The sequence below is a fragment of the Anopheles ziemanni genome, chromosome X (assembly GCF_943734765.1).
Source record: "Anopheles ziemanni chromosome X, idAnoZiCoDA_A2_x.2, whole genome shotgun sequence".
Taxonomy (NCBI): Eukaryota; Metazoa; Arthropoda; class Insecta; order Diptera; family Culicidae; genus Anopheles; species Anopheles ziemanni.
Genome location: NC_080707.1, coordinates 1,740,697 through 1,810,964, shown reverse-complemented (window position 1 = coordinate 1,810,964; position 70,268 = coordinate 1,740,697). Strand labels below are relative to the sequence as shown.

The window sequence follows — 70,268 nt, the reverse complement described above, 5'->3', positions numbered from 1 at the left end:
TGCACCGCTCCCCGTTTCCTTCCGGACTGTGCGACCGAGTTTATTCGGCGCTGCACGAACGTGGGGTTTGTCCGCAGACTCGCAGACAGGCGTGATTCACCGATTCTAGCGCTACAGCAGCCGGTCGGAAGGAAGTGCGGTCCGAAGGACAGCCGCAGCAATGGCGCAGCAACGACTGGTTGTGAGCGCAGTGGGGGCGGGTTGGGTGGCAAACACGACAACTTAAATGTGAAGGCATACACCCGAGCGTATGATTTTACAATTGACGAATTGCTATCCTAGGTAGAGTTAGTTAGAATTCGGGAGTACCAAGCAAACCAGCCTCAAACGCGGTGCCACGAAATCGGAGATCTCATTTGAGCGAGTACCAAGTTCCAAAATCACAGCCTGTTGCCTTATAGACAACATGACACGTTAGGTTCTCCCTAAATCTAAGGTATTCAACAATGGAATACAGGTTTAAAAAGAAACTCCTCACCACATTCATGTGCGATATCAAACCCGGAACTGATCGGGAGTAAGCCCAGGCATCTCCCATAGTCACAGTTCGGTATTGAAATTACATATATAGATAGTGACATGGCACAAGGTGTGGAACTCGGATATATTACCTCATCAGAAGCGGTCCGAATAAGTGGAATCAAGTTAAACAGTTGCGCGCGGGAGAAACAGGAAGCTGTGACACTCTGATTAAGGTAACTTTTTTTTGCAACTTCCTAAGAACGCGCGTCTACCGTCGGGTGCTCTTATGAAAAAAAAAATCAGCTAATGGGGGTCAAATTTCATCTTGTGAAAAAGATACGACCCCAAGAGTTGCTAGCATGAACGCGGCGAGTAATAAAAACATCTAAGCGGGGGTAAATCAAACAAGCAACAAATCAAGAGTAAGGGCAGGATAGAAAAAAAAAAAGAAAAGCGAGCTGAAGGTGTAGCAGACCTAGCACGCGTATCGTGCACAACTACGTTTGGGTGTACGCGTACGAAATGCGGCGTTTAGAAAAGAGAGAGAGAGAGAGAAAAAAAAGCGGGGTAGAAATAAAACCGCGACGAAAAGCCAAACCGCAGAACCGAGCGCACACTTTGTATCGCTAAGTCGCTGGCCCGGGGTTCGTACGAACACCTTCCGCAGCATCCACCGAAGCCCCGAAACCGACACCTCCGCCTACACCTCCTGCCTGCGAGACGGGAACTTGGATCAATGTCTTTGACGCTGGCTCGTCTGCGGATTTGTTTATTTCCTCGATCCCCCCCCCCCCCCCCCCTCCCCGGGTACGCGATGGCGGCGCGTGGCGAACATCCTGACATGTGACGCTATCCATGTTCCACTGATTTCCGTCGACCCTCCCCTTCTTTCCCCGTACAATGCTTTTCCCTCCAACGCACGCCGGGAGGGTGGAAGGAAATAGAAAAAAAAGGGCTAGCGTTGGAAACGGTTTCACCAAACCGCTTCGTGCCAAAGGTGATACACAGACACACATTGGCGTGTGTGAGGGGAAGGGAAAGGGGGTGGGTGCGGACGGTTCGATATTGAAAAGTAACTTGGAGGGAAGCAGATGATCACAGCTAGACAGCTTAATTGATGGTGTCATGTTTCGGATCGTCACGGGCAGCGTAACCAACACCGTGTTGCCCCCTCCTCCACCCCTTTCCACCCCATCGGCTTACTCTGTTCGGTCCATTAAATCAATAAATCCGTGCCCCCCACCCAACCATTTTTCTGCACGTTCAGGAAAATAGAATATCGCTCCCTTTTTCCCGTCTTCTTCCATTTCGCATACCTTTTCCCATACCTCCCTATGTGTGTGTGTACGTGTATATTTTTATGTGTAGCTGAGGCGAAAGGAGAGGACACAAGGTGGGGTGGGGGGGTGGAAAGGGAGTTCTAAAACGAGGTAATTAAATTGCCTGCGTGCACTTATTGATTAAATTGGTCACCCGCCGCAACTGGAGCCGAACTACAAAGGCGGTGGTCGCTCGGGATACCATTGCTCAACCCCGTTTTCCCCTCCCCTCCCCCCTCCACGCTGTTTACTTGTTGCTATGGCATCTTTCTGCCCGCCCTCGCACCACAGTTACTAACGCGACAAGTGGGACACAATTATATAAAACGATTTAATAAAATTCCTGTGCTGTCAATTTGACACTTCTGTTCAATGTTTTGTTTGGATACAGAGTGGCAGCTTCAGGATCAATGTTGAATGTAAATAGGATGAAAAAAGGTTTTTCCAGAAGAACCTCAAGTTTTCAAAAGCAAAATACTATACTAAATCATAAAATGTTGTGGAGCATTATATTTCTTGATTTCACAACATTTATAATCTTAGATCTTCGGAGAAGAGAAGTGATGAGTTAACCTCTGAACAATTTTTGACCAAAGTAAAAGGTTATATTTGTGACCATTAGAAGGCACTTGGTTGCACAGTGGAACCACAGGAAGATGTCTCTTTTCCGATGAGAGCCACTGTTATTTTCCTGAGGAAATGTCAAAAGTAGGTCTCTACCGGGAAGACCGGAATCAAATCGTAGCATTCCAAGGTTCGGATGCAGATACTTGCCCTTTCGCAACAGTTTTTTTTCCAAAAAGTGACTGTATATCTGTATGTGTGCGCGTTGATGTACGAAAAACGTTGAAGAGGAGTCCAAAAAGGGATGCCTGGTCGATTCGTTTTGAAGAAACAAACACCAACACACACACACACACACACACACTCGCAAGGGGCCGATCGGGAAAAGGAAAATACCATAGCATTTACGTTGGGCGCTCTTTTCCGGGACGGCGCTCTACCCAAAGGCCAAAGGCTCGTTTTCATCCGGACCATCCGTAAACACTTCAAACCCATTTTCCGAAGCCCGAACGCTACTTGATCGCTTGGGAAACGAACATGAATACCCAACCCCAAACCGTTCCCCCCCCCCCCCCCCCCCCCCCCCCCACCCTCTTTCCCTTCTCGTTGGTGTGCAGCAACAGTTTTTCCAAACACAGTGCCACTGTGCGAGCCTTTTCCACCGAATTTCCTCCCCCCCCACCGAGTGTGCGTTGCTTAAAAAGGGGGGGAGGCCCTGTTTAAAAATAGTACTCAATGTCGGCCCCGAAAATGCCGGCACTTTCTGGACGATTGAGCCGCTTGCGATGGAAGGAAAAGAGGGAGAGGGCGTTAAATAAAAAAACAACAACAAACGCCAAACGCACCTCGCAGTCGCTTTTTTTAAAAAAGGCACCTTAATTAAGGCTCATCAGCAGCATATTAGGACTTTTAATTGGAGTGATCTTTTTAAATTACCTGTATTTTTCATCGTTCTTCTTGCGCACGCCTCGACTGACGCATGAGAAACGTTGACAAAAATTACTCTGCTTTTAAGCTTTAGATACATTTGGACATGAAAAGAACACCCCAAAAACCCTAAACAGGATGCATTCATTCAGAAGAAAAAAGAGAGTAATTTATATTAAAAAGTATTAAAACGTACTTTAAAATTGGGATTGCACTTGGAAGAAGAAAAGATAAGTGTTTTAAAAGAAACATCAAACGTTGATATCACACAAGTAATGAGTACATGTTATCAGAGCCCACGAAAAAGACGTTTCATTTTCCTTTTTAAACAGTTTGCCTCACTAATTGCTAATGAATTTTATATTTTATTTTTATAAAAAAGTATTAAAACGTACTTTAAAATTGGGATTGCACTTGGAAGAATAAAAGATAAGTGTTTTAAAAGAAACATCAAAGATTGATATCACACAAGTGATGAAGAAGAAACACTTACAGACAGGTTCGATGATAAGCGAGTTTCAAATCGTTCTCGGTTCCGATAAACGTTCTATAAATTGTACATGTTATCAGAGCCCACGAAAAAGACGTTTCGTTTTCCTTTTTAAACAGTTTCCTTCAGTTATTGCTAATGTTTCAACGATAGAACCGAAAAAGGTCCAATGGGTGACTTTCCTCCGTGTCGTGTTATACAGTGTTTGAAGTTGGTTATTTCCTCTTGATTAGAGCCGCTTGGTTTTTTTTTGTTGCTTCTGCATTTTTTCCAAACGATTAGCAACGCTTGGTGTGGCAAGGATAATGGAGGAAGATAGTAGAAGAAGAAGAGGAAGAAGGGAAAGAAACCCTTATATCTTATTCCATTTCAGACGCACAGAACGAAACCGGCCATTGCGAATGGGTACAAATAATAATACACCCGAAAACCGCGCGGACGGTCATTACTGGGTGTAAAAGGCGGAAAATTCCACCCCCCCCCCCCCCCCCCCCTTTCTTGCTCAAACGGAGAGGTGAAAAGCGGCACATTTTCCCGCCGCTTCGAAGGAAGCTGACAAGAGACTTTCCACTCGCTTTTGGAGGAAAGAAGAGCATGACGTGGAGTGGGGGAGGTGTATGGGGAGCGAGGGGGGAAGGGTTCATTTATTTCACTTTGCGTTTCCGTCAAGCTTCCCTTCACTGCCCACTGCTTTCCATCTCCTTCACAACAACAAACAACCGGCCTGTGACGGCCAGTCCGGGTCGCATTTTCCGGAAAAGTGTACGCAACTTTTCTCCGCTTGCCCTTCTAATCGCTTCATTCGAACACAGCCCGCCCCCCCCCCCCCCTCCCTCCGGTCCGTTTCTTTCCTGTTCTCTCTTCTCTTGTAAGCTGTTTCTTTGGTTGTTTTCCCCCACCGTATGTCACCTTTTTTAGATTATTGCCCCATCAAGTCCCGCCCCCTCTCCCCCCACTCCAACCACCCGAAAAGCCATTCGTGTGAAAGGGAGAAAAATAATAAGAAATCGCCCGAGTGGCGCCCTCCGCCGAAAGGAAAACAACCAAAACCAAAAAGTTGACACCGGGCAATGAAAAGGGAAAAAAGGTGTTTAAGCTTTTATTTCCGTTTAATCTTCTCGGGTTCGAGTTTTCCCTCCCCTCCCCACCATGCACCTCCTTTGGTAAGGAGTTTGAAAACTGCAACCCGTAACCGTAGGTGCTTGGGTAATATATTAAGGAAATTAATTTCGAGCAGGAGACAATCACCCACAGACAGGGGCTGAGATGAGAAGGAAAGCGAGCGGGATGGAGAGAGTTAGAGAGAGAGAAAATGGGCAAGTAAGACTGCAATGATTTCCCTTTCCCAAGGAACCTCATTTGTCCGACAGGGAAACCCGAAACGGGGCGCGGGAAAACTTGCCTGCATTCGGCAGCGCTAGTAACTAATTAAAAATAGATGATCCAACCGCGCCGTCCCGCTCTCGCACCCACTGGTGCAAAAAGTGACCGGCAAACACCGTAAACAAACACCAACAAGTGCCCAGCGGGCACGTAACGGTCGTAAAAGTGCTGCTGCTGCCTTTCTCTCGGCGCTGACGTCCGCCATTTCCGGCACGGAACAGCGGATCCAGCAGCAGGACTGGACACACGTGCACGTGTGTGTGTGTGTGTTTGGTGCCCAATTACACTTCGACCGCAATACGCAGTGCCCATTTCGTGACCGCCTCTCCGACACCACGCTGCGCTGCACTGCGTCAAGCAACCGTCAGGCGCGCGCTCTGCGGTGAAGCAAATGGCGGCCGAGTCGGGTCGGGTCGGGAAATGCATACCGGATGCGCTAAGAAACGCGGTTGCGAAGAAGCGTCGACGATCTCGAAAGTAATTATGCCGTGCAGTGAAATGGATTAGCGGGGACGCTGTGAGGCTCAGGAGCCTTGGAAAATGTGCATTTGAAGAATGGAAAGTGCCAAAGCCAACGGTCGACAGTAAAATCATAGTGTTAGTCAATTACAAGGACTTCATTTTCCTTTTTTTTGCCATAAGTAAACTTCTTTAACAAACGTCCATTTTTCTATACCTAGGAATAAAATAGAAGAATTTCCCATTAACACGTTGACTGCCAAGCGTTTTTAGTACACTTTTTTAGTACAGTCTTTATCATTAAAATTTGTTTATAATATTTATTAAAACGTCAGTTTTTGAAGGTTAAGCTAAGACTTAGGATCCCAAAGGATTTATATTAAATATTACTATATCTTTCATGCGGCATTTTCATTTATTTATGCGACAAAAACTTTTTAGTACTAATGACAGCTGGCTAATGATATTACGTTTGTGGACATCGTTTAAATTATTTGAACAGCTCTCGAAAATTACTATCAGCTATATTTTCGCCTGACGCTGACGCTGTAATAAATAAACTCGAAATTCTCTGTGAATTATCTCTTCATTTTAATACGTTAATTTAATAAGCCATTGCCAACATGCTAAATAATATTTAAAAAAAAACACCAACGATGATTTCCTTCACTCCCGCCGCCGAATAAAACGAAAGCTCGTAAACGGTAGGCAGTGCTTTTTATTATACCGCAATTCAAAAGCCCCACCGGCCACCGCAGGAGTCGCACGTTGGGAAATAAAATAGGTCCGACCGCATCGGTTCGACCGATGGAGGCGCCTTGTCTTTTACGGTTAAAATACCGAATTCGGCGGAGGGTCCACTTTAGGCTTCCCGAGGTGGAATGCAGCACCGATGAGTTGGTTTAAACCATCCGTCGGCTCCGTGCGACCTTGGCAAAGGTGCGCTTTTTCTTTATTTTCTTCATTTTGATTGATAGTTTTTGTTGGGCTCGTCCCGCTGCTACTCCGGTGAAATTATTTTTATGTTAACGAAATTACTGAAATTTTTATGATCCACTATGATAGCGAACGGACTGCGTGCAGTGGCAGCAATGGCGGATTAATTTCCTCTTGCGAGCTCACACAACACTAGCCGGGAGAAGGGAAAATGCGCTGCCCATTACTTTTTATTTCGCACCCAACGGAGATGGCGACCCTCGAGGGAGCCCCCTAAACAGACGCAGTCTCCCGCCGGGGTTTTCCCGGGAGAGCCCAAAGCTCGCCCTAGGCCGTAGCTGTAGCGGGCGTTTTGGTACAGGGCAATAAAATCAGGCAATATAACTTCCCCGGGAGGCTCCAGCGGCCCAGGTGAACCACTTCACGAGATACGAGGGGAAGGGAGGGTAGTGGCTAGGAAGAGTTCTAGCTCCGGGAAACGCTCACCCACCAACGGAATGACAACAAGCACCAAGCCAAGGAGCGGGGCAAAGGAACAATGCGAAGAATGCTTTCGACGTGCGGTTTGAAAACAGGAAACGGTTGGTGGATGAGGAGGAGGAGGAGGCCACACGACGAGACGAGAATAAAATCGCACACCTTTGGCGAAAGGCAACGTTCGCATAGTTGGCGGTATTTTCACTTTCACTCTCGATTTTCCCGGCTTTACCGAGCGTTGGGTGGAGGCAAAATAAATAAATTTTAAAGAAGGAAACACACACACACACACACAGGCAAACCTTAGACACAGGATTCCCTAAAAGGGGGGTTGAGGGAACGGGAGGCAATCGGGGGGAATCCATATTTCATGGATTTTAGTGTGAGTGAATTATGCATCCGGAAAATGTTTCAAATAGGCTTGTGATAACGGAATTCTTAAAGCTATTATTGAAAATGTAAAATAACAACGTTGTATAGGCATAGAAACATTATTCAGAAACACATCACTACTAGAGTTGTGTAAATCTGATTCAGATTCATGAATCCGAATGAATCTCCGCGTTTTAGGGATTCATGAATCTCTCAACGAAAGACACTCCAACTGATGAAAAGTCCTTTGTTTTTGGTCACATTGTCCACGCCAATGAAAGAATCGTGGAGATTCATGAAGATTCATTGAGGTTTCGGAAGATTCATTACGCTTTGAAGATTCGAATCCACAAAGATTCATGAATCCATCGGAATGACTCTTAGGTGAATGATTCATATGAATGAATCTAGCCAAAAGATACATCAACACACTAATAACTACAAATTCTACCGTTGATAAAGACTCTATAGAATAATTCACTCATTTCATTATTGTTACACTAATGCAATAGATGTCAAACTGAAATCTTGTGCCTCAAAAATCAAACGAATCAAAAGTCAATTGGCACAAGGTAACATCAAACAGTAATCAAGTAAAACCTCGGCAGTTTGCAGTTAATTACTGGGGCCTGGTGTTTGTCAACCGGTTCGCGGAGTCCACCGTCCGGAAAAGCCCGGTGATGATTTAATAACGAGCCCCCTGTCCCAGGCAATGTTTTACGAGCTTTTTTTGGGGTTAAAAATTCACCCCTCCCTGCGGCACGCTTCCAGCACAAAGTGCGAACGATTGATAGAACAAGGAACCAAGGAAAGAAGAACTAGCAAAAGAGAGAACGATCCCAATAGCAAGGAGGTACGACGGGTTTTCCCCACAAATGGGCTGCAAAGTAAGCTATCATTCCGATTGGGGGTGCAGGTCTGCAAGCCATTACTCTGCTTCCGCCCGTCGTCGGTGAGCCGTGCACTTAATCTTGCGCTATATTTTAAACATTCTGTCCCGGGGACAGAAGGAAAAGCGAAAGGAAAACCGCTCCGCCGGATGGAGCAAAGAAAAAGAGGCCTCCGGTTCTGGAAAATAATGCTCCAAAGCACCTTGCTTGAGGAAAGCACGGGCGCTTCTGGTTGCGGATGAGGAGGGCCACCGATCATAATCTCGGCTCTATACCCGTCAAACTCCCTCCGCACACACACACACACATTTGCCCCGCACCCACCGACGCAACGCGCAATCTGAAATGAAATGTAAACAAACAAACAAACAAACAAACACGGCCCGTCCAACTCGTTGACGGTCGGGTGGTTGGAAAACCTGGTGTGGAAAAGCTCCGGAGCTGGGGCGGTACGGCGAAAGTGTGTCAGAGTGCCGAGAGATGATTTGGTTGTTTTTATTTGCTCTGGTTTTCCGCACGCCCGCCGCTTTTCCCTCTTGTGTTTTTTTCCACTAACAATTTTTATTGCCTACTGCAGTGGTTTCGCTAATGGACCAGTGAGGTCCTAATAACAGTCCCCGAAGCCTCAACAGCGACGGTCCCGGACACCGGATCGACAGCTGGAAACGGAGCCGAGAGAGAGAGAGCGCTCGTCCGTTTTTCCGCACGCTTTTCTTGGCTTTCTGCTTTCAAAAAAAAATAAATCCACCTCAACCATCTCGCTAATCGGAATCGTCAGCATATTCCATCATTTCGCCAACCCGTCTGCAGTTCGCCATTTTTACTCCGACATCTTTATATCCGAGACGGAATGCTTCCGGAAACCCGGTTATCGTCCTATGTCTCCCTGTCGCCTGCATCCTTGCACCGAGGAGGGTGAAGATTATACATTCTTCAGCCGGCCAGCACTAGGAAAAGCCAGCCCCGGTGTGAAAACTTTTCGGTAAATGTGGTAAAAGTTTTGCTGCGGTCGCGAGGTTGCGTCCTCGGCTTCAGTCGAAAACCGCTTCGAGAAGTATGTTCAGCCAAGTTTTTAAATACTATGCAAAATGGCGTTGTGCAGTGTATTACGAATGTAATCTGGTAAATATCTGTGACATGAAGTAGTAAGCTTTCGGTAGATGCTTGTAGAAGGGAACTCTTGAACCTAGATTCCAGTACTTAGACTATCATCCCTCTTTCTGGGTTGTAAGATACGAGATACGTACCAATTGTTGATTCTTTGAGCAGTAAAACATAAGTATGGTATAATAATATAAAGTCTTTACAAACATTTAATGCAATGAACACCATGTCAAGATTAAAGATAAGAGTGATGTTATTATGAGATATAAACCCTAAAGAGTCACGGATGGTTAAAGTTATTAATTCCTGAGGTACGCAACGGAGTAGATTTGGGAGATTGAACTTCTTTTCGACATTCAAACTCAACTATTCATGATAAAGCTCTTTTGCTGTTAGGTCACAATTAGTTCCGCCAACAGACTTATGTGCTATTATTGTGCTTCTCACTAAAATAGTTCATTCAGATTCATCAAGACTTTGGGAGATTGAAACTGTTGTATGCAACACGAACCAGTCAACACTAGAATTGGCTATTACGATTCCATTTCTGCAGGTTACAAGATAAAAAAAAAAACAACTACTCCAAGGCACGGGGAAGGGCTGTGGATGGCGGGGGGGGGGGGGGGGGGAATAAAATTGTAAGCGCGCGCGACCTCTCGCGCGTAACAAAATACGCCACAACAACTTTAGCCACCAGGTGGCGTAGAACGAAAGGGAGAGAGAGGGTGCGCGGGGGGGGGGGGGGGGGTGGGCGGAAATCTATCTGGTAGCGTTACGCCTAGTACCCACGGGCTCGTTATGCTGCGAGAAGTCCCCCCCCTCCACCCCGGACCCGGCTTTATACGCCGTAAGCCGATACCGTGCTGACGGCGTTGGGTTTCGCCGTTCCCTTAAATGTTGCGCTTCCCTGGACGGCTTTCACGCAGCTAACGGAAGTAACTTGTTTCTAGCCCCCTTTTGCACACCCGGCACCTGCCTCTGCCTCTGCCAGAGTGCCACCAAGCGCGCGCCATCTTTAGTCTTGGGATCATCCCTGGGCCATAATTCGAACGCCCTCTGTCTGACACCTTTTTTCGCACCTTGTCCGAATAAGCCAATAATCGGATATCGGGGGAACCTCCGAGGTGACGCACGGATGGAAGGATTTACCAAAGATCGCCTATAGCACTTTTCTCAGCCTACCACTGACTCCAGAAGATAGGCAAGTTCCAATTTCTGCAGCAGAATTACAATCTCGATTGAGTTGTTTGAAGTTCTGGAGAAAAGAATTGATCCCACCACAATCAGATGGAGAACCTTTCCGTTCGTCCTTGAGGATGTAACACGATCGGAAATACACAAGAGTGCCTGTGTAGGCTGAAGTCGGGATTATGATTTCGGCTTCGTAGACAATCATTTCAAATCATGTTTATCTCCACTCATACGGGAACGTTCCGTGGTGCAGTGGGTAAAAACATCCGGACCTGTCAATGCCCATCGTGGGTTCAACTCCTGGATCCGAACGTCGAATGGAAAAAAGATGGTCTCTCTCTCTCTGTAACCTCATCCGATCGCCGATCATTTCTGAACTTGGATCTTTTTCTAGGTGGCTCTAGTTCCGATACTAGTACTCCTATCTAATAAGTTAACATAAATACACTTGAAAAGGTGTCGTAAAACAGTAAAACATCTATCCGTGTACAGTGTGTTTTGATAAGATTTGCTCCTCAGTCCCTGGGCAAGAGGTTCTTGACAATATTATCACACGCAACAGTGACGCTTGCGCGTTCCGGTCCGAGGCCGCAAATGCGACCCTCAAAAACCCGAACAGGACCCCGGCGGATACGGGGGTATATTATTTTTAAATCCGTAACCGGGTTCAACCCGGTTTATTTATCTACAACTCCACCATCTCGAACCTCGCTAGCAGCGGTACGTGCGTTATGGGAAACTTTCCGGGCCCCGGCTTTGGGATCGGTTCACGGCGACCGGACCTGGCCGTCCTCCAAGGTTCTTCGCCCCTCCTCCCGTAGGACACTTGGGCGGTGAGCCGTTTTTAATTTAATCTCCCCTCGTTAGGAGCTCAAAACCCGAACCCCCCCTCGTAAACGACCGCACGGAAAACCGCTAGTGCGCGCGAATAAACGGTCGGCTCCCGTACCCGAGCGAATTGGGCGAATTTGTCCAGCATTTATATAATTTCAACATTTTAACACGCTTGTCCGCGCATCCCCCCCAGAGGAACCCTGGAAGGACCGGCGGATCGCGCTAAATTACTTACGAATGTATCCCAAACGTGCCAACCAACACCCCCCGCAACTTCTTCCGAACGCAAGAGGTGTGTGAGATTTGATTTTGCAATTTGATTTTGAACCGGACTGCAAGCGGCTTCCAGCACGGGCCAGCTCCCCCCCTCCCGGAGGGCACTAATTCCGTGCGACAAATTATTTAAATTGAGCCTTTCCCAAACCCCCCCTCGGGCCCTCCCACTCATCCGGAAAGGTGACCGAAAATGTCCCCAGGTTCCAGAAATCGCCTCGACATCTAATTGTGAATCACCGCCACCGGAACATCGCTGCGAATCAGTCCCACGACACGCACACACACACACACACACACAGTAGAGAAAAAAAACAACTAACCCACCTTCGCAGAAAGATAAAGGATCCCCACAAGACATAGCATCCCGGTGGAAAAAGGGGTGAGAAAACACTACTCGCCTGTTAACCCTTAACGGTCCCGAGCCAACCCGTTTGAGGACGTTCAACCGCAAAGTGAAACTATGGCAGTATGAAAACACTTTCCAAAACAATTACGTCAGTAGTAGAACAGTTTTTGTGTGTAATAAACTGTAATAAACACGTAATATAAATGGCTACGGTTCGTTATTAGTACAATATGTCAGTTATACTAAACAACACAAGTAAAATGGAAACATCCAGTTGACAAAAATAGGATTGTCAAATCAAATGTTGTATGTAGTTGAGTATTACATAGACTTTCTTATATGTTGGATATGTCTGAAATGTTTTTTTTAAAGTATTATGGTTTGACTTGAGCGTTTTTAGCACACTTTTTAGTACAATAGTTTTTAACAAAATTTGTTTGAAACATTTATTAAACCGACGGCTTTCCAAGGCTAAGCTAAGACTTAGCTTCTCAAAGAATTAGTGTTTCATATTGCTATAGTTTTTATGTTGCATTTTCATTTTGTTTATGGGGCAAAAAGGTTTTAGAACTAATGACAGCTGGCTATTCCGGGGTTTTGTTTTGTTTTGTAAAATTGAGCGTTGTTAAAGAAGCGAAGAACTCAAAGGGTTAAGGTGCCGTTACTCAAACCTGAAGGAGGCCTGGATCCGGGCTGTTCAAAGCAAGGACACGACCTTCCGGATCGAACCCAAACACCCTTCCTCGCAAAACACTTTTCCCCATTCCACAACTACTTCCACCCGAAGCAGCAACGCAAGGAGCACGTATCTTGTATTTAAATTGATTTACTGCTCGATTCGATTTAGCACGGTGGTTGGGTTCGTTCGGAACGTTCCGGGGCACCGAGCGCCTGCGTTGAGGGATGGCTCTGGACACACAATTGAGCCGGAAGCGGCAGAAAATACCCTTTCGGTTATAAAAGGCTGCACGGCTCATTTCCGGCTCCGATTCACGGTGCCGCTTTATCCCTTTTTCTTTTCGTCCTCAGAAGAAGGGGGGGAATGTGAAGCCGGGGCATTTCAAACAACGGTGCTGACAAATATGAGTGTTTGCCCGCCCCATCGCTCCGGTACGCTTGCACACAGGAAAGTGTCAGAGATGTTACGGAAAATTGACATTAAACTATTCACCGAATCAACCCCGAGCAACACACGCCCCACAGCGCTTGCGGGGAGGGTTTTTTTTTCGGGTGGAGGAAGGGGGGATGTACTTCTATTGAACACAATACCTCCCACCCACCCCGGTGGCACACACACGCAGGAGTTCATGCCAGGGAGAACCCCTCAAGAAGTGGCACAAAGAAGTGATTTTATGCCAGACATGCTCCACCGGATGCACGCCAGCATGCTGTCATGTGTGATTTTTTCGCAAACCCCCCTCCCTCACCCCTCTGGAACCCCCCCTTAAATCCTGGTTGGAATGGGGTTCTTGTCCTTGGCGCGAGGGAAGAGTTTCCTATCGCTCTCTCGAGCTTCTGCGAGCGGATCGTGGCCGTTAGATTCGCGTTAGCAACAACGTGTCGTCAAATTTTACAACCGTTATGATACCGTCGCCTGGTGAAACCAGTAAAAACCCCCATTCAAGCGTTTGTGCCTTAATTTTATCCACCCGATTGCCCCGATGGGCCGCGCACCGACTCCAAGGGGACATGCTTTCTCGCGCAGGCACCGGAAACGGGCGGACGGGGGGCGCCAAACCCGGGGCGTATGTTGGACATACATAAAACGCACCCAGCGTGCCGAAGACAACCGAGAATAATAAAACATTCCTCGGGCGGACCTACACCAACCACCGCTGGCTGGATACGTAGGATAAATAAATATATTTTTCCATGCCATCAACGATTGACAGTTTGCTCGACCGGCGAATGGGATGGGGCGCAGGCGGTGGCGGAAAATGTGCCGTTCACCCACCATTAGAGACACGCCGTAAAAGGGAAAAAAACCCTTCGGTTCGCTATTGTCGTCGTTGATCCCCCGGCGCGGATTGACAACAAACAACAACGGAAGCGAACGTGAAAGCCCTCTTTGCCACCGAACTGCGGGCCAAGGCACACTTGACTGCCTTAAACTGTCGAACAGGGTAAGGAAGTATATGTGTTGGCAATTTTTCAGCACCCAGCGTGTCCCGCAAAATTCTTCCCCCGTTCCGAACCCAGTGCAGTGCGGACCGAACCCACCAACCCTCAAACCGTGGTGGTTGGCTTAATCGAAACACGAGGTTTTGGGGGGCGGATAGTGGGCGTGTGTTGCGTACCTCTCCGCTAATCCACTGCTAATTAGTTTGCGAGCGGCAGCAGCAGCACCGTCGACACACAATCTGTTGTTCGATCCGGCCAGCTTTCACACGTGACGTGTGCGTGATTCCATTTGCTTCTTCGGAACTGGGGAAATCGGGGGTGGCAAGGGACAATATCCTGGGTTAATCCTCTGGGCACTGGGCAACGGGGGGGAGGAGGGCGTTCGCATTTCGATGGGCGGGATTACAAGCGATGATGGTGCACATTCCAGCACCGACGGGTTTGCGGCACACAGGATGTGAACTTTCGTTTTCCATGCTTTCCCGGCCAAAGTCTGCTCGTTGTTTTGCTCTGGTTTTATTTCTGAATCAAAGTTTTGAAGTTGTGTAGCAACTCCCCACCTTTTGGCTACAGTACAGCGATAAAAAAGTTAGGTTAGGAATGTGGAATTCCAACACTTTTCACCAAATCCAATGAATTCCTTTTCTTTTTTGGAACACCTTGAACGATTTAAAGAGCAGCTTTAATTTGGTTCGGTACCAGTATGCACCTTCAAGCACCAGGTTATGGGCGCACCATTGGGTTCATAACCTCCCCAGTCCAGCCTCCCCCCGCTCCGTTCCGGACGATGGAATTACCACGAGAGCGGCTCGGCCGAGGAGGATAATAATTCTTTCGAAATGCTCAGATTCATTTTATGAAGTTACGTAGACCTGATACGCGACCAGGTAAGTCAGGTCCTGGACTCCAGCAGCCCAGCTAGCTAGTCCACACGCCTGGAACAAGTGGGAAACAATCAACTTCCAAGGGACGTGTGATAGCGTGCGAACGGCGGTGGAACGAAGGATGAAAGATAACCTCTCCCCATGAGGTGGAGAAGGTTGGAGAGGCAGTGGGGCTGAGGAAAACCGAAAGGCTGAAGAAAGGTCGTGGCGAAGACTTGAAAGTTGCAGGCGATGAGTTTGCGAAAGTAAGGAGAATAGGCGATAGGAGGCGCACACTGGTGAATCAAAGTACGCCCTGGATGGATGGAGAGCATCTGCGATGGCTTCTGCAGGAACTTCTTACAGCTGATCTGTGTGTCTGTGTGTGTGTCGTTTTCCAACCGCAGCAAAAATACCAACCACCGGGCCTCGGTGTGTAACCCTCCAGGCTACGATGGAACTGTCGGTTGGCGAAGGCAAGTTTTAAGCCAAACCAACCCAAGACGTTCGGAACAGACGTGTCCTACCCCCGCTGGCACCTCTCTGCTCTAGCAGCCCGAGAAATTGCTTCTCTGGTAAATGAATCCCGTGCCGGGAGAGTCGGGCAGCTCCTCCAATTCAGAATCCTTTAAGCCTCTCCACCAGCCAGCGCTTCCAGCTGCTTCCGAACACTTTAACGGTGTCGATAGTTGCTGCCCCGGAACGGCGGAACTATCCGAATCCGTCGCTTTGAACGCCTTGCCCAGACATCCATCTGCATCCGGGGGCTCGAGATTCGGAAAACAGCTGGTTGTGCGCACAGACCAGACCAGCTCGTGAAAAGAAAATCAATAAACTTGCGGTTATCACTACATCCTGCTGCTTATTTTACGGTGTGTCGAATCTTGTTCATGTTTCCTACAGGTTTATGGGGGGAACCCTTCCTACTCTGTCCCAAAGCGTGACTCGATGAGGTTCCAGTTTCCATACCGAATTCGTGACGTTCCTTTCGCGTCTTTCTTTGACGTTCCTTTCAGTAATTCCGCGCATTGCATTGGTAGCGTCACGTTGTACGAGCGTTGTACACCTTACAACGCCAAGGGCCTTACATGACTCGCACGTGAGTGCTGCGAATGCCACGTTAGCAGCTCATTCGAAATTGTTTTGACGAAACCGAACCGAAAGGTTCATGCAATTGCAGCATGAAGTAATCGGGACCTACCTGAATCAGCGTGATTCCTTTTCCCGGATCGGACCCATCGGAACGCGCTGCCCAAAACCCGCTTGCCAAACTTAAAGGTTCTCACCTCCGAACAGCTGAACCCAATACACTCAAGATTAAAGCATCAACGAACTCGGCACTCGGCAGTATCGGCAGGACAAGAAGCTAATGCCAGATAAGCCACCCGATGGGGAACGAGGAGAAGAAGCACCAAAGACCCTTTGCCTTAAAACGTGGCGATAGGTTAATAAATTACTCCCCGAGGCCCACCGCTCGCCCACTTCCCGTTCCCGTGCCGCTCCGGAAAAACGGCCCGAACAAAGGATACAGGTGGAATTTTGTTAATCTCAACTTTACGGTGCCGTTTCATTAGTCCACTTGCTGGAGTGTGGTTCCAGGTTCCAGTTTTGCATTCAGCAGCGTCCTCCGGGGACTCCGAATGTTTTGGTGTTTTTCGTTTGCCTTCGGATCCCTCCCTCATCCTCCCCATCCCGCCCCGTTGGCGGTTTCGGTATCGGTTCCTATTTTTGTCATTTTTAATTCCACCACCTTCAACGGTAAAGTTGGTCTTTCACACCCCGGACGTTCCCCCTCCTTGGTAACTACCAGCCGCTCCGTGTAGGAGCTCAAACCCCGGGCAAAGAACGTACTGGAAAAACAAAAAAAAAAACAAAAACATCGGTAAGTTTGCACCGAGCAACGAGTAATTTACGATCGCTCAAAGAACGCGACAAACCGATTAGGATAGCGGGGAGGGGGGGTGGGCGCCGTTGAAAGACGGAAAGTAAAACCCCGGCATCACATCCTGTAAAACCGCAAAAACACCCTATCAATCTCGTGTGCCTGGCTTTTTTTTTCTTCTCTCCTCCGGTGGTTTGAACTGCGGTGCGGTTTTTTCAGTTAAACATTTTCGGGTAGTTCCCAGTGGTTCTCAATTGATGTGTTGCTCATCGGTAGGAAATAGCTTGCTTTAGGGGAACTCCAGACTTATCCAAAGCTTCCCCTCGTGTGCTCAAAATAACTATAAATGCTTAACGTTTCCCCGTTCAGGGAAATTGAATAATGACAAGTTTTTTGGTGTATTTCCAATTTATATGTTTCCTGAATTTACGTTACCATTGAAAAGGAATAAAACAAAGTCTTATTCTACCGTGCATCCATGGATTTTGAACTCCAGTTCCGATTTTCGATCCAACCGAAAGCGAATAATCTCCCGGTGATCCCGGATCGATTGCAAGAACCGGATTACACGCCGGATTGCCCAGAAGCTACGGAGGGCGAGGAAATCCATTCCCATTTTCCCAGTAATCTCCTGGCCTCCGGCAGGGATTTGAGAACGGCTGGACGCCAGCGTCCCATCAATATGGAGGCGCACATTTCTTGCCCTTCGTTTTTGTGTGTGTGTTTGTTTTTCGGTTGTGGCTTTTCTTCGTCCCGGATTTCTGCCGGAGGTTCCCCCCTTTTGCTTGCTCGAAACTCGAAAAATACGATACAAATTTTCCCCTACACCTCCCCATCGCACCCCTTGCAACCCCAACGGGCAAGGCGGCTTGCGTTCGTGCGTGCCTATTTCGAGACTTCGCGAGAAGAAATAAATATATTTCCTGCCACCGGGTTTTTTTTTTTTTTGGGGTGAAGCTGAAACCCCCGGGAAGATGGAAGCGGTGGTGCCGGTGGGAGGGGGGCGGAGGGTGCAACCGTAGGGCTTCTGGTCTCTGGCCGGGCAGGGGGATGCTGGACGAAATGGGAGGGTGGATGGGGAATGGAGGGCAACGCGCAAGTGCATAAATTTATCTTTATCGCTTTTTCACACGCGGTACAAATATTGGTCATTTCGCGAACAACTTTACTGCCCACTCGTCCCGTTCCCGACCGCTTCCCTTTCCCCCTCCAACCTCAGCTCCACCCAGTGGCTCGTTCCAGCTCGTCACTCACGCCGACTACCCCCCCGACTGCAACTTGCCATTTTCGTTGGAAACCCACCCAGCTGTATCTTTAACCACCACTGTCGTCATCGTCGTGCCCGGGTGCCGATAAATGAACCACACCAGCGGCACCGCCCGCACTCCACACACCCCCCCCCCCCCCCCCCCCCCCCCCCCCCCGGGCAACAAGAAAAGCCATTTTAGTGTCATTTAGACGTTAGCGGAGCGTGTTCCCTTATGCACCGGCAGCAATAAAATATTATTTCAACAAAATTGTTGACGATGAGTTTTTCAAACGCAGCAGTAATTAAGTGGCAATGAGAAAACAATTTGGATCTATCGAAAATCTATCTAAAATCGGCCTAAACGCGAACGAAATTTAAAGTGCCCCAGCTTCCCCTAACGCCGCACCGACGGATCATGTTTTCGCTAAAATTTCTCAAACGGATTTTCGCACTTGACCTCCCTCCCCCCCTCCTGGGTGCACGGTGTTCGCACACAAAAAAAAAAATGGCGGGAAGAAACCTCGAATCCTCGTTTTCCAGGAATGCGTGCATCGTTTTCGCTGGTATTAAGAACCTCGTCAAATTGTCCACTACAACAGTTGACGATCATAGAGTTTTGTTCGGCTTGCACGGTTTAGAGTTTCTCCTTCAAAGTAGTATCAAAAAAATTAAGAAAAACCCTATCTAACTTGTTATGAAATCTAAACCATTTTTTGAAAATAATAGCTGGCTCGATTAAACATTTTTGGAACCCTTGTACGTCACAACTGTGGAAAATATATGGTTTTAACCTACACATTTTTCTGTCTGTAAATATAAGAAACTTCAAAACCTCGGTCGGATAACATACAGCTTCGTGCAACCGGATCAATGAAAACCGGATCAATGAAAATATATGGTTTCAATTCTAGCCTATGCTTTGGTTCTTAAGTTTAACCCTTCGGCGTTTGCATGTTTTTGGTTCGACGTTTGCATTCACTCATATATACCAAAACTAAAGAAATTGGTTGTTATTACCGACAACTAACAAAGATTATTTTTCTTGTTATTGAAATGAAACAATTTGTTCGAAATCAACTCATCACGCTCTTTGGAAAGGCATCCTGTTGTGACCGTTTTTACTTGCGAGTTGAGATTACACTTCATATGTCATTGCTGAATGTAAACAAACAAACCAATGTATGACGATAGAAAAAAAGTATAAAGTTTCCAGACGTGAGATATAGTTAAAAACCTATTCTCATGCCTAAGAAGCATGTGTGCAAAGTTTGATTAAAAATGGTTCAGCCGTTTAGGAGGAGTTTAACCACTAACACCGAGACACAAGAATTTTATATATAGATAGATAAATTCTTTGGAGTTGTTGCAAGGAGGTTTTCGCTCTCTCCGACCGTTCGAGCAATTGCTTGATTTTGAAAATTCGATTTTCATCCCTTTATTGCCCCCGCGGAACCCACTGTGCCGTGTTCCGGTGGCTGCGTTGGCTCGCAACCCGTTGCGGGCGGCATTTTTAATAGATTTCGGGGGACGACATTCCAGGCTCCGGCCCTCCCTTCCCCCCTCGCCATCGCTTTTCGTAGCCGTTCTTTTTGATTTTTATTTTTGTTTCGCTTTTGGGACACAAATCCATCGTTGCAGAGGCTAGCTGAAGCGGTTTCCTTCTGGGCCCAGAGCCTTTTCCCTGGGAAGACAACACGGGCGATTGGGCGAGGATAGAAGAAAAGAAAGCCCGAAAAACCCCGTCACAACTTCCACGAATACCCAAACGAAACGGAGCGAGTTTTGTTTTTTTTATTCCGTGGCGTGGCCGATTTGTCGTCGCTGTCGCCATTTTGTCCATCGTTTTTTTTTCCCCCGAGGTCCCGTCGGCGTCATCAGCTCCGGCCTGGTCAGCGGGAAAATCGGGGGCTTCAACGGGGTGGGCGAAATTAGCTACGAAATGTTTTCGAATAAAATGCTAATGCTTTGAACCTACGCCGTTCGGTGAACCCTTGGCGGGTTTTTCTTTTCCCCAACCTGCTTTCCCGTGCCGTGTGGTTGAGCTTTTTCGAACGTGGCGTAGGACGGCCGAACACGCATCTCGATGGTTGAGTTTTCCACGAAAACTGGAAATTCCCGCCCCTCCCGCGCACGGTGGTAACCCTCGATCGTACCTAGATACTTTATCTACTGGGGACGCTATGTTTTGTTTGTTTGGTTTTGCATTCTTTCCAACCCACGTTCAAACGGCGCAAAGCGTCGGGTATGCATCGCGGGGGGGTGGTTGGCATGCGTTTTAGCTCCCCTTTCCCACGTCCACTCTCGGCGGCTCGGCTATTTTTACAAGAAAATATATAAATCATTTGAACCGAGTCACCCACACGCCGCCGTTACCGTAAGCTTCATAATATTATACGAAACCTAAGCTCTTCGCCAGAACCCGGCGGAAGGAACACCTGCGCGCCTACATTGGATTCTTTTTCTCCAATTCACCCCCCACCCACCCACCCACCCGCATTTTTCCATTCGAATTCTTTAAACTCGCCAAGTCACGCTACATTAAAACGGCTTATAAACACCGCGGGTTTTTTTTTTCGAGAAGATTATGTTGTTCCGAATCTATTTTGTTGCGAGCAGTTTGATTTTCCGTTTTAACAAAACGTCAGACAGGTTCATGAATGTTTTCCAGATTTTTAACGATAAATTATAAACTGAAAACAACGTAGTAAGTTTTGCGTGGGGAAAAAAAACATTCATCTTTATTTTTACCTCAAAAGTTAACATAAACAAAACTGTAAGATGGGTAAAACTTACTACAAATAAGCATTACATCACTTTTAATTTGACTTAAGGTGATTTAAAAGAGTTTACGGCCAGAACAAATAACGCCGACGGACGAATGTTTATCAAAAAATCGTACCGAAAAACAACTAACCTCACAATTCGCCACCTTAAAGCGTGATCCTTGACAGATGGGTACGGAGAGAAAAGGCAGCCGAATGTTGTGTGTTTTCCTTGGCCCATTCCTTTCCCAATGCCCTGCTTCCCCCCCCATTTGCGAGGGGGAAAAGAAAAGCCAAAACAACACCGTAAAAGAGAAGCGAAAAAAAGGAACTAAAATAGCTGAGCAAGAGAACTATCAGCAGTGGAAATAACTACACGAAAAAACCCGCCGTGGAAAATCCCCACGGAAAGCTGTGGGGGGGTGGGGGGGAGACAGACCGTGTCTCTTCCGTTCGCAACAATGAAAAATGACGCATCGAATGGGAAACCATTTTGTTTTTCTTTTCTTCGCCGAACCTGCTTGCCTGACGAGACGTGAGACGATTTTTCCACCATGTTTCTTGTTCTGTTTGTTGTTGTTTGTCGTCGCCCAGGATTTGCCGCTGTCGTAGGGAAATCTCACCGCCGCCGACGGGCAGGACGAAAGGTTGTTTCCTTCGGACGGAAAGGTTTCCCTTTTTTCCGGCAGCGACGCTTCCAAATAATCCATACAACTAATAACCCCTAATTTCGGCGGCCCAAGGTTGATGGGAAAACTACTGGGAAATGCCCTTAAACCAACCACCCAACCACTACCCCCTTTCCCCCGCGAGGGGGGGGGGGGGGGGGGGGAACTCACTTACCTTCGGTACGGAACGGTACGTTCGTTCGTTCGTGTTATTTTTCATTGCCGGGACCGGCTTCCGCTGGTTGATCGCTGGGGTTGCTGCGCGAAGGATGGGTACTGGGGTGGATGGATGGAGAACCTCTTCCCCTCGCTGTACTCCGCTTTCCCCACCTTCCCCGGTGTAATTGGTTTTGATTGGTTGATCGTAATCGGTGCGGCTGACCCTTTTTGCGGCTCGATTATCGCCACGGACTCGAGAGCTGCGATGCGCGATGGAAAACTGACTCGATCGTACGAAAAGGTGAGATGCAACGGAGAGGAGGGTGTGTGTGTGTGTGTGTGCGCGCATGTATAAATGTGCACGACCGCGGGCTTCGTTTCGAACAAACTCTAACCTCGATTCATATTATTTAGCGAACGGAAAAATCGATTAGCTTGAGCAGGGAAAAACTGTGAACATTTTCCAACTCATTTGAAAATATTTTCCAAGCATTCAAAACATGATTTACTTTGATTGTCCTCAATTGAAGTGCCCGGTGACGTTCCATCGAGAAGCGAAAAATTCACACCTCTGGAGGCGCCTGGTCGTTCACTCAAGCGTTGTTCGTTTTTCCACCACACCACAATTCAGTGGCCCTTTTCCTTTCCATTCCCTCTAGCTTTCTTGATGCTTTCCTCTGCTACAAAGTGCTGCTGCTTCCCAAGACACGAGACGCGGACGGGGACTTGCAGCGAAGGCGTTGGAAAATAGCTTTCAAAAATAATCATACAAAAAAACGGGGTTGGGAAAAAAAGGCACAGGCTGCGGGTGGTGGTGGGTGGTGTATGCTCTACCGACCTTTAATCCCCACCTCCACACCTATCCCCCGTCAACCACCCCCCCTCTTCAGGGGGGTTGCGTGTCGATCAGTTCGATCAGCTCGAAGCGAAACGACACACGAGACGAGAGGAAAGAAACAAAACCCCCGAAGACGAAGGCAAACCAACGCCCTATCTGACTGTCTCGTGTGCCGCAATCCAGCGAAAACAGTTTTACAAACAAAGCCTGCACCCCCCCTCTCTCTCGCTACCCTCCGCCAACGGGGGGGATGGGGCCACGGAAGAAGATTTGCTCGAGATCGCTCCAACCGAAAGTTGCTAAAAACACAGCACAAAACCTGACAACCGTACCACCGTTTGTGCGTGTGTGTGTGTGTGTGTGTCAAACGAATCTACCAAAGTACTCAAGATAGTAGAACAGACCGAAAACCAGGAAAGTAAAAAAAAATATTAATAACGCTTCCAACAAACAGAGTCAGTATCAGCTTCCAATTTGACAAACGAATGAAAAACAACCGATCTCGGTGGCGTGTCAGAGGTCGGCACAATCCCGGGCGATAAGCGCAATCGTCTGGTGTGTGGGTCACGTGCGTGGTATGAGCTAATGGTTCCCGGTCCTGGGGACTACACACTAGCCGAAAAGGGGCACTTAAACGCGATCGAAGACGAGAAGACCCTTTCACCGATCGGTCGCATGAAATTCGGCAACACGGCAACGTCACTCGAGCCGTCACTCTTTAGCGCTCGATCCCGATCGGTCAATATATAGATCGGCTTCTTTTTTGATCTCATTTGTTCCGCTTTTCTAGCGTTCGCTTGCCCGATTGTGTGTTGATCGATCGAAACCACGATCGTAAAGATACTTGAACGGGGAGAAAAAAATCCCTTACTTTCATCGCTACTGAAGCGACTTTGAAGAACCGACGACCCATTGCCCCGCTTCCTGCCTGGTGCTTGCCCTAGTGGTCTACACCGATCCGCACCCACGCCTGTACTTCCTACTCCTACACACACGCACACACACCCTCTAAGAAGGTACCGAAATAGCTGGCGTCCAGTTTCCGGTTCTGTGAGACCGAAAGGGGCGGGGGAGGCTTGGGGGGGAGGGAGATCAAACGGGTGGTTGACACGAGGGCGCTCTAGAAGGCGGTTTTCCCGACGGGGACGATACCCGGGGACACCCTTGTGAAAGGTATGGCGTGTTTATTTTTTCTCGTGATGGCTCCTTCAGGACTCCCGGATGGTAAACTTCCCTATGCTGCACGTGCACGACGAGATTAGTTCACACCGCGAAAAAAAAAACGGGCACTTGGAGAAGAAAACACACACACACGGCATGCAACACCTTATTTGGTGCTGTAAGTTGTCTCTCTATTTTTTTTTTCGAAAAGAAAGGAAAAAACTATGCACTTCCGTCCGATTCGAATCGGGTTCGTACGTGGCTTGGTGCGTCAAACCAGTTTCGACCTACACGGGACACGCGCCTTTTCTCGCTTGCTAGCTGTTCGGCTGCACCACGGCCTAGCGCCAGAGCCGAGCCTGTTCACTGACTGACGCCCAGGCTGCTACTGCCGGAACAAGCGCTGGGCTCCGGCGGCTTGAGCTTCCCCGAGCGCCGTACAACTGGGCACCAACCACCCGGTCGAGGTTCGGGCCCGTCGTATAAAGTGCGCCCTTTTTTAGCACGCACGGGTCCGGGACCGCGCAAACGTACGTACCGCTGCTGCGAATGGTGCTGCGAATGGTGCTGCGAATGCTGCTGCTACTGCTCGAGTGCTGGTAGTGGTCGGCTCTGCCGTGTGTTCGTCCACCCTGCTTGCATCGGGCTCGACTACTGACTGGCCAGCCCCACGCGGCCCCAACTAGCGCGAGCGGTGGGGCGCCCCAAAAATCCGTGAGTGCCGCGCGCGCACACGATCACGGCACTCAGCACCTCGAGCGCGCGGTTTCGGTCCAGTGGTAGCCAACCGCGTGCAGCATCCGAGCCGAGACTTTGCTGGTATTTCCACAGCACAACCTGCTCTGGCCAACCATTATTTCTCGGAACCCTGTGCAGATGAGAAAAAAAGGAATTTACACTTTGCACTAGCAAGAAAAGATTTCATACCGGAAAAGAATACAATTTACAAACATACAAACATTATGAAAGGCCCTGCGCGTCTACTTCTCATTCAGTTCATTTATTTATTTATTTCGTTTAACACGTTGACCGCCACGTCACCCAAAGGTGGGTGACACAAGCAATTGGGATCGTCAAAAAAATTGATGAAAATGCAACATGAGAACTATTGGAAGCGTTTTTAGTACACTTTTTTAGTACAATCTTTTTTAATAAAATTTGTTTATAACATTTATTAAACCAACAATTGTTGAAGGCTAAGCAAAAACTTAGCTTCCTAAATAACTTGTTTTTAATTTAACTATAATTTTATGTTGCATTTTCATTTATTTATGGGTGAAAAACTTTTTAGAACTGATTTCCGCTGTCACCCACTTTTGGGTGACATGGCAGTCGTATTAAGGCAGTCGCATGGCAGTCGTATTAAGTCGTAGTCGCGCTTGGCGTATGCAGGTTCATCAGCCATGCTTAATGCTATGTTTAATTAAAACAAAACTAATTATTCCAAAATAAGTGTGTTTGTTTTTCCTTACCTTGTCTACTACATCAAGGCTAAAACGTCACAGTTGGTGTAATCAAGCCAACCTCGGTTTTATCCTTTTCCGTCTCTGAACAAACGGGTATATACAGCTCATGATTTCACGAATGTACTTCATAACACGAGCGTCTTCGTGGAAGGTTTGTCAACACTGCAGCGAGCCGTGAGCTCGGTCCAACCGATAGGCTAAACAGACGAACGAAGCTCCAGCACTCGCCGGGGAGCGCCTGCGAGCGGTCGCACAGTCCAGCATCTTCCAAACTCGCACTTGCAGGTGCTGAGGCCCCCCCTGATTCTGGCTGCCGCTTGCACGATAAGCGTAATCAGTACCCTGCAACCAACGTGCAGAGCCTGCAGCGCCCCGGCCTCCCGAATGAGTGCCACATTGGTCCTACGGCACGTAGAGGAATCGCAAACCCGTGAGGTAAAGGTACCGAGCATTTTGCCCTTGCCGGAGACAATCTTAGTTGAAACTGCCGTCGATGCGACTCGCGTGACACGACGGGATAACGCGGAGGTTTTGCCGGTGAGCGCCCGGGCCCTAATCGGGCCTTCGGCGCGACGTAACGCGTTCTGTGCCCCGCACGTGGGTTATTTTACAACCTTCAAATGTAATGAGCTGTTGATGGCTGTGTTGAGTGTTTTCCGACTCGTACCGATCACACCGCTGTAAGCAAACGACGAGGGTGCATGCAGAGTTTGCTGCCAAATGAGATACTGCACACTCGGAACCGTTACGAGAACGGCTCCTGTTGCGATGGTTATCAGTTATGTATCGTTTTAATATAAGACTATGATGGTAATTAGGTAAGAAGCATACAAAATTGTTTAAGTAATTATGCATTTTAAGGGGCAATGCTTTCGACAGAAATCAAAACAGTTTGGAGTTAAATACACGTGCAGATCGGTGAACGTTCGTTTGAAACGATGCCGCTGAGTTGTACCTCTAAGTCAACCAATGTTTGCCTTTAAGTCAAAACATTATATAAACAAACTTCTAAGCTTGGAACTGGGTTTTTTTTCCACTTGTCATGGTACGTGGAGTGAGGTGTGCAATCAATTATTGAGAAATAGAAAACGAGCCACTCAAAACTCATGAGGTACGACTGGGTAACAAACGAACGATGTGATTGAATAGCGTAACCTTTTAGGAAAAGGAAAACACAGTGGTCCTGTTGCGAAAAAGGTTTTTAAAATGCACACCCCACGATAAACGGTCCCAAACATTAAATCCCTGGCTTGCACAGGGGACAGACAAGCACACCTACACACACACACACACACACAAGCAGGGCATTGTATACATGTGTAGCTAAATGCATCGCAAAGGGGCGTCCTTCCTGGCGCAACAGTGGCCCCCACGGGGGGAATGCTGAATGAGCTTGAAAACGATTAGATTCTGCTAAGGAGCAGCAAAAAAATAGCGCGAATGAAAACAACCAATCTCTTATTCATACACCCACACCAGTGACTCTTCCCCCTCCCCTCCCCTCTCGCCTCTGGGCCCCTCCTCCGCCTCCACATCCTGTGCTTTCCGCATAAGCAAAAGGGTTACTCGCTGGTTCTAGTTCGATTGGTGCAATCTGGTGCAATTGCAGTGGAACATCGGAAACAATTTTCCCTCCCCCCCTCCAACCCCCACTGCCGACGGCCCAGCTACGGGTTGCTGCGCGGGCGAAGGAAAAATGTACGATGCAAAATGAAAATAGAAAAAAACCAAACGGGCAGCATCCAGAACCAATTCGACGACGTTTCTCGCCCCGCTTCCCGATTCGCCCCCCCTGCGGTTGTGTTGATGTGTCAACTTTCGCTCTCCTTGGACTCCACTTATCTTCGGGGAGCCCTCCCCCCATCGATCCCCTCCGCCAGCAGTTAATTTTTGCCCATCCCCCCCGTTTGGCCCACGGAAGCTCAGCACTATGTATTTTCATCCTTTAACTTTCACCGAAGGCCTCACGACAAGGGGCTGGAAGAAAGGCATGGCAGCAAGGAGAGGCTACGGGGGAGGGGGGAGGGGGGGGGGCTGTGCATCAGCGCGCCTGCATGCGGATTGTATTTTGGGCTAGCTATTCATCTGGTTAATGGATTCTGAGCCACGTCCTTCGTTGTCCATCGCAGCAGTATTCCCTTCGCCGTGTCTTGTTCCTCTACAATTTAACCCGTCCCGTGTTGCTGTGAGTGATGGGCAAACGGGCCCTGGTGGGACGAGTTGGATCCTGGGAGCACGTGGAAAGATTCCGATTCAAAATCAACACGATCTCACGATTGCTACAACCATTGGTCTCACTGCTCTCCATCTTTGTCCTCGTGGTGAAGATGTCGAGATCATACTTCCCGCGTTTTTCCGAGCGTTTTTCCCACTTTTATATGTATGCCTCCTACCGAAACAAAAGCGACTCCTAACTGTCTGCAACAATACTGTTACTTATATATTCTAGCTCTTTGAATGTGCTAGCTCTTTGCTAAATGTCCTCACATATTGCCAACTTTTTAAAAATTATACTGCAAATACACTATCAGGTAAACTTTATATCGTTCTATATAAGAGTCACTTTTCTACTGTTTTCCCCGAACCGAACCAAACAGGAATGTAACCGTTAGCTCGCTCCGGGGAGCGAATCACTCCAATATTGTTCGCAACCAAATGCTTTTTCATGTTTGTTGCGTCAGTTTGTTTATGTTTCTCGAGCTATTTCTTCTAATGTTGTTGTGGCAATGAGTTTTTCCCTTTTTGGGAAAAATAGAACCCACAGTTTACGTACCCCCTGCTCGGTTGGGGAAAGCTTGAAGGATGGATCGGGTGTGTGTGTAACAGGTGTATGCTCTCATTCCCTATTCACATGCTGCATTCATGTGCGAGCATAATACAAACCTTACTTGCGGCATGAAAAAAAAAACAACACGCAAAAAACACGAGTTTGCCAACTGGACGAACGGTTGTTTGAAGAAATAGCAGTAGTAGTAGTAGTAGTAGTAAAAGTAGTAGTATAAGTTGAAAAAGTTGGACCTGCAGGCAATGGGAAAGAAACTCTAAGAAGCAGGGTGCATATTTTTACATTATTTCCAACACCACCATGTTCCTAGGACGTCCTTGCTTCTTATGCCTTTTGCCTTCCCTTTAACGTTCTGACCGTTTCCAATGCACTTTATCTTGCTCCCGCACTCTTGCTTTTGAGAGTAAACAAAAGCATCGCAAAACTACTCAAACTTTCCTCCACTCTACCCCCAGGTACCCTGTGTACCCGTCAGCCTTCCGTAAATGTTAGTGGAGAAAAAAAAATTGCTGTAATTTTCCATTCGAGTGCAATTGAGCACCATTCCTATGCCTGGGAAACCAGCTCTGGTGGCAACAAGCAAGATGGCCGCCAAAATTAGCCACAGGTGGACCAAAGCCTTCCTAAACATTGGGTTCCTAAACCCCCCCGGGGTTTGCTTTTACTGGAAGATCTAACCCAAAGCCTCTACTTGAGAGGGTGAAAAGAAGTTTCCAAATAACCTTCAGTAGTGTAACTTTACAACTAGTTTTGCAGTAATGAAACCACGAGATGCGTCCATTTAAAAAAGAAATCAAATAAGGGATCTCGATTCTCTACATTGTAATAAACTTCAGGATAACAGTCGTAACATTTTATAGACTGTACATGCCCCTAGTGTTTTAAATACCCCACGGGTCAAGATGTACTTTAAATTCTTCTGCACCCAGAATCAGGAGTAATGACAGTGATCAAAGTGCACTTACGCTCACTTAAACCCACTTTCCTACGAGCATCCATCCGGGTTCATGAGTTTGACGTAGTTTACATACAGCACAGGAAGAGTTTTAAATATACTTTGTAATGTTACTTGTGCATCTATAACCATTTCGGACAGTTGTAAATAAATCAAACATTATCAGAAAAAGCTCGCGGCAAATTGCTAAAAATCTCGGACGGGCAGTGTGTTTTTTTGTTGTCTAACTTTACAATGTTGCTTACCGTTAGACAATATTTTTTGTAAACTGCAGCCTGCAACTAGTCATTAAACATTCTTGTTTTACTCATTGCGAGCTAAAAACTGTAAGTACATGTTTTAAATTGTGCTGGTGATGTATATTACAAAACCGAGAAAACTATGGCTCGGGGTGGCAATACCTGGGAAAACTTTTCTACAATCGACGAAGCCGGTGGAAAGACAGACGGAAACTGTAGCGGTTGGGCATTCCCGCCTAAAGGAAACACCATTTGCATCGCTGCCCAGTGGCCTTCATCTTTTGCCAAACGACCTCCGTTTTTCTCATACATCCTCTCCTCTTCTTGTAGCTTTTGTTTTCCGTGCTTTTTTTTCTAGTTGCCATCGTCCCGTTACGTTGAAAAGGGTATCCTTTTTATGTGCATGTGCGTTTTTGTCTTCGAGCAGCTACTTTCAGATAAGAGCTAGCCCACATTCCGTGGGCACCGGTTGCCAGACGAGATGCACTTTTCCGATGCACCGTTACAATGCGTCGCGTTGGTCTGTTTCGTTTTTCAAATAAACTAAAAATACTTCCCAGATGAGTCCCGGGGCGGCCACAGTGACGGAAATTGCGCGAAATCTTCAGAGATGGAGATGCCAACAGAGGCCTTCAAACGACACATAACGAGCTACCTCCGCCCTTCGCCCCGTCGGAAGGAAGATAGTTTCAGCCGGGGCGAGAAAATCCTACAGTGATTCTTCAACATTTTTCCATACGATGCACAGGGATGGAGGGTGGGGAGGATGAAACTGACCGTAGCAGAAGCACAGAAAGCCTACGCAGCTCGTCGAAAACTGTGTGGTGCAGCTGGTAGAAGCAAAAGTTTATCAGTTGAAGCGGAAATCGTTCCTACCACCTGTCCTTCCGGACCATCCCACTTACCGAGTAAACCCCTACCAGTAATTGAGGCGTAAAAGGGGTAGCTTTTGATCGATCTCGCAAGTTAACAACGTTCTTTTTACCACTTTACTTCAAACATCGGACCACGGATGAGACAGGAGACATTTTCAGCTCTGCAAACGGCAGGAAAAACAGACGATGTTACAAATTAAATCAAATACTTCAAAGGGAAGCCTTCTACCACGACCCACAGCACTTAGCTCCGTGATCTGGTGAGCATTAACATACTTTCGCCGAAGCAGCAACGTCAACTTTTGGCTTGGGTGGTATCACTTAAACGTATGTAAATTGTTGGTAAGGTAGCTCTGCATCAGTCTTGCTGTTCAAAGATTTAGTTTTTGCTGCCTCGAAAACTTCATTTCAATTGCCAAATCGTTCATCAAAAGTTACAGAAACATTTTTACTGATGTTTGTTTCTCAAAGAGTTCTACCAGACAGCAAAAAATATAATATTTTTATTAAATGTCTTTCATTTTAAATGTTTAGTACATTGCTCATATAAAAGCTACAGTACATTGTACGTGTGTATTGCATTTCCGCATCACTTATTGACTAAAAGCATACCACTTTCCGTGTTGGGGCGCAAGGGGGCGAAAAATTGTAAACCGACAGAAGGCAGCAAAAGAAAGCCACCCCCACGCAAGGGTGGGAAATGCGTGCACAACTTTGCATCGAGTTTCCACCCATCCGGGGATGACACACGGAGAACTTGCGAAACTCGGCGAAACGATGCTACTAATGCGTTTAACGACGTTTATTACTCCATGATTCATGTACACTTTTTGTACGCAAATTCATTTACCAGGGACGCCTCCGGCACGTGAGTCGTGTGTCGTGAGAAAAAAAAACGTGAGAGTGGTAAAGCATTGGGGCTGATAGTAACATAACGATACGGAATGTGCAGACGAGAAGATAAAAGTTACAATCAACGCGAGGGTAACGGCATTATTTTACAATTCCTTCCGAACTTCGAACCGGCACGGTTATTATGGTTGGATGTTTTCGTAGGAGAACGCAGAGTTGTACGGGTGTACTGTGATAAAACGCGCAGCACTCTCTATGCCGAAATATGTTTTTGCTTCATCCGAGTTTTGTGTTGAGCACAGCATATTTAAATCAATCTGTCGGTTAAAAAACGACTCAAAACATGAAACATAAACATATTTGCATGGAGCTTTCAAAAAAACATGTATATGAGGCTACCTGCCTAGCTATGCAACCTTGGGCAAATGTCAACATACGATTCGATTTGTTTTCAGTGACATTGGGTAAAATAACGAAACTCGGCATTTACAACACATTCAGATTGTTTTTATTTCTTAAGTTCACTCAGGTACTTAAAATCCTTCTAGCAAAGGCTGGGAAAAGTGTTACGTTAAAGTAAAACACGAAAAAACAGTTGGCGGACCCGCGCTACCATCCATACCCGGTAAAGAAACGGTTCGCCGGCAGCAGGACCAACAAACAACCCGACACATCCACCGCAATCAACCATGGCTAAGCTCAGAATGTTCATTTCGAAAAATCTCGTCACCATCGTGATGGTACCGTCTTTGATTGGACTGCATTATGCTTGGGATTCGCTGCAGCGCAACAAGGCACTCGTTTCGGAAGAGGAGCGCAAAGATCTACCAATCGTTATAGTAAGCATTCCAGCCAAACTTGCCTTTTGCTGGCTAGTCTGCAGCATCTCACTGCTCTTTATTCATTTTCCCTTGTCCGACAGGCCACTAAAGCATTATGGAAGAGTGTGGCCGGCGAACAGGATGCCTCACGGGACTAAAAACCACCGGCAGCATATCGGCTACAGAACATATGTATAGACAAACAACAACAAAGCTGTACAGGATGATAAAGGAGAGAGGCATTGTGAATACTATTAGAACACGTTGTAAAACCCACAAACCCAGCATGTTCTTTAGAAGGGAGTGATACATTAAAATACATGCTGCTAGCGTTATCTTAGCAAATTTTGCGAACCTGAATGCATTCCAAACGATGACGCTCGATCGGATTTATGCAACCGATGTTGTTCGCTGTCGCCAAGCTGTCAAAAACAGCTGTTGGAGGAGCGACTGAACGAGTTGCCGAATGACGCAGGAGCCATGATGTGACGAGGCAGAGGGTACCACGAACGTAAACTTGCGGTCCAGCTGTATTTTCTTTCTGGTAAGTTTGTGAATATATAAACTAGCAATATTAAATACCGCAGTCGGCTCAGTGTCTGTTTCCTATCGGGCTTTATGCTTACCATAGTAGTACAAATTCTCCCAACCATAAAGGGCGGCGTGGTGGGTAAACCAGCGTTTCGTAAATGTCCATAATCTTGCTAGTGGTACGAGTGAGGTTCTGCATTTATTTATTTACAAAAACGATGGTTATCGGGCTGCCAACTGACAGCAGTCAGCAGGTTTTGGGTAGGTTTGTTTTTACACCAGGTTGTTGTATAACCACGCGGCTCAGTGGAGCCGCCAGTGAAGTTAGTCAAAATATTGTTCCCATCAGCTCGGTGCGCCAAAACTGACCGTGAAAGTACATTCGAGAGTCCATGTGTGCGTATCTATGGAGTTGAACCTCGGTCGCGGATGAGTTATGCTTGAGAGTCGAGCATGCAAGAGAATGTTGGATTGGCTAGTATGGGTATCGCGCTTCACTGCCAATTCTGAGGGCAAGATTATAGGCAAACAAACAAACTGACAGCGAGCAACGGGAGACGGGTAGTATATAGTAAGCCTGTGCCACTGCTAGAAGACTGACGAACCCCTGCTGATAAGGAGCAACGTGTCGCAACATATTACACCAAAAAAATCAGTTGTTTTAAGTGCCCCATAGATAGCAGCATCCCCCGGGTTAACAGCACTCGTCTCGGTACACCTGCTAGTGGCAGAACTTCGCAGGTATTTTTCAAACCATTCGAGCGTTTTGCTGCTTTATAAACCACGCCAATCCACTACTGATCGTCCAATGTACATCCTTGTTGTTCATTGCTCAGTAATGATCATGTCAGATCCGTATACCTACGACGCAGATCGCAGTCGAAACGGCATCAAACGTGCTCTTTATGTAATCATCATCACCCCTCCGCTACACCGAACGAATCCGGCCCACAGTCAATCAAACTGTGGGCAAACGACAACCCCCGACAGAATTCCGTTCCGCTGGAAAAATGATTTCCACTGCCAAAAACAGGAGCCTCATATGTGACCCCCGTGTGCGATAAGAAGCAGATCTCGGTTGTACGAAAATGAAATACCGGCCAGTTTTATTGATTCAGTTCGTGCTGGCTAAATTACACTTTCAAGCAACAAAAACGATTTCGCATGTTTTTGGTAAAGCTGTTCTCTCCACTTTTCAAACGATTTTGGAGCATCAAATCCTATCGAAGTGAAATCATCATTGAGACACGAGGGAAGGTGTAGCATTTTCCACCCGCAAACGGGAACGACGCCCCTTCCCTCTTGAGTCAGGGCCACCGAAGGAAGGAAAACAACAACGTCGTAGAACATCGACACGGATATTCGGTCAGCAAATGATGACACGCTCAACCGTCACAGAAACCCGTACTCAACCGGTCGCGGTTATTTGAAGAACGTAGGAGTAGTCGTCTTGCTATGCTCTGTGTCTTTTTGGACAGCAGTGGGGCCAGTCTGCACACTAGTGTGCGCCTATTTTTTTTTTTGCTTCTTCAATGACGGTAGAAAATATTGAGGAAGTGGAATTTGACCTTCGCTTCGGTCGCGACGTTGCGCGGTATCACGCAGCGTTCCCCGCGTGTATGGCGAAATATGAGGACGGTAACTTTTGATTTGCTTTTATCGTGATATAAACAGAGATAGTGGGGCAGCCGTTGTCGCATGGACACGCAGAAAAACGCGAAACCGAAAAGTCGTCGTCCCCTGGTGGATAAATGAAAAAAGCACATTTGAAATCACGGTTACGTGAAGCATAACGGGTGGGTTTGTTTTAATAAAAAAAAAACAAACAGCCAAACACACACACGCTTGATGCTCTACCTCACCTAACCAAACGTTTACTTGTTACAGTCACGGTCGAAGTAAATCGCTTTCGTTTGCTATTCTTACAGAACTAGCGATTACGATTGAATAGCACGACGCAGCGCATCTTGAGTCGCCCTGGAAAACGCCACCGTGCAAAGTGCAGTGACGGTGGAACAGGTTTATCCCGTTACCTGCTAGTTTGTTTATGCCAGCAAACGCCCCACACCCCCGTTCCGGATTGAGCGCATCAGCACCAGGCAGGAATACGATCTGCACAGTTTCTTCTGTTCAGTCACTTTTCGCTCGTGGACAAAGATTGTACTGTGAACGACACCATCATAAGCATCGTGAACAAACCAGCCTCTTACTTTGTACCTGAAGTGCGTAATATATTTAAATGTATTTTCTTGGATCATGATTCTACCTAACTGCCCGTAAACCACTCATGACTCTCGCATTACAGATTATTCAACACACCAAGCATCTTCTTCGTCGAGCTTTTTGCTGTTGATGATTTTTGCACGAATGCCGACTGTTTTGCGAAGAAAATACCGGTATCAGCGGAGCAACATCTGTGTCTTCAACCATCATTGTCGCCGAGTAGTGCTGGCCGGTAGCGTCTTTTCGCTCGCCGTTATCAGAGCAAACCGATCGGAGTGCAATCTTTCTAGGTGCGATCGTGCGGCACGGTAAACAGTTGCTACAAATTTGCCACCCGGGAAGGGTTTTAATCTTGCGCAAGCTCAAACAGCTCGGTAGCTCAGACTTCAATCAACTAACCTACCAACCAACTCAACGTGTTCCGTTCGACAGTGGGATACGATTCCGCCAGTCGGACAAAGAACATAACGAACGCCCGCACTCGACTGCTCTTCGATGTCTGCGAGTGTAAAGTTGATATCTGGTAGCATTATTCCTGCTAGCAGTAGCGTTTCAAACCCAAGCGCTGGAGATAAATTGCGCGCAGAAACGGAAAAGTTGAATGACTGTAAGTAGAGAAATCTGGGTAATATAGTTTTGACTAATTTAATGTTATGTGTTTCCTGACATATTCCCCGAACTGGTAGAAAATCGCTAAACAGGTTGAGTGTGCAGACTACGGAGAAAATAATTTAACAACCTATATACCCAACATATTCTACTTTTCTCTCTCGATCGATCGTTAGACATGTCGGCAAGTAAACGCCAATCGCCCAGCGCGGTGCAACAGTCAAGCCAATCAACCGATCGTCCGACTAACATCAACAACAGGGACGCAGTCGTAACGAGTCTCATTGCTGGAGCGGTTGCAGGCGCGCTGGCAAAAACCACCATCGCTCCACTGGATAGGACGAAAATCAATTTTCAGATTAAGTAAGTAAACCAAATGTAATTACTATGCGAAATTCCGGCTTTTCATAATTTGTTCTGAATTTTCTTCACCAGCAAAGATGTTCCGTACACGTTCCGCGCTGCTCTTGGATTCCTGCGACAGACGTACGTCCGGGAAGGCTTTCTTGCTTTATGGAGGGGCAACTCAGCCACCATGGCACGCATTGTGCCGTACTCGGCAATCCAGTTTACGGCACATGAGCAGTGGAAAAAACTACTCCAAGTGGATCTACACTCAGAGTAATTTACTTCACCGGAATCGTGCCTGCCGTAGAAAACTAATCGGCTATGCTTTCCATTTCGTTCTCCTGTTTTCCACAGTACCGAGGTGCGCCGGTTTTTAGCGGGTGCGCTTGCCGGTATCACTTCTCAGTCACTGACGTATCCGCTCGATCTGGCGCGCGCCCGCATGGCCGTAACGGACAAGTACTCCGGCTACAAAACGCTCCGCGAGGTGTTTGTGAAGATTTGGCAGTGCGAAGGTCCCCGGACGCTGTACCGCGGCTACTGGGCGACCATTCTTGGCGTCATTCCGTACGCGGGAACGTCATTTTTTACCTATGATACTCTCAAAAACGAATACTACAGTAAGCAGCTGTTTGAAATAGCGAATTTGCAAGTTTTTCAAGTTACCAATCGCAAATACTAACTTCCCTTTTTCATCTATCAGAACGAACCGGGGACAAATCGCCAAACACTGTGATATCTTTAACGTTCGGAGCCGTAGCTGGTGTGATCGGGCAATCGTCCAGCTATCCGCTCGATATCGTACGACGAAGAATGCAAACGACAGGCGTAACTGCACAGTGTGCGGACCAGTATCTAACCATCGGACGTACGCTGATCAAAATATACAGGTATGCAATCACCTCAGACAGGTCTCGATGATCTAATCCACTGTGGGAGTGTGTGGGTCCTAATGAATCTTTCTCTTAAAGGGAGGAGGGACTCATCGGTGGCTTTTACAAAGGATTAAGCATGAACTGGATCAAGGGTCCTATCGCCGTCGGTATTAGCTTTGCCACTTACGATCACATCAAGCACATGCTCCGGGAGGTGATACACGTGCGTGGTAGCGCCCAGGCACGGTAATGTCGGTGATGATGCTCCCGGCGAAAACAATGGCACAGCAGCATCGCCACGCGTTTACGCACTAAGCACTTGTTGTCGATCCGGTAGGCCACACATGACATTTTGAGTAAACCAAGAAAGCACGTGCTCATCCGGTTCCCATCCAGCTGGACCGTGCCCTGCAACGAATCCCAACGAGAGTGTGAGCAATACAAAATGAAACAAAATGAAACCAGGCTGTATGACAATAAAGCAGTGCGCGCGCCTCGGCCCTGGCTCGAATCCATTTAGAGGCTGTGTCTTGCAGGCGTCAGCATCGTCTACCGTTCAAGTGCCATCGATGGGCTTCCAATCGGTCGGGGAAGTCAACATACACACAGAAAATCCGGCTTTATTCATTGGAGTATCCAAATCATAATGTAACTAAAGCACATGTACTGTTTTTTTAGCGTAATGAATCTATGTTATAGTCATTTTGGGTAGAAAAGTGAGTAATTTTAGAATCCCAAAGGGAAAGACAGCAGCTGTTGATACTGGTAATGTGAATGAACAGTAGCGTCGAAATTATCTTGCAAGCTTTATGAGAGTGTTGCCTCTTTAAAAAAAACTAAATAAAATTCTGTTTAAACGGATGGTTTTTGTAATTTTTTTGAACGTAAACGAAAACATTCGTTTGTGTGAAAAGTGTAAAGCAATAAAATTCTCGACACGAACATAGCACCCTTTTGAACTAAAAGCATTGACGTTCAAAATGTCAAAGCAACTGTCAGTTGCAGTTATTTGTTGTGGAGCATAGAATTTGCATTTGCATTGCACTCTGAGTGCAACTGTAATGTCGATTTCGAACTGAGTTTACGTGTTTTGCCGCATAATGTGTGAATCCAAAATAACTGACTACATGCTACTCGAACGACTCGGCAAAGGGTCCTATGCTGTTGTGCACCGAGCGATGAAAAAAGTAACGCAAGTTTTGTGACCCTTCTTGTTTGTTCATTTCACGAAGAAATATTTCTTTTTCATACATACAGGACACGCAAGAGATATGTGCCGTAAAGTTGATAACGAATGGTACCCTATCGCACTCTGCATCGGATAATATTGTCAGCGAAATCAGCCTCCTGAAGAAGCTAAAACACCAACACATCGTCGAAATGCGAGACTTTCTATGGGATGAGAAGAATATTTACATCGTGATGGAATACTGCAACGCCGGCAACCTATCGACCTACATTAAGCAGCACAAAACCCTCAACGAGGGGACATGTCGGATGTTCTTGCAGCAACTGGCGCTTGCTTTACGTTACATGCGCGCCAACGACGTAAGCCATCTGGACCTGAAGCCAGCCAACTTACTGTTGAACAAAACGGCCGGCACCTTCACGCTGAAGGTGGGCGATTTCGGTTTCGCTCAGCGGTTGAAACTGAACCAAGAAAACACTACCATCAAGGGCACGCTGCTCTACATGGCGCCGGAAATACTGCTTACCAAATCGTATGGCCCGTCCGCCGATCTGTGGAGCGTAGGCGTCATTTTATACGAGTGTCTGTTTGGCAGGGCACCGTACAGCTCGGCCAGCGTTCCCGAGTTTGCGGATCGCATCCGCCGGAACGATCCAATCGTCATTCCAGCACAGCCGATTATTTCGGGCGATTGCAAAACCTTGCTCAAAAACCTGCTCCAGCGCAATCCAGCCGAGCGCATTACGTTCGAACAGTTTTTCGAACATCCATTCCTCGATCTCCGCCACGTGCCGTCTAAGGAAAACATGGAAAAAGCGATCAAACTGATCAACGACGCGATACGACTGGAACAGGAGCAGGATCTGCCGGCGGCGTATCGCGCCTATTGCCAGGGGCTGCAGTACTTTGTACCGATTACCCGGGCCGAAGCAGATGCGGCCAAGAAACTCATCCTCCGGCAACGCGTACAGACGTACCTGAACCGGGCCGAAGCGCTCAAACAACGCATCTATGCAACAAGCGAGGGCGGCTGTAACTCGGGTGGTAATCCGCCACCCTCCGCAGCACAACTGCCGGGTCCGAACGAAGAAGCTGCAAGTGCATCCACGGCTGCACTAAATAAACCCACCACAACAACCTCCGCGCTAACCAAAGACCTCGAGAAAATCGCGCAAGGTATGAAAATTGCACGCCAAGCCGATACCGACGCTCAGCAAAACAAGCTAGACGATGCGCTCAGTGGCTACACGACGGCGTTGGGAATGCTCATACCAATGCTTCACAAAGAGATTCCGCCGGCGCAGAAGAAAAATCTACATCAGCGTATAGTTCACTGGATGGAGGAAGCTGAGTATATCAAATCGATCCGCTCGGCACAGATCATGGAGGAGGTGGAAAGCAGTGGAAGCTATGGTTGCATTTTACAATAGATGGTGGAGGGTTCGTGACGGTTTTTGTATTTCATAGCATACCAGGAAGGAAGACGGGTACGGCTCTCTATGTGGACACCCAATGAGTATTCATCGGCAATCAGAAGTGGGATTGCAAGCCTTACCATATGTGATGCAACATACTTTTTCGCTAGCGTTTGGCGTCATTTGAATTGCACACTGTGACAAGATTTTCTTATTATTAAAACGTGTGATCTATGAATTAATTGATATATGCTGGTTTGTGAACTGATAAAACATGCTGACGCTTACGTTTTCATGGTGTAATTCACATTTTTGCTGGCTTGGCGTGATTTGTATTACACAACATTTTCCTATTATTGAAACGTGTGATTTATGAACTAATTGTTATTTTCCACTATGTGAATTAATAAAACGTAACAGCGTTACAATAAATCCATGCGCTTTTTTTCTTTATTTAATAACAGTTAATATACCAAAATAAGTGCGATTTTTAATAATATTAAACCATAGTAAAAAGGGAAAAAGAGCAACAACGGTTCAAGTACAACGAAAAGCTCGATTGAGGATAATTTAAATGAATGTTGTTACCAAAATAATGAGTAACAACAATTGCCAGCGGCAGCTGGAGTTGTGCGTTACATGCGCCGACTGCAAACCAGACGCGTTGAGCCTAGAAACATTTTACATCGGAAATCAATGACAGGCATTGTTTTCGGGTATCTTGTACACGCATTCGTTTTCGTCCTCGATGCTGTTCGAAGCTGCTGTTACGTGTTACACACCTACCAGCTGAACAAACTGAAAGCCCTTTTTTATTCTGGATTTTGCATAATTGCGAATGATAGAAGTAAGAAAAAACGGCCTACGATCGTTTCCAACAGGCATTTTGAACGATGAGCACCCCTTCGGAAATGGACGCTTGCTAAAGATAAACGAAACGCGTTCGGGTGTTGCTCGGAAACAGAACAGACACCAGCTGGTCGTGCTGCTCGCACCAAGGGCGATTGGCTTGGTGGTCGCGCTTACCAGAACGAGTAGAAGTAAAATTCCAAGAACAAGCGAAAAGCGCCCTGCCAAGCAGAGGTATATGGGAAAAAACAACGACATACCGTCATATCGATTCCACAGGCGGTGGTACGCAGTGAATTATATCCCGAACCTTCTGTGCAAAGTTCGAAATTTGCTTCCGTTTTTCCGGGCGGTGTTGTAATTGTGATTAACCATCGAGAGCCGGTAAGTACGATCGACGAACGTGCGCCAATGCTAAACCCCATTTCAACGTGAAACAAATGTACGAATTGCTAATCGATCGCCGCGAAGCACTTCGGCGTGCAATTCGAAGTGAGCAACTTGGTGTGTGGTGCAGATGGCAGCGCGCTGGCGCAGTTGCCTTTGGCAAACTTAATGTCGGTATCAACCTGATCTCGATTTTCGTACGATCCGTTCGTTTGTTGAGAGTCAGATTCGTGAAACAAGCTGCCGTCATCGGAATAGGCAAACTCCTAAACTTTTCTAAGAAAACTGCGCCAGCGCGCTGCCAACTGCGCTGGGTTTTTCTGGCTTGAAAAAACAGTGGTCATAATCTTCGATCGTTTTGTGCGGGTGTGCGTGTGTGTGACGTATTGGTACTCCTCAAAGGGAGTTGTGTTTCCGCCTGTGCGACCCTTAGCGATTCTTTGCTTTTAAACAGTAACCAGATGTATACAGCACTGTATACAATAATACGATTGTTTTATATTAAATTTTTATAATGTTTTATTGTAGGATAAGCTAATTGCTGCGTGTTGTTTTGAGCATGTTATTGTTTCATATTAAGCTACTTTTTTTTTGCTCCATAGTCTGCACATCCGGTGAGGCGTGTGCGGTGTTGGTCATCGTCTCGGTTAGGAAGGGATTATAAAAGGAAAGAAAAATATTACGTCAAGCAATAGGCAGCACCACCACACTCGCAACGATCAATTTTTCTACACTCAACCCACACGCGTGGATGTGGCCGCCGCCGCACTTTTGTTTATCCGTAGCGGCAACAAGCTAGCACGAGATAGTCGCCAGTCGCCCTACAGCGCAGTTAACGTGCGCCAGTGGTGCGAGCGAGACCACAGGGATTCCTTCACATGCGTAGGGCTTAAGGGCCGCGAACGTCACATCGAGTTGCTTAGAATTCTAGCAGCCCTTGGACTTGCCGGTTTGTCGTTTGCCGGCTCCGCTGCTGGAAGGAATACAAAGTTCAGGAAAAAAATGATTGAGAACGGTTAAAATCGCACTTACTATCGTGTGCATTTAATACCAAATCTAAGTGCGCGATTGGACCATAAACTAAAGGTAAGAAGAATTATTACTTTATTCTGTTTTTTTGTTTTACAAAACCTAATTGCTTAAGAAGACCGAATCTGACGATTTACGTATCCAAATGCTTCTCTTTTCAGTAAACTTGTGCAGACATGTTTTAAAAGGCTCTAAGATTGTGACCAAAAGAAAGTGAACCTTGTCAAGTGAGTTTTTTAAATCGATTACAAATGCATGTTACAAATTGAAAGCTAGAATCATTTTTAATTTTGGTTCGTGCCAGTAAATTTTCACCTTGTGTCAAACTAGTAAGACTGGTGCAAGTATTACAATCGGTAGCGTTATCAGTGACGTTGATGATACAGTTTTAGGAAGTTTAATCAAGGCGTCCGGCGCCGAACGAAAATTTTTACAACTGCTGCTGCTTTTTCTTTCAATACGTTTGAAATAATATTCTCTCGTATCCGCAGATTTCCATCCACCAGCGAGACTCTGGTGTTCGAAGTGGCGTGATAAAAAAAAAAAATGTTTTATAGTCGATAGCGATATCATCGATGTTGATGATAAAAAAATCGGAACTATGATAAACTTTGTCGAACTTTGAAGTGTTACGTTACACTACGTTACGTATACTTGTTTTACTTTGAAATATATATGCTAGATTTATTATAAATTTTATATTTTCGTAGAAGAGGCTGTGCCTAGTGTACTGTTTTCCAAATGCCGGTTATGCGGAGTGGCCATTTTGTTGCCAGCCTACTACAACGTGCCGTTGGTTGGTAGGCTGGAAATAGTTATGGTTTTTGGCGCCGAACGAAAATGTTTTAACACGTTGACTGTCATGGCTATCGTTTTTGGTAACGAGCTGTCATGAGTTGTAAAATGATGTTGCACCATGAATAAGTTAAAAATGAATCTTTAAAGCAATAGAATTTACTAAACTTATTGTTCTTCTCATGCAACCGCCAAGCTAAACCGCCACCGCAATTTTGTTTATCCGTAGCGCCAACGAGCGAGCGCGAGATAGCCGCCAGTCGCCCTACAGCGCAGTTGACGTGCGCCTGTGGTGCGAGCGAGACCACAGACATTCCTTCACATGCGTAGGGCTTAAGGGCCGCGAACGTCGGATCGAGTTGCTCAGTATTCTAGCAGCCCTTGGACGTGCCGGTTGGTCTTTTCGGTAGACGACAAATTTGTGCAGACTTGTGCAGACTTGTGCAAACTTGTGCAAACTTGTGCAGACTTGTGCAGACTTGTTGTTCACTGCCAAGCTACTTCTACTTTCAATAAGTTTCAAGTAATATTCTCTCGTATCCGCAGATTTCCATCTTGTATCAAACAAGCAAAACTCTGGTGTGCGAAGTGATGTGATAAAAACAGTGTTATAGTCGATAGCGATATCATCATTGACGTTGATGATAAAACTTTCTGAACTTTTATCAAGGCACTAGCAGAGATTTTTGTTCTAGTTTCAATGTGTTAAGTGTTACGATGTAGGGAACAGTATATGGAGTGCATATTTTGAAATGAGATAGGACTAGAAATTGAAGGGGAGCACCACTTTTCATATACTTGTTTTACTATGAAATATATATGCTATATTATATATACATATATTTATGGAAGAGGCTGTGGCTCATGTACTGTTTTCCAAATGCCGGCTATGCGGTGTATAACGGCCATTTTGTTGCCAGCCTACTACAACGTGCCGTGTCGTTGGTTGGTAGGCTGGAAATGGTCGTGGTTTTTGGCGCCGAATGAAAATTTTTACAACTGTAACTGCTGCTTTTTCTTTCAAAATGTTTCAAATAATATTCTCTCGTATTTTCAGATTTCCATCTTGTATCAAACCAGGAAGACTCTGGTGTTCGAAGTGGTGTGATAAAAAAAAATGTTTTATAGTCGATAGCGATATCGATGTTGATGATAAAAAAATTCGGAACTTTGATAAACTTTGTCGAACTTTGAAGTGTTACGATATAGGGAACAGTGTGTGAAGTGAATATTCTGAAATGTTTTAATAGATCACGAGTTCCCGACTACGAGTTAGCACTACAATTTGAAGGTGAGCACCCTTTTTCCTATACTTGTTTTACTATGATATATATATATATATATATATAGATTATTTTTATTATAATTCTTAGATTTTGTGGAAGAGGCTGTGCCTAGTGTACTGTTTTCCAAATGCCGGTTATGCGAAGTGCAACGGCCATTTTGTTGCCAGCCTACTACAACGTGCCGTTGGTTGGTAGGCTGGAAACAGTTATGGTTTTTGGCGCCGAACGAAAATGTTTTAACACGTTGACTGTCATGGCTGTCGTTTTTGGTAACGAGCTGTCATGAGTTGTAAAATGATGTTGCACCATGAATAAGTTAAAAACGAATCTTTAAAGCAATAGAATTTACTAAATTTATTGTTCTTCTCATGCAACCGCCAAGCTAAACCGCCACCGCAATTTTGTTTATCCGTAGCGCCAACGAGCGAGCGCGAGATAGCCGCCAGTCGCCCTACAGCGCAGTTGACGTGCGCCAGTGGTGCGAGCGAGACCACAGGTATTCCTTCACATGCGTAGGGCTTAAGGGCCGCGAACATCAGATCGAGTTGCTTAGAATTCTAGCAGCCCTTGGACGTGCCGGTTGGTCTTTTCGGTAGACGACAAATTTGTGCAGACTTTTGCAGACTTGTGCAGACTTTTGCAGACTTGTGCAGACTTGTTGTTCACTGCCAAGCTACTTCTACTTTCAATAAGTTTCAAGTAATATTCTCTCGTATCCGCAGATTTCCATCTTGTATCAAACAAGCAAAACTCTGGTGTGCGAAGTGATGTGATAAAAACAGTGTTATAGTCGATAGCGATATATCATCGACGTTGATGATAAAACTTTCGGAACTTTCATCAAGGCACTAGCAGAGATTTTTGTTCTAGCTTCAATGTGTTAAGTGTTACGATGTAGGGTACAATATATGGAGTGCATATTTTTTTTGGACTAAAAATTGAAGGTGAGCACCACTTTTCATATACTTGTTTTACTATGAAATATATATGCTATATTATATATATATATATATTTGTGGAAGAGGCTGTGGCTCATGTACTGTTTTCCAAATGCCGGCTATGCGGTGTATAACGGCCATTTTGTTGCCAGCCTACTACAACGTGCCGTGTCGTTGGTTGGTAGGCTGGAAATGGTCGTGGTTTTTGGCGCCGAATGAAAATTTTTACAACTGTAACTGCTGCTTTTTCTTTCAAAACGTTTCAAATAATATTCTCTTGTATTTTCAGATTTCCATCTTGTATCAAACCAGGAAGACTCTGGTGTTCGAAGTGGTGTGATAAAAAAAAAATGTTTTATAGTCGATAATGATATCATCGATGTTGATGATAAAAAATTTCGGTACTTTGATAAACTTTGTCGAACTTTGAAGTGTTACGACATAGGGAACAGTGTGTGAAGTGAATATTCTGAAATGTTTTAATATATTACGAGTTCCCGACTACGAGTTAGCACTTCAAATTGAAGGTAAGAACTATGTTACGTATACTGGTTTTACTTTGAAATATATATGCTAGATTTATTATAATTTTAAAATTTTTGTGGAAGAGGCTGTGGCTCATGTACTGTTTTCCAAATGCCGGCTATGCGGTGTATAACGGCCATTTTGTTGCCAGCCTACTACAACGTGCCGTGTCGTTGGTTGGTAGGCGTGGAGATGGTCGTGGTTTTTGGCGCCCAATGAAAATTTTTACAACTGTAACTGCTGCTTTTTCTTTCAAAACGTTTCAAATAATATTCTCTCGTATTTTCAGATTTCCATCTTGTATCAAACCAGGAAGACTCTGGTGTTCGAAGTGGTGTAATAAAAAAAAAATGTTTTATAGTCGATAGCGATATCGATGTTGATGATAAAAATTTTCGGAACTTTGATAAACTTTGTCGAACTTTGAGGTGTTACGATATAGGGAACAGTGTGTGAAGTGAATATTCTGAAATGTTTTAATATATTACGAGTTCCCGACTACGAGTTAGCACTTCAAATTGAAGGTAAGCACTATGTTACGTATACTGGTTTTACTTTGAAATAAATATGCTAGATTTATTATAATTTTAAAATTTTTGTGGAAGAGGCTGTGGCTCATGTACTGTTTTCCAAATGCCGGCTATGCGGTGTATAACGGCCATTTTGTTGCCAGCCTACTACAACGTGCCGTGTAGTTGGTTGGTAGGCTGGAAATGGTCGTGGTTTTTTGAGCCGAATGAAAATTTTTACAACTGTAACTGCTGCTTTTTCTTTCAAAACGTTTCAAATAATATTCTCTCGTATTTTCAGATTTCCATCTTGTATCAAACCAGGAAGACTCTGGTGTTCGAAGTGGTGTGATAAAAAAAAATGTTTTATAGTCGATAGCGATATCGATGTTGATGATAAAAAAATTCGGAACTTTGATAAACTTTGTCGAACTTTGAAGTGTTACGATATAGGGAACAGTGTGTGAAGTGAATATTCTGAAATGTTTTAATAGATCACGAGTTCCCGACTACGAGTTAGCACTACAATTTGAAGGTAAGCACTACGTTACATATACTTGTTTTACTATGAAATATGTATGCTATATTATATATATATATTTTTGTGGAAGAGGCTGTGCCTAGTGTACTGTTTTCCAAGTGCCGGCTATGCGGAGTACATACGGCCATTTTGTTTTCAACCTACTGAACCTTAAGTATTATGTGTTAACCGTTCACGAGATCAGACTTCAAGTTAAAGTTGTGAATCATTTTGAAACAATTGTGAAATGAATGAAAAATATTTTGCTTCGAAATGTATCATTGTGTTTATATATCTGTTGAAGTCTCCGTAGAGGAGTATTGTATTCCATACGGTGGGTTTTTGCGGTGGTTATACGGTGATTTTGTTCTCAGCCTACTACAACGTTGCCGCCGATTGGTACAGCAGTATGCTGAACATAAAATGGCGGTCATTTTTGGCGCCGAACGGACAGTTTTGAACACGTTGGCTGGCAAGCTGTTTTTAGTGCAATTATTGTTGGTCAGCTAGACATGATGGAATAAAGCCATGGGGTAGTAATAAGGAGGTTGAAGCTTGCGTTGAATCAATAAATCGTTTGATTTTTTAAATGAATAACAATTCCACCGAAGCAAACGATTTTTTGCATCTTGAAACGCTGAACCGAGGGGAAAGAAGTAACTTTACGATGAGAATGCGAAGCGGTCTTGAACTTGAACGGCTTTTGGCGTACGTTTTTGGCATAGTTCGTTCTTGCTGGTTTTGGTGCATCCCATCTCCCGCCTTGAATTTGAGATTCGATGAATTTGAATTTATAAAATGAATTTGAGATTCGACAGCTAAAAAAAAATTTTGCAATTCACAATTGTAAAAGAATTCACGGCAATGGTTAACTACTATGAGTGCAACGGCACTGATGCATCGGCTGCGTTGTTGTGGAAAGTAATCCACCGATTCCATGCTAATTCTGAGATAACCTCTGTCGACCTAATCGGAAGCCTTTGGGAGGTCGGTGGAAGCGAGCCTACCATTTAAACTTCTTCCTCTTAACAGCAAGAACTCTTTGCTCGATGAAAATTCAGTTCGTTCAATTTTTGTTGTTATCGTGAATATTGTGCTCCACTTTTAGATTGTTTTTTTTTTTTAACAATTTGCGACACCAGCTAGTAATCGGGGTTGTTACCACTTTGGCGCCAACACGATTCACGGTCTTACAGCGCTTTACGACAGCTTGAGCTTTTCAATTGAACGTTGCAGTGGTTGCGACTTCATCTTAGCATTATGTTTTAATCAGTTATTTGCACCTCGCTACTTCTGTATTCTGGGTATATTTGATATTATTTTACCCGGTGGCACAATCGCCAGGACCTTTCCATGAAACGGTTTGCCGACCCCTGCAACGGCTCGGGAGTGAATTCCGAAGGGCGCTAAAAGGGAGAGAGAGCTGCTGCTCGGCCGAAGAGCGAAGTAGAGCAATCTCTTGGCGACGATGCTACTCCATACAGCGGCGCTAGTAGGTTTATTTACCATATACATACCGCGGCTATTATGCTCTCGCCGGTTCTTAGGCTTTTTCAACCGAGGCCTAGGCTCGGTCCGTCAGTCAGCCTGGAACCTTCAATCGTTGTAGTTGGCAAAGCCCACCCCGTGCTTGCGTGCTTTCGGTCCTCCCTAGCGCACTGGTACCAATAACAATGTGGAGTGCTGCTTGCTAGAGCAAATTGCAACGATAAGTGTTAAGAAGTGTGTCGTGTTGCATTCTTACATTGGCTTCCACGCAGTGCGTGCCGACTTTTACTAGCAGGTAACACACACTCAGCCCTACCTAATATCTCCCTTTCGCCCATCCCCCTCCCTCCTAATCAAGGAACGACCAACGGAGCCTGAACTGAACACACCCGGCTAGGAAAACGGGGGCTCTAGTTTCAAACTCAATCAACCATCCAACAACCAATAACCGGGAAAGCAATAAAGCACAGAAAATCGCGGTCAGCTAGACGAGTGGAGAAGGAACCTTAATGAATACCGAACGCCATTTTAACGAGTGTTGCTGCCTCTGGTATGATTTTGCCAATTAGTGCGCCTTTCGATTGCTGTGGAGAAGTCATCCCTCCAAGCAGGCAAGCTATGTCTTTGCCTCTCTTCGTTTTCGGCCTGTGTTGTTGTGTCGTCTTTCCGACGCCACTTGAATGGCAGCTGTATTACTAAAGCTTTACTGCGACTTGATGTGACGACTGGTAGGCAAAGTACATCTCCCTACTATCGGTTCAATAACGGTTCAAAGTTCTACTTTTTCTCGCATGTGTTGAGGTAGAAACGCATCGTCCACAGCAATCGTATGGTTGCAAATCTTGAATCCAGGGACACATAACTTATTGGCAGGACAAGACTTTCGTGTGTGCGCTTGGTTGTTGTCGTTTATTGAGGGGAGGAGGAGGAGGGGTGTGTTGGAAAATGTTCAAGAAAAACTTCTTTTCATTCGCAATCAATTTATGTGTCGCGCTTATTAAAAGCGCACCGCTCGGCTAACAGCTCTATGGATTCAGATTCAGATGGATCTGAAGTGAGGACAAAGTTCCACTCTACGCTCTACGAGGATTATGATTGAGCTATTCCGAGTACAATTCTAATTACTTTCGAAGCCGTATCCAGGGGGTCTAGTTGGGACGTTCCAACTAGTTCCGCAGCCAGTTCCGTAAATCGGTTCCCGGTATCCCCGGGCCAAAGGAGGGAATCGAGATCCTGTGCGTGACTATTCTCTCGTGGGCAGCCACGGGATTCTATTCTCATATTGTATGTTTTTTTTTCTGCGCTGTGTGTAGGCCTTGGAAAAATACGCCCTTTATTGCGTGGGTTTGTTTTTCCCTTCCCAGTTTTACTCTCTCTCTCACCAAGGGCAGCGGTGGAGCGTGTGCGGGGGGAAGGGGGCAAAGGAAGGGCACATTGTGTCATGGGCCCCGGTTACTGGCATGCGCGCCTTTGCCGTACCGTCCTCTAACGGGCTGCGGCACGTGCGTGTGTGTATGGGTTTTCCATTTCCACACCACGAGGGATTGTTTATTTCGTCCTTTGTAGTGGGCTTTCGTTTTTTCCCTGAGATTTAACTCGTCCTGTCGCGGAAGGGCCCGGGGACTCTCCCCTTTTTAGTTCTTCCTCTTTCTCTCCTAATGTCCTTCGATCACTCTCAACACAGACACAGGGTGCCAGTTTTGGATGGATATTCTCTTTTGTATCATTTTTTCATGCGTTTTCATCTGGTTTATACAAAAACATCCATCCTACCTTTCGGTTAAGCAACAGGTTGTGGAACAGGACTTTTCCTCTCCATAAAATACTCACAGTGAGGGATGATTTCCCTTGTATCTTCGTTTTTTGGTCGGTTTTATTTTACCTCCAGTGAGATTCAGTGTTTTATTCCCATTGAAACGACGCAACAGGATATTTGTGCGTGTGTGTGGGTGGGAGGAAAAACCCGGGAAATGGTGCTTTTTGCTATATGTGGGCTTGTTTTCCGATGGTCGGTCAAAGGTGGTCGTGAATGCGCGTACGTGCGCGCGATGTAGCAAAAAGGGCAGCAGCAGCACCTGGGATGCTAAAAATAAGCCTCCTTGGAGGCCTCGACAAACACTCACACACACACACACACCACATCATTTCAGAAGCTTTTCGGAAAAATGTGCCCTACCTCGAGCCCGTTGGGCGTTGGTTTACGCCTGCTTCACGGCGTGTGTACACTTGTTGAATGTTTATGTCCATGGTGTTCCGAAGCGCAACCCGTTTGTCCAGCCCGTTACCTTTACCGGTCAGCATCGTCGGTAAATGATGTATTCAATCTGATGGTGGACGGAAGCGCGGTCAGCCCGATTGATGGTAATACTGTCAAGCAGCATCGATTTTATTCTGATAAATACAGATAGACGGCTGCATGATTATCGCAGTTGACCTACTTGTATTTTTGTCTTAATATTACAGCATTTTCCCACGGTCCAATTACCTGATGGCTACAAGAAACTTATAAGCCCCATATTTTGACAGCATAGGAACCTCGATCATTTGCGCGAGGCTTGGTTACAGGCTCTAACGCACTGTATTTTGAAATAGCTCATCGACTGTTGCCTCTAACCCATCTCATTTTGTCTCTAACTCATCTGGCTTTGTCTCTAACCCGGGGTCCACACTACGGCGCGACGTCGCCTGACAGGGGCTGAACTCCATACTAAAAAAACCTTGCGCGATGTCGCGCGAATCGCGCTAGGTTTTTTTTGCATGGAGTTCAGCGCCTGTCAGGCGACGTCGCCGTTACGCGACGGTGCAGTCTGGAAAGCGTGTAACGCATCTGGGATGTCTCGGAAAACAGGGAATAAACAAAGTAATTGTGCTTATGATACGTTTGTAGAACTGCAAGGTGCTTTTCACTCGTTGTTCTTGGAGTTTCATAATGTATCATAACCACAATTACTTTGTTTATTCCCTACTTTTCGGCTTGAGACAAACCCAGATGCGTTAGAGACAAAGTCAGATGAGTAAGAGACAAAGTTAGATGAGTTAGAGGCGGTTAGACAACATACGAGGCAAACCCTGTATGCTTGGCCACTAAGCCGTATATGAGTTCTTCCAAGCAAAAGCTGACCGGTAACACGGGGGCTGTATGACAAACGCACGGTATTCGGTCTTGCTGTGGCTGTATAACGGGTTCTGAAAAGAGGAACCTTATGGGGTGAGGAGGATGGGGGAGTGGAGTTTTAAAACATTTGCAGCAAAATTCACTGGAAAGAGCAGCCAGCGATCAATAACAAACATACGCGACGTACGGGCCGGTCAAGATCAATCTGGTGCGCGAAAGGTCGGGCTTATATATGCTGATGATGAGGAACGATAGAGCTAGCAAGAGAGAGAGAGGGAGAGAGGGAGGGGAAGATGAGTGGGATGTACGGGAAATGCTACTGCAGCAAAGCTCACCAAGGGCAGCGGCCACAAGCACACACGCATGGCAAGGAAATGGGGAGCGGTGTTTAGTTGCCTTGGGCGCGATGAAAACAAATGGTGTGTGTGTGTGTGGCTATGCAAGTCTATCCAATCTTTAGGCCACGCTAAAAAGAGCGGCAGAAGTAGCACGAGTGCAACAAGCTAAGAAAAAAGAAGGCTGAGAGAGCAAAAACACGCTGGTCAAATGAATGGTGCAGCCGATGTAGCCACCCACCGAGTAGCTGGAAGGCCGAAATAAATAGAAACTGGCCTGAGATTCGACGTCTCGCTGCAATGACGCTCGACTGGCGTGATTACTTCCTTTTTTTTATTATTATTTCAGCAGAATTATAATCTCTGAGTCTAGACCGTGCGCTTCGCCATCTAACGCACGCCCCTCTTGTGTGGGGGTTGAGGCTCGGTCTTCCATATATTTCGCTTTCCTATTAGGTATTCCAGTAGCGGGCTTCGAGGGTCCCCCTGACCTTCGTTAGCCCTGTTACAACATTTTTAGAATCTTACAACATTTTTAGAATTTTGGGGCTGCTGGCCAATATTTTCGGAGCTGATAATCCATACAGACGTAGGAAGTACACGGAGAGATCTTTTCATTAAGTAAGGTGAGTATTTCTGACACATGCTGAGTGTGTGATGCGCCGATATTGTGGATACTAAAATACTACTGCGCCACTTCAGCGCAAAACCCAACTACTCTAAACCGCCTCGAGATGTCGCTGTGGGCGCGCGTTAATCAGCTGCCTCAGCCTATCCTGGACCAGATACGGTTTATCTATGGCAACAACTTCCCCATTGAGGTACGACACTATCTGGCCGACTGGATCGAGGATCGTCTGCTGTAAGTATTCGCGTCAATAGTGTGTAATATCCTAACGGAACCACCTTCCTCATGACGTTGTTTTTTTTTCTTTTCTCTCCCGTTCAGTAATGCACCGATGTACACGAACGACCAGGAGACCGCGTACGAGCAGGAGGCGGCCAACTTCCTGAACCAGCTCATTATCGAATTGGAGCGGACGGCGATCAATCTGCCGGAGAACAATCTCACCATTAAGATACGGCTGAACGAGTCGGCTCGTAACTTCCGCCAGCTGTTCTCGCACAATCCGGCCCAGCTGTACCAGCACCTGCTGAACTGCTTGCACCGGGAGCGCCAGTGCGTCTCGTACCCGGAGGAGTGCGTGAACGTGCAAGACCCGGAGGTGACGGAAGTGTTCAACGCGGTGCAGCAGCTGCAGATCATGGTGCGCACGAACGAGAACGACAACCGCAACCTGATGAAGGAGTACGAGCACCTGCTGCTGGAGGTGCACGAGCTGCAGAAGAACCGGGCGCAGCTCGAGGCGATGGAAAACACGGAAATGCGGGTGCACGCGCACAACCAGCATGCCCAGCACCAGAAGATGGTGAACGATCGGCTGCAGCTGTGCACCGGCAAGCGGCTGGCGCTGGTCGATGGGTTCCGCAAGACGATCCTCATCACGGGCGAGGTGCAGAGTAAGGTCCTGTCGAAGTACCTGTCGCAGTGGAAGATGAACCAGGGCTTCGCCGGCAACGGTGCGTCCACGATGAGCGCCAGCAACCTCGACACCATACAGGCGTGGTGCGAGAGCCTGGCCGAGATCATCTGGAGTACCAAGGATCAGATCCGGCTCGCCATCAAAAACAAATCCAAGCTGCACGTCGAGCAGGAGGAGGTACCGGATCTGCTGCCGCAGGCCATGAACGACGTGACGAACCTGCTCAAGACGCTCATCACCAACACGTTCATCATCGAGAAGCAGCCGCCGCAGGTGATGAAAACAAACACGCGCTTTGCCGCCACCGTGCGCCTTCTCGTCGGCAACACGCTCAACATCAAGATGGTCAACCCCCAGGTGAAGGTGTCCATCATTTCCGGTAAGTGCAGTTCGTTTTGCATGAAATGGGGGTATTATCGTTTCGGTGCTCAATGCTAACCATGTGGTGGGTGGGTTCCTCCTTGCCCTCAACAGAGGCACAAGCTCAGCAGACGCAGCAGACGAACAAGGCATGCGAGCAGTCCTGTGGCGAGATCATGAACAATATTGGCAATCTAGAGTATAACGAGACCACCAAACAACTGTCGGTCAGTTTTAGGTAAGACACACCGGCGCAATGCATCTCTTCATGATAACACGCAGGAATATTAATTACTGTTTTTTTTTTGTATTTTAGGAATATGCAACTAAAAAAGATCAAGCGGGCGGAGAAGAAGGGCACCGAATGTGTGATGGATGAGAAGTTTGCATTGCTGTTTCAGTCCAGCTTTGCAGTCGGACACGGTGATCTGGTGTTTTCGGTAAGATACAAGCGGTAATCTCAAATCGATTCGGGGTTACACATATTTTTATATTGTTACTGCCCGCAGGTATGGACCATCTCGCTGCCAGTGGTTGTGATTGTACACGGCAATCAGGAGCCGCAGTCGTGGGCCACCATCACCTGGGATAACGCGTTCGCCGATATGCACCGTGTGCCGTTCCAGGTGCCGGACAAGGTGTGCTGGAACCAGCTGGCCGAAGCGCTTAATATGAAGTTCCGGGCGTCGACGGGACGCTCGCTCACCCCGGAGAACATGCACTTCCTGTGCGAGAAGGCGTTCAAAACGACGCTGCCGTTCCCGGTGCAGAACGATGTGACCATCATGTGGTCGCAGTTCTGCAAGGAGCCCATTCCCGACCGCTCGTTCACCTTCTGGGAGTGGTTCTACGCGGCGATGAAGGTGACACGCGAGCATCTGCGCGGTCCCTGGATGGACGGCAGCATCATTGGGTTCATACACAAATCGAAGGCCGAAGACTATCTACTCAAGTGTCCGCGGGGCACGTTTCTGCTGCGCTTTTCCGACAGTGAACTAGGTAAGGTGGTCGTGATGTCAGCAGTGTATAGTGATTTAAAACGTAGTGCCAGTTTTTAACAAACTTGTTTGTCCTCCCCCATCACAGGTGGCATTACAATCGCCTGGGTGAACGAAGGCAACGATGGGCAGCCGCAAATACTGCACATTCAGCCCTTCACAGCGAAGGATTTCTCCACCCGCTCGCTGTCCGATCGCATTCGCGACTTCGATGATCTCTACTTTCTCTATCCGAACAAATCGAAGCAGGAGGCCTTCGATCGGTACACCACGCCCGTCGGTCCGCCGCGCAACAAGAACTATATCGCGTCGGAGGTACGCGCCGTCCTGATGCCCGGACCGAACAATAACCAAATGAACAGTTTTCCCAACACCCCATCGTACAACATTCAATCGCCCGACGCGTCCCGGGACACACCTTCTACTGGGTGAGTACAGGCTTGCCGAATGATTCCTTTTTATTTTCATTTATCTTTACCACCCCCGCGGGTGCTTTTATGTTGTGCTTTCACAAAACCACCACAGTCCTTCTAACGCCTCATTGTGTTTCGCTCAACACTTACTCTCTCCACCAACACTACTTCATTTTCTGTTTGTACTAACCCACCATAACACATATTATCCTCGTTCGGTCATCTCTGGCTGCCACATACAACGGGTTTGTTTCCATAATGGGTTTGTTTTTTTCCGTTTCCTCACACTTATGGTTGCTTCAGTTTTTTTCTTGCCCTCCGCCCCCGTCGCAAACACTGGCGGTTAATACTCTTTTATTTTATACACACCCACGTTCAGTTATCGTTGGGCATATGTTTTTGTTTTTTTGTTGCTGTTTATGCTAAACACGGCGCTGCTAATCACGTATTTTTTTTGTGTTCATTCATTTCCAGCTATCAGAATAGTACAATAATGCATCTATAGTCATTAAATCTGTACTAAGGTGTGGTTTGTGTTTGTGTGCGCACACTCTTCCCTTGTTAGCATTGAATTTCGCACGGGTTACGCGCTCGATCGCCCTTGCATACTTGCAACAACGACTCAAACCAAAAACATAACGAAATTAAAATAACCAACGATATTCCGCAGTGAGAGAGATACATTCCACTCGAGTGTGTGGGTGTGTCGGGGGTTGTGGGTGCGTACAGAGTGAGGATACCAAAAATCGCGCTCGGTTCGTAGTAAAAGAATTTTGTTGTCAAACAGCAGAAAAATCGGCTTCATATAGAGAGAAAGGACAGCGCTGCGCTGTAGGTTTTCTACTATAATAGATGTAGACATTTTAAGATTGAGCAGATGATGTTTGGGCATGAAGCCTTAACCGGTTGATGTACTGGACATGTTTACGCATGTCAGTTAGAACATCGTGCGTACAATTATCGAAATTGTGCTTAGCTGGGCGCGCGCGCGCAGCAGCATTTGCATGTTATTAATCTGAAGAAGATATGACGAGAATGGACTACGTGTCAAAACACGGGAGAAAGGAGGAGAAAGAGAGAGAGAGCTTATACATTATGTCATTCAACGAATTCTCTATAAGATAACGGAATGTTGTATTTTGTCGTCTCAAGCACAATCTTATGGTAACCAAATTAATACACAGGGAACAATTGTGCAAAATGTTGTTACCCCCACGAGTGAGAATAGAGATCGATTCGGGAGGACCAATCCTTTACATTTTACATGCCCGGGGAGATGCTGCCTGCGTCGCGAGTGCGTGTGTGTGTCTGAGTGTGTCTTGCGGTTTGCAGTGTCAGTTTTGGGGTTACCTACTTACCTACCCGTACATCTTCATCACCTTGCTTAGAAAAGGATTCTCTGACTGTTCCGTACAAAACTCATCTGTCAACATCGTTACGAAAAACATGGCCTAGATCTAGGCTACTAAGCCGGGATATTTCTTGGGTTCCCCTCCCCCCTTGGACGGTTCCACCTACCTATCCACACGAAAAGACATGTGTACCAGGAGTGGCTGGTGTGTTGAAAATAATTCCCCCCTTCCCGTTTGTGTGGTTCGCTGCGGTGTAACTTCATCTCATTTAGTTGCCTAGCTCTAGGCGTACCTTTACATTTATTTGGTTGCAGTCCTGTGCTGCACTAACGAAAACGATCATCATTACCTGTTCAATCATAGCGTGTTTGTTTGGTTGGAATGTCGAGTATTCGGTTCGCATGTGTTTGTCAAAATTGTATCATCCATCCCGTTCATGAAAACGATCAATGCGGCCGGCCTAGTGCTCCGAGTTCAGCCATTCGTGTTCTCCGGATGTCTGTGTTGGGAGAGGACGATATGTTGTCGTTTCCGGGTCGCGCCTGTCACCAGCCGCCAGCCTAATGCTTCAACCGCCGCTTCCTCGCTGAGCATAGTTTTTGTTTGTTTCCTTTCCGATTAATGTCTTGATTTCGTTTCGCCCCCCCCAATTTATTTATGTATCCGGTCACCGGAAACGGAAAACGAATCGCACTCACGAACGAACCGATGGCCACCGCGCTCTCTTCCCTCCGCTGTGGGGTGTGTGTTCCACGCACTTCTGGACCCCCCCCTTGGACCCACTCGGAATTTGATTCGGGGAGTAGTTTCGGCAGCAGCAGCAGTCGAAATGTGGGCTACCCCCAGCATCGTTACGCGCCGAACTTCGAAACGTACGTGCAGGCGGACGACTTTGGGCCACCCTCCGTGGGCAGCAGCCATGCGTCCGGCCCGGGCACCACTACCGCCACTCACTCGCTGGTCGGCAGCCCGCTGCGGCCTCCGCCGGCATCCAGTGTGCTTTCTACGGTGAGCAACAGCAGCGGTAGTGTCGTCGCTGCGACCGGCCCTCCTCATGGCCATGCCACCATCGATCATGGTGCTCAATTACTTGCGCAACAGCATTACCCACCGGCGCATAATCCTGTCGAGCAACAACGGCATCAGCAGCTGTCGAACCAACAGTTCCATCAGCACAATTTGGCCGACGATGTTGCCATGCTAGATGCTGGCGGAGATCGTTCACAGCAGCTGCACAGTCAACACCTCCAACAGCAGCAGCAGCAGCAGCAGCATATATTACCGTCCATGCTATCAGCATTTTCCTTCACCAACATGCCCTTCGGCGAGGCGAACCGATCTGCTTTCCGACAGCAGCAGCACCAGCACCAGCAGCAGCATTTACTTAATCACGCTGAAAGTCCAACCCACAGCAAGGAGGGCAACGGTTCGGCCTCATCCGCCTCGAGCGTGGAGTACAACAGCAACTGTCCACCGGAAAGGTCGTCAGCACGAATGGTCTCGCCGACCACACCTGACGACCTGGAGGTGCTGACGGATTTGCTCAGCAATGCTGGCGCCGATACCAATAACAATTGGTTCAATCAGACACCTTAAGCACGTCGTCTCCACCGCCGTTTTGCCTTCTAGCAGTAGAGAACCTCCCGCCCTCTCCCATACCCTTACCTTATTTCCTCCACATCTCTCGTTGGATGATCTTTGTACAGCGGGAAACGACGGGAAGAAAGTAGCAAAAAAAACGAGTTTCTGGATGGCGGGGGGGAGGATCTTGTGATTATGCTTTTCAACTAGCTACTGCCGAAACTCTGCCGGATTTTATACACCCTTGAAATAAATTCCACGTTTGTTAGATTTCAACTTGCTCGACTGAGAACGCACTGTTTTGTGGGTGTTGGAAAGGTTTCTTCGCTTTCTCTTCCCTCTCCTCGCCTCCTCTTTCGTTGGTTCTGGTTTGCTTGGACGCGCTACGAATCACATCCACTTGGGGGCAGGGAGGCCGATTTCGTGACGAAAGAAATTCCTTTTACTCTTTTTGCATTGGTGACGATGTTCCGTTTCAATCGCCCAAATGAGGGTTGGCAAACACGTAGAGTGTTCATCTTACATACCGCCATCCCACGAACAAAAGACACACGCACGCAAAGACACATGCAAGCCCTCGCCATATATACATATTATATATTTATCGTTTGACATCGGTATACATAAATCTACGGCAGCCTTGCTTTTTTAAACACTTGGCAGAAAAGAAAAAAAGAAAACCCGGTCGTTCCTTATCCTACGATTTTCGAACATACGACTTTAACAATGGTTGGCAGTACAAAAAGAACAAACCCCAAGAAGACTTAGCAGCATCACAATAGATGAGAAAAGTAATCGTACGGACCGATGTGTCAAATAGCTGTTTTTTTGATGGATTGCTTAAAGAAAAATGTGTACCTAGTAACTAAGGCAACCGCAATACACCGTTTGCTGGGCCAATTCATCTGCTGCTGTACCTTTGCCCGCAAGATGCTCTTGTTAGGCGGTTTTATTTAGTACTTCATCCGTAATAAGTGTAACATGCAAATGAACCAAACAACATCCATCGCGCGTGGAAAGAACAGTGGAACACTGATGAATTGACCATTTAAACAGTGTAATGTGGACCGCACCGATACACACACACAAGGTTGCTATGATGTGTTGTCAACATTGATATTAATATTCCTATATCGTAGGTAACTCAAATTTACAGATATACATTATGCATGTATTTAGTACCGCTATACAGCGTATACAGCGTTTCTTACCGGCGCATCTGGTGCGCGACGCGACTTCCTTCGCCTTTCCTTCGAGGAGAGGCGCACGAGAGAACCCAGGTCTGCAAACTGTTGTTCGTCAGATGATTGTGAACTTGATCGTAACTATAAACTAAATGAAGCAAAACAAAAAAAAAGAAGAACCTGAATGTGATTAAAAACCAGATGTAAGAGAGCTTTCGTCCTTAAACGTACCTTACTCGTGAACGTGAAATTTTGAGCCACTGTTATCGAATTTAACCATAAGTGTCCATCCTGCGAGGGGGGGGCCCCCGCCCTATATGCAGTTTTTAAAACGAACAACGTGTGTGTTGCCACCTCCAGTCGTAGTAAATGAGTTTTAGCAAATATCGTCTAGGAGGAGGAAGGGAGTGGTGGTGAAGGATCAATGTGGTGAAAACTAAGTACTTATGTAATACTGGGCACCGATGATAACTTTTCGTACGGTGTTTATTTCATGTAGCAAACCCTGCAGTCGTTCTAACTGTTCTATTAACCCGGTCCCTCCCCTTTTGCAAAGACGTTTCTCGAAGAGAACGAACAAAAAATCGAAATTGCAAAAGAGTTCGAGAAATAGGCAATTGTGAGTACCAATTGGGCATTTTAACTGCCATGCCAAGCGCGCAGGATGGCGTCCCACGCAAGAGTTCAAAAGATAAAACATAACCAAAACTAGGAAAGGAAACACTGAAGATTTTAACTAGTTGATCGTTGTATCGGATACAATGGAAAAGCCATTTATAAAACGCATTATGTGTATGTATTACATAGCTGTTTTATTAAAGGTCATTGTGGGTGTACCCGTATGTGTGTGTGCAACGTGGAAATTTGGAAACGCGCACACCCTTTAGATATGAAAGAATACCCTATTCTCGCTGCAAATTTACGGCAGATTTCAGCGTGCTCTAAGCGGTTGTTTCGCGGTAGCGTATCGATCTCCGCTGAGGTGCTATTCTTTTTTCCTCGATAACTAACCCTCTGTGCGTCCTACCCTCATCATCTGATTTTGTTATTCTCGTATTATTACTTTTCTAAATAGTTCTGTTTTCCGCTAAAACTCCGCTAAATAATTCCCTTGCCTACTTTAACTTCTATCCTGCACGTTTTCTTGGCAATGTTAAACATGGGGCACTTACCAATAGACATTTCATGCCTCAAGTTTGACAGGTAGATGTTGTAGTCATTATGTTAGATCCCGTTCCCGTAGACGTATTGGAAGTGATTGCATGATTTTATAATCTCTTTTTCTTTCTTTGTTTCTTTTTTACATCCCTGTCAACGTGAAATGATTGCCTTGTTGGGCATATCGGCAATACGTGCCGTAATGATTCCATTACGGATTTGTGTGTATGTATGTGTTTGTGTGTGTGTGTGTGTGTGTGTTATTTTTCTCTTTCTGTGTTGAATGGGATTGTAAATTTGGAATTTAGGTATGGGCAAGTGAATTTCGGCCAGGTACCGGACTACGAGCTGGAAAATATAGGCATATTTTCCTCGCAGTATCATTGAAGCCTCATCTCTCTCGGGTTGCGGGATGGGTTTGACCGCCCCTTCCCCTATCCACTCCAACCCGCACCGACCAGGTCACAGCTTTAGAACTTTACTTACGTTAAGACTCACCTTAGATGCGGTTTTAAGACGTGAGCGGAAAGGAAAAGTGACTGCTGAGGCAAACTACGAAACAAGTAGAGTAAACTAGACTTATGTTTTTACTTTTTCACTTTTTCACTTTTTGTTCTTTAAAATTCACATATACTTTTGAATTATACTTCGCATCGTCGCCTGAGGACTGCTTTTCGATATGATTTTTGTCGGCTACTAGGTCCCTGTAGCAACCTATCCAACTGGGTGCCCTTAAGACGTGTTCCAGCTGGTCGTGGAAGCTCTGTTTTTCGTCAAGGAGCTCTCCTATGTCACGGCCACAGCTCATTTCTAAGATTACTCACCGACCGAGTGGCTCTTTGTAAACGTAAACAACGGCAACGCTTGTTAACGCATTACTTCGGACCGAGAAGAGAGCATAACGATTGAAAAATCTCCAAAACGGTAGCACCAGGATGAGTCACGAAATGAGATTGCGTGTGGGTCACCTACAAACGGCAACTCCTGGGAGTCCTCGTACTTCACCTTACGCTGGTCTGCGTTGCCTTTAACAAACACATGTCTAGGTAGTTTTTTATTCCCCGTGTGTTTACCTTTTCGACCGTAATGTCCATCCATGGTCGCACTACCGTCCACCACCTTCGTGTTATTGAACACGTAACATGTAACTTTCAAGCTGTTTATCGTACTCATCGTACTCATAGACTTGTTCCTTCTTCCAACCATTTGGGCTCAATTGAACTGCTGATAGTATCAAAGCTCCTCCTGGATGGAGTCCTTGGTGATCATGAAGTACTCGTTGGATGTTAGTACTGTCTGAACCAGCTTCATATTGGAGCACATTTCTCAGCTACGATGTTACTGCAGGTGACTGATACTGCTCATTACGACGCAGTTGGTATCTTCGAGTGCCTTTTCCATGCCGATGTCAAGACATTCACTTATTTGGATTGATGTGAATTCGCCTTTTGACATCCTCTCAAAATGTGTTCTACCTAATCGAAACTTTCTTTCTTAATTTTAATCATTGTTTTTACACTTTTAAGATTTCGAATTTTAGTACAATGTTTACGTAAAACTCTTTGTCACCTTTTAAGAACAAACAAGTGATTGATACTTTTTGAACTGAAAATGTTCTGCCGTTTCCCTGGTTTGCCTCAGCGTTAGTGAACGAATATATTTATGAAAGTGGAACTATGTGCAACCGATCATGAAATTTGTATTAGGGATAGTAGATTGTTGCTTAACGAATTAGTATGCTTACCAAAAGGAAGGTGTGCGCCGAAAGGTAAATAAAAATACTTCGTTGCTTTATTCACGAAAGAAGATATTTACCTACGTAAGCATTAAGCAACAGTAAGTGTGAATTAAGTCATTTAAAAAATCTGGTGTAGGATGGGTCTCGTTCATGTTGATTTGAATTCCAACTTACCACAAACAAAATACAACTGCATGACAAATACGTCCAACGTGTAATGTTTCCAGCAAAACGAATCTCGACAGTTCTGGTCAAATACTAATGTTTGTCAAATTTTTTTTACTTTTTTTCCCTAATTATTTGCTAAATTTCTTATAGGTGTCATCTATTTAGCAAGAGCATTACGCTCGTTAGTGAACAAGTTTTCGCAAAAGTCATCATCATCATCTTCTTGGAGGTAAACCAAGGTAAAACAAAAGTAAGCAATTATAGAATTTCAATATTTTCTATACCCTTGATTTTTGCAACATTTCTCATAGGTGTCAATGGCAGCAGGAGCATTGCGCTCTTTAGTGAACTCTTTTTCGCAAGAGTTATCATCATCATCTTCGAGGTAAATTGTAATAGTACGAATACTAGCATATCGAGAATCGCAAGTACAAGGCGCTCTTTAGTGAGCTCATTCTCGCAACAGTCGTCATTACCAACATCTTGCTAAACTTACAATGAGTTTAAGCAACCACTATTTTTTTCAATATTTCCAGTATCCTAAATTTTTGCGAAATTTTTGATAGGCGTCATCAATTGAAGGTTGATCAATAAGCGACCTCTAGAATATCGAGCTTAGCAAGAGCATGGTGCTCTTTAGTGAACTCGTTCTCACAAAAGGCCTCATCTTCGTCATGCTCGTTCTATAATTAGTAAGACAAGAATTAGCAACCTCTAAAATTTCTGCCGATTTCTGATATCGATGTCCAGTGAGTAGTGGTGAAGTAAGCTGAAACGTCTCGACAGACATCGTTTGATCGATGATTCATCGCGATTCATCTCTAAAATTTCTGATATCAGACTGCTTCCCGAAATGAGATTGCGTGTGGGTATCCTACAAACGGTAACTCTTGGGAGTCCTCGTACTTCACCTTACGCTGGTCTGTCTTGCCTTTAACAAACACATGTCTAGGTAGTTTTTTATTCCCCGTGTGTTAACCTTTTCGACCGTAATGTCCATCCATGGTCGCACTACCGTCCACCACTTTCGTTTTATTGAACTCATTCTCACAAAATTCATCATCCACGATGTTGTTCGTCAACTAGTAAGACAAGAATAAGCAACCTCAAAAATTTCTGATATCGGACTGCTTCCCGAAATGAGATTGCGTGTGGGTATCCTACAAACGGTAACTCTTGGGAATCCTCGTACTTCACCTTACGCTGGTCTGTCTTGCCTTTAACAAACACATGTCTAGGTAGTTTTTTATTCCCCGTGTGTTAACCTTTTCGACCGTAATGTCCATCCATGGTCGCACTACCGTCCACCACTTTCGTTTTATTGAACTCATTCTCACAAAATTCATCATCCACGATGTTGTTCGTCAACTAGTAAGACAAGAATAAGCAACCTCAAAAATTTCTGATATCGGACTGCTTCCCGAAATGAGATTGCGTGTGGGTCACCTACAAACGGCAACTCCTGGGAGTCCTCGTACTTCACCTTACGCTGGTCTGCCTTGCCTTTAACAAACACATGTCTAGGTAGTTTTTTATTCCCCGTGTGTTAACCTTTTCGACCGTAATGTCCATCCATGGTCGCACTACCGTCCACTACTTTCGTTTTATTGAACTCATTCTCACAAAATTCATCATCCACGATGTTGTTCGTCAACTAGTAAGACAAGATAAAGCAAACTCAAAAATTTCTGATATCGGACTGCTTCCCGAAATGAGATTGCGTGTGGGTATCCTACAAACGGTAACTCTTGGGAGTCCTCGTACTTCACCTTACGCTGGTCTGTCTTGCCTTTAACAAACACATGTCTAGGTAATTTTTTATTCCCCGTGTGTTAACCTTTTCGACCGTAATGTCCATCCATGGTCGCACTACCGTCCACCACTTTCGTTTTATTGAACTCATTCTCACAAAATTCATCATCCACGATGTTGTTCGTCAACTAGTAAGACAAGAATAAGCAACCTCAAAAATTTCTGATGTCGGACTGCTTCCCGAAATGAGATTGCGTGTGGGTATCCTACAAACGGTAACTCTTGGGAGTCCTCGTACTTCACCTTACGCTGGTCTGCCTTGCCTTTAACAAACACATGTCTAGGTAGTTTTTTATTCCCCGTGTGTTAACCTTTTCGACCGTAATGTCCATCCATGGTCGCACTACCGTCCACCACTTTCGTTTTATTGAACTCATTCTCACAAAATTCATCATCCACGATGTTGTTCGTCAACTAGTAAGACAAGATAAAGCAACCTCAAAAATTTCTGATATCGGACTGCTTCCCGAAATGAGATTGCGTGTGGGTATCCTACAAACGGTAACTCTTGGGAGTCCTCGTACTTCACCTTACGCTGGTCTGTCTTGCCTTTAACAAACACATGTCTAGGTAGTTTTTTATTCCCCGTGTGTTAACCTTTTCGACCGTAATGTCCATCCATGGTCGCACTACCGTCCACCACTTTCGTTTTATTGAACTCATTCTCACAAAATTCATCATCCACGATGTTGTTCGTCAACTAGTAAGACAAGAATAAGCAACCTCAAAAATTTCTGATATCGGACTGCTTCCCGAAATGAGATTGCGTGTGGGTATCCTACAAACGGTAACTCTTGGGAGTCCTCGTACTTCACCTTACGCTGGTCTGTCTTGCCTTTAACAAACACATGTCTAGGTAGTTTTTTATTCCCCGTGTGTTAACCTTTTCGACCGTAATGTCCATCCATGGTCGCACTACCGTCAACCACTTTCGTTTTATTGAACTCATTCTCACAAAATTCATCATCCACGATGTTGTTCGTCAACTAGTAAGACAAGAATAAGCAACCTCAAAAATTTCTGATATCGGACTGCTTCCCGAAATGAGATTGCGTGTGGGTATCCTACAAACGGTAACTCCTGGGAGTCCTCGTACTTCTCCTTACGCTGGTCTGCCTTGCCTTTAACAAACACATGTCTAGGTAGTTTTTTATTCCCCGTGTGTTAACCTTTTCGACCGTAATGTCGATCCATGGTCGCACTACCGTCCACCACTTTCGTTTTATTGAACTCATTCTCACAAAATTCATCATCCACGTTGTTGTTCGTCAACTAGTAAGACAAGAATAAGCAACCTCAAAAATTTCTGATATCGGACTGCTTCCCGAAATGAGATTGCGTGTGGGTATCCTACAAACGGTAACTCTTGGGAGTCCTCGTACTTCACCTTACGCTGGTCTGCCTTGCCTTTAACAAACACATGTCTAGGTAGTTTTTTATTCCCCGTGTGTTAACCTTTTCGACCGTAATGTCCATCCATGGTCGCACTACCGTCTACCACTTTCGTTTTATTGAACTCATTCTCACAAAATTCATCATCCACGATGTTGTTCGTCAACTAGTAAGACAAGAATAAGCAACCTCAAAAATTTCTGGCCGATTTCAGCTGGTAGCATGTAGAATGTATTGTGCCGTACGTGGCTCGATTGCATTTTCTATCAAGTGAAACATCGACGACATACTTTGTTTACTAGCGATCTTCCCTTTAACGGCCAAAACTCGCTCCTCATGCTATCAAGCGTTGCAGTTGGTCCACTATGTAAGGTCATTTCATGATAAGCTTCCGCTACCAACCTAGTAAAATGACATTTTCCAGGCAACACCAAAGGATGCTTTGTCGAATACTCCTATATCACTTGCGAGATCATTCCGTTCTTCGAACTGTTCGTTGTTTGGCACCCAGGGACGGTTGGACACCCACTTCCGCAAACGAAAACCACCCTTGGCCAATAACTCCCGTATTTCCATACAACGCTTAGCAGCCTCTTGATCGTTGTCAGCACCTCCAATGTAGTCATCGACGTAGAAATCATTCTGAAGCGCTTTCTGAGCAAGAGGAAACTGCCCTCCATCGTCTGCTGCTAATTGATGTAGGACTCTTGTGGCCAGGAAAGATGACGGTGCTAAACCAAAAGCTACACGCGGCAATTCGTATGTTCGTATTCACGAATGTTAACCCGTTTATTATATCGGAAAAAACTAAATAGTCGTTTTTAGTAGATGCTTTCATTGGCTTCGAATTTCCAACTATATTTCACCAAATTTCCTTTACATCGATTTCATCAATTTTCCATCAAATTCTATCAAACCTACATCAACTAAAAAAATACTATTTCTACAACTTCTTCTCACAATGTCTTGCCTGCAGCTGCCATATTTCTTAGCTAACCTTTTCCATGCCATTTTACCAAGTCTTCTTTGATTATATTTTCTATTCTGTTCTGGCAGCGCTAACAGTATGCTTGATCTTTTAAGCTGATGGACGTCGTCGAAAAACTCCTGTCCAAGGAGAATGTCTATCGCACTTCGTTTGTTGAAATTCGGATCGGCCAAGCCCATGTCTCGGGATGGTGTCGCGATGCTATCTGCCGTGGGCCATGGCTCGTTGGTGGCCCGTAATCTTTGGCAAGGCTAGGGAGTTTCATTTTCTTTCGTTTTCTTATAATCACACACCCTAGATGGTATATCTACTACTGCTGCACAATTTAAAGATTGGTCTCCTACCGCGCTAAGCATTACATTGGCCTTTTGTCCCTTTAATTCGAGTCTCCGACATATATCTCTTATCGCATCCTTTGCTGGATGTGGTGGAGAAAATGAGATCGTAATTGAACAGTCTGTTTGTCGATGCGTGTGTGTGCGCGATTGTGGGTTCAGCTTTTGTGTGTTTTTTCATTGCGAATGCTGGAAAAGAACGTTCGGTCAGTTTTGGAGGTTGTGGTGTCGGCTAACAGAATGATATGCAACTTCGTACAGTTCAATTATTTATTTCACAATTATTTATTATAGTTCTTAGTATCCTTGCTATGTTACTAATGGTGTTGAGCGCCAGTAAGCGCGAATACTGCTTTCGTAGTCCAGTTCCAATACGGAAGGTCGTCCCGTCACACCACGACACTATGAGGACGGCAACGGATTGTCCAGCTCACCATCGGCGGAGAGGATTGTGGTGAGCGTCGTATTCTCCTCGGTCAGCTGATGCTCGGCCATCGTGGTGTTAATACTCCTAACGCTGGTGTTGGCCCCTTCGTTCGGTTCGTGCGCGACAGCCGCCGGTGGGGGGTGGGTCGCTGTGGGTAGGTTTTGTAGCAGCGGCATTGTGGCACCTTCCTCCACGCCATGTCGATCTTCCGCGGTAGTAGTTCCGCCAGCGGTGCGCCCGTTAATTGCCCTTGCTGCCAGGTCACCACCAGTCGGTTGGAGTCTGCACGCAACCAACCGTGGGGAGTCGTTCTCGGGTCGGCGAATGCAATCGATCGCGTAGATCACGAGGAACGTAGCTGCCAGGAGACATCCGGCGCTGTTCAGCAAAGTCGAGGTGATCGTCACGTAGTACCAGATACCGTGCACCTCATCGCAGCTGAAGTCTCTGTACAAATCGAACAACTCCCATTAGAGCTACGAAGTTCTGGAGCGTTGCGAGCTTTTACTCGTACACTTACCGATACTCTAATCGTATCACACCGTCGTCGGGACTGCTGGTGCCATTGCCGGGCACGGGATGCGACGGTTCAGTGTTCGCCGCGGGAGGATGGACTGTGCCTTTCGTGGCCGCCGTGTCGATGGTGCACACGCACGATGAGGTATTCACGTTGAAGGGAAACTGCGGCTCGCAGCGCAACCCGGCCGACGACAGGTTGGTAGTGTGGATGAGCGCATAGATGAACGCCAGCATGGTGAAGAAGATGGTCAGCAGCAGCACGACCAGGGCGTTCACGTGTAGGAAGTGGAAGCAGCTTTCACGCCATCGGTGCTGCACTGGATGGGATGCCTGCTGCTGCTGCTGGTGGTGTGCCGCAGCCCCTTTCGGGCTCATATGCCGGCCTCGCTTGAACTCGAACAGCAGCAGAAACATCGTGCCGCACAGGATGAGCTGGTCGTGAGTGAGATTGTTTATCAGGTTAGATGGGCAATCGATAGACTCGGATTATTTACTACTCACCACTATGCCCGACCAGTACGGGTTGTCCTTGGTCTGCATGGACGGTGACCAGATCGTGATGGCCAGCCCGACGAGACTCAGTGCCAGCCCGACCACGATCTGCAGCACCATCAGCACCTTGCTCAGCCTCACATAGCGCAGGTTCAGCGAGTTGCCTCTTGGGTACCGCTGCAGTACGGTCTTGTTCGCCACCAGCATCCGGCTGTGTCGGAGGCTGTTGCGCGTCGGTTTGTGTCGCCCGATGAGAGTGTTCGTGTTTTTGGTGAAATTCTGTGGAACCGTCGTCGTCATATATACTGCCTGGAAAACAAACGAAAAGATTCTGCTAAGTTTATGTTTTTTGGTGAAATTCTGTGAAACATAGCCTGTATTCATGACATAACAGATGGTTTCACAGATTTGTTTTTGTTTCGTGTTGAGCTAAGCTAAGATTTTTTGTCTTAGTTACATTTGATCGCGTTGTTTTGTTGTTCTGTGTGGAGTGTGCATTCGCGTTACGAGTTCCTGAACAAAGCGCATATACCTAATTGCTAGACGAATTGTGCTTCAATAAAGCGTTGTAACAGCAGTACCGTTTAGCTATGCTCGTTCCCAAGCGAACAAACATGTCATGTGGTTCGAACGTGCAAACAGCGGCAACTATAGGCTCTCATAGGTGAACCGTGCCCTATTGTTTTTCGTTATGCTACCGTTCGTGGAAACGCACACACGATGGCCGCCAATCGCGAGGCCATTTCGTTCGTTCTCCTACACGCTGCTGATGTCAGCCGAGCCATAGAATACGGACAAAAATGCTAATGTTAGTCAGCGTTTAGCAGGTCGTGGCAAATTCGTGTGGAAGGCCGTGGTAACAATTCCACACGCGTAAATTACTGGCAATAATCTTCGTTTCGACACGTTCCCGGGACCAGCCCCGGACCACACAGTCGGTTGAACCAAGAGCTCCTAAAACCACCACGGGTGTGTGGTGTTCGTATATTATGATTCGTAACCGCGCCGTGTTCCGGAAGGCTTAGCGCTGTAAAAAAAAAACACGGTGAAGCATGATCATCAGACCTTAGAAACGTAACTAACCGCGCTTCAAAACCGACCTACTCTGTTCGCAGTAAGCGAAGATGTGTCACCATAGGGTTTTTTTTCCACAATGGCCTTCGCATTCCTTACTGCACTGTGGATATGTTGACCGATCGATTGCCTATGTAATAAAAGTACAAAAAAAAAGTTAATATGGTAATGCCGGATACCCCTAGACTCAGTGGGCAAGATTTACAATCACGTCGCCATGACCATCAGAGGGGCTATTTATAATTTCCATCCACTATCGATTTGCCTGCCTTGTTCACTAACAACATGATCGACCGGCGATGTAATTATTTTCATTTTCCAACGCGTCTGAACTGTTGTTGTTTTGTTCAGAGCAAAAGAAAAGGAAGAAGTGCATTTGCGTGTGTGTTCCATCGTAAGCAACACTAGCAATCCCCATGGTTGACCGAAGATTCACCAGATTTTGTGTACCACAGCCAAGCCACTGGCTGTAAAAATGATATTTTGATTCGGGGAAAGGGAGGGAGGAAGGGGCAGGTATTGAAATGCAATTCGTAAATTTTGATGATTCAACAAATACAGAGTCGCATTGGAGAGAATGTAACATTAGAGTTAACCTTTTCTTTTGGTTGTTGTTTGGTTCGTTTGTTTGTGTTATGCTGTTCTAGCTTCGCGCGCGTTTTGAAAGCGTTGAGAGAAAGCAAGCATAAAGCAGCAGGTTGGTGTGTTGAGGAGGAGGGGAGGGGAAGAATCGTACCTCGGATGGGCCAACGCCGGTGGTAGTGTCGGGCAGTTTGATGGTGATGGTTTTGATCGTGGAGCTCGGGCGGGACGAGCGGGGTGTGCTGGTGGAGCCGAGTGGATCGGTGGTGGCGTACGAATCCCGCGGCGAATCGACGATGGCCACCGGTGACAGCTGGGCCGGCACGGTGGAGGAGGTGGAGGTAGGCGATGCCGATGACACACTAGCACCACCACCACCACCACTAGCATCGTGTGCCGGAGATGCGGACGAACGATTGGGGTCCGGCGGGCCGGCGGGTGTTGGCGAACATCGATGGCCGTCGGTCAGTTGGGTTGATGGCGGCGGGTCGGCGGTGATGATGGCCGCCGGCTGGCTGGTGGAGGGCGTCGGGTGCAGGCCGAAAAAGTCCGACTTGGCGCTGCTGTGCACCGACCGGCGGTCCGGGATGCTCTCGTCGAAGCGAAACTGTATGTCGGGAAACTGGATGACGCGCCCGGCGGTGCCGCCACCGTTCGCAAGGACGCTCGGCGACGTGAGATTGTCGTACAAGCTGAGCGGCCGGTCGGCAGCAATCATGGTGGCCGCATCCGCCGCTGGTGGTTGTGCCATGATGGCGATGGCGGCACATAGAAGAGAAAGCCGGTCGCGTCACCGAAGCGGGAACAATCGGGCGTTGATCGTGCGCTTTGTGTTGTTGTGCACTTTCAAACAAACGCTTGTCCACTGGTCGCGCGAAGAGGAATCCGCCGCTTTGCCCCGAGATGAACCCGGTCGACTAGACGTCCGCTGGTGAACTGGCGGCAGCGAGCCTGATCGCACACGTGTGAGTGGCAGCCGCGTGGAGCCCGCGGTTTCAGGTGGCTCCACACGGTTGAGAGTGTTGCGCTGTGGAGCTTTTCGTTACGAGCTGTAACCAACAAAAAAAAAAGCACACACAAAACAAGCTTTAGCGCGACGGTGACCTTCGGCTTTGGGAGCACCGCTGCGAGATGATGGTGTGTGTAGAGAGTTTGAACCGAGCGCACAAGAAAATGTCCGCGGACGCGAGGGTGATGGACCAAGCCGCCGGAGGGGGAAGGGGAGATCGGCGGGACGCTGGACAATTATAAACAGTTTCGACTTCCCGCACCCTCTCTCTCTCTCACTCTCTCTCTCCCTCACTGTAAGTCGGCGTCCAGGGTTGATCGCGGAATATTTTGGGTTTGAATTCCGGTTTTCCAAGGCACATCGACGGATGTTCGTTGTTTTCACTGGACGTGCGGAGATCCGGATCCACCTCTCGCTCGCTCTCTCTCTCTCACACACACGGAACACTTC

The 70,268-nt window shown here is 46.5% G+C and overlaps 5 protein-coding genes across 6 annotated transcripts; 4 read left to right on the top strand and 1 right to left on the bottom strand.

Annotated features, from left to right (window-relative positions):
* Positions 1–31,544: 31,544 nt before the first annotated feature.
* On the top strand, positions 31,545–32,139 carry LOC131291259 (uncharacterized). Its single transcript, XM_058320447.1, has 2 exons — positions 31,545–31,744; positions 31,828–32,139. The coding sequence occupies exons 1-2, from the start codon at positions 31,595–31,597 to the stop codon at positions 31,882–31,884; spliced, it is 207 nt and encodes a 68-aa protein (XP_058176430.1). The 5' UTR covers positions 31,545–31,594; the 3' UTR covers positions 31,885–32,139.
* A 2,430-nt stretch (positions 32,140–34,569) lies between these two features.
* On the top strand, positions 34,570–36,742 carry LOC131290631 (mitochondrial coenzyme A transporter SLC25A42). The gene is made up of 6 exons (XM_058319794.1): positions 34,570–35,087; positions 35,266–35,452; positions 35,525–35,710; positions 35,792–36,057; positions 36,141–36,327; positions 36,409–36,742. The coding sequence occupies exons 1-6, from the start codon at positions 34,976–34,978 to the stop codon at positions 36,560–36,562; spliced, it is 1,092 nt and encodes a 363-aa protein (XP_058175777.1). The 5' UTR covers positions 34,570–34,975; the 3' UTR covers positions 36,563–36,742.
* Positions 36,743–37,368: 626 nt separating this feature from the next.
* On the top strand, positions 37,369–39,340 carry LOC131290772 (serine/threonine-protein kinase ULK3). The gene is made up of 2 exons (XM_058319946.1): positions 37,369–37,499; positions 37,570–39,340. The coding sequence occupies exons 1-2, from the start codon at positions 37,413–37,415 to the stop codon at positions 38,929–38,931; spliced, it is 1,449 nt and encodes a 482-aa protein (XP_058175929.1). The 5' UTR covers positions 37,369–37,412; the 3' UTR covers positions 38,932–39,340.
* Positions 39,341–51,225: 11,885 nt separating this feature from the next.
* Positions 51,226–59,845, top strand: LOC131290754 (signal transducer and transcription activator). 2 transcript variants are annotated; one of them, XM_058319927.1, is made up of 8 exons: positions 51,226–51,318; positions 51,395–51,554; positions 51,642–52,615; positions 52,711–52,834; positions 52,913–53,036; positions 53,106–53,595; positions 53,683–54,022; positions 59,591–59,845. In XM_058319927.1, exons 2-8 carry the CDS (start codon positions 51,427–51,429, stop codon positions 59,667–59,669), a joined length of 2,259 nt encoding a protein of 752 aa, XP_058175910.1. In that variant the 5' UTR covers positions 51,226–51,318; positions 51,395–51,426; the 3' UTR covers positions 59,670–59,845. The 2 variants fall into 2 exon arrangements, with proteins under 2 accessions (XP_058175910.1, XP_058175911.1); XM_058319928.1 differs by lacking the exon at positions 59,591–59,845 and adding an exon at positions 54,482–54,576.
* Positions 59,846–65,982: 6,137 nt separating this feature from the next.
* On the bottom strand, positions 65,983–69,539 carry LOC131290747 (uncharacterized). Its single transcript, XM_058319919.1, has 4 exons — positions 68,964–69,539; positions 67,163–67,462; positions 66,663–67,093; positions 65,983–66,589 (listed from the first exon to the last, which is right to left on the bottom strand). The coding sequence occupies exons 1-4, from the start codon at positions 69,525–69,527 to the stop codon at positions 66,118–66,120; spliced, it is 1,767 nt and encodes a 588-aa protein (XP_058175902.1). The 5' UTR covers positions 69,528–69,539; the 3' UTR covers positions 65,983–66,117.
* Positions 69,540–70,268: the final 729 nt, after the last annotated feature.

Excerpts from the sequence above, each read along its gene's own strand:
- LOC131291259 (XM_058320447.1), top strand. The coding sequence starts at position 31,595 with ATGGCTAAGCTCAGAATGTTCATTTCGAAAAATCTCGTCACCATCGTG. Across the intron at positions 31,745-31,827 it reads AAGATCTACCAATCGTTATA|GCCACTAAAGCATTATGGAA; the intron begins GTAAGCATTCCA and ends CTTGTCCGACAG.
- LOC131290631 (XM_058319794.1), top strand. The coding sequence starts at position 34,976 with ATGTCTGCGAGTGTAAAGTTGATATCTGGTAGCATTATTCCTGCTAGC. Across the intron at positions 35,711-35,791 it reads CAAGTGGATCTACACTCAGA|TACCGAGGTGCGCCGGTTTT; the intron begins GTAATTTACTTC and ends TGTTTTCCACAG. Across the intron at positions 36,328-36,408 it reads ACGCTGATCAAAATATACAG|GGAGGAGGGACTCATCGGTG; the intron begins GTATGCAATCAC and ends TTTCTCTTAAAG.
- LOC131290772 (XM_058319946.1), top strand. The coding sequence starts at position 37,413 with ATGTGTGAATCCAAAATAACTGACTACATGCTACTCGAACGACTCGGC. Across the intron at positions 37,500-37,569 it reads TGCACCGAGCGATGAAAAAA|GACACGCAAGAGATATGTGC; the intron begins GTAACGCAAGTT and ends TCATACATACAG.
- LOC131290754 (XM_058319927.1), top strand. The coding sequence starts at position 51,427 with ATGTCGCTGTGGGCGCGCGTTAATCAGCTGCCTCAGCCTATCCTGGAC. Across the intron at positions 51,555-51,641 it reads TGGATCGAGGATCGTCTGCT|TAATGCACCGATGTACACGA; the intron begins GTAAGTATTCGC and ends TCTCCCGTTCAG. Across the intron at positions 53,596-53,682 it reads CTTTTCCGACAGTGAACTAG|GTGGCATTACAATCGCCTGG; the intron begins GTAAGGTGGTCG and ends CCCCCATCACAG.
- LOC131290747 (XM_058319919.1), bottom strand. The coding sequence starts at position 69,527 with ATGATTGCTGCCGACCGGCCGCTCAGCTTGTACGACAATCTCACGTCG. Across the intron at positions 67,094-67,162 it reads CGTACTGGTCGGGCATAGTG|CTCATCCTGTGCGGCACGAT; the intron begins GTGAGTAGTAAA and ends ACTCACGACCAG. Across the intron at positions 66,590-66,662 it reads GTGATACGATTAGAGTATCG|AGACTTCAGCTGCGATGAGG; the intron begins GTAAGTGTACGA and ends CGATTTGTACAG.